The sequence below is a fragment of the Homo sapiens genome, chromosome 3 (genome assembly GCF_000001405.40).
Source record: "Homo sapiens chromosome 3, GRCh38.p14 Primary Assembly".
Lineage (NCBI taxonomy): Eukaryota > Metazoa > Chordata > Mammalia > Primates > Hominidae > Homo > Homo sapiens.
Genome location: NC_000003.12, coordinates 5,932,252 through 5,995,806, shown reverse-complemented (window position 1 = coordinate 5,995,806; position 63,555 = coordinate 5,932,252). Strand labels below are relative to the sequence as shown.

Here is a 63,555-nt window from a genome sequence, read left to right as displayed (position 1 = left end):
GTGTGTGCGCCAGGGTAGGGATGGTGGGACGATTGCAAAAAACATGTAGAGTGAATGCCTACCCCTTGCACCATCAGGCACCAAATGGTTGAAATAAATGTGGTATTTGCAAAGCCCAAAGGTGGACATTTATTTCAATCATTTAGAGTAGGGAGAGGAAGACATTTGTTTCATTTATTTCAACTCAGTGAAGAAAGAGGTGGGCGTTTTTTCCAAGTAGGGTGAGGTGGACATTTATTTCAGCCCTTTGAAGTACTTTGTAGGGAGGACTACAGTTACCTGGCCCAAATGGTGCTCTAGTATTTTGTTGTCTCAGGAATGAGGAAGCATAGCCTGTAGGTAGTAAAATGAGTTTATCCATTTAAAAGATATTTATCAGCTGCTTACTATATCTGCCTGAGGAAAAAACTATGCATACCTTCACTTTGCTCCCTCATTCCTTCCTCACTAGATGGTAAAGAACGACCCAGACTACAGAATCAACATGTACAAGAGACTCGTGAAAATGGAGAGGAACTTCTGTACCTCAGTCTATAGAAGAGTTGAATTCGATAAGATACAGTTTATTTTACACTGGCCTGGATTTTCTAATCCTAAAAGTCAGCCTATTTGTAAACATCCAAAAGTGTCTAGAGGAGCTATGTCATCTCTCCAAGATGTGGTGATACCAAATGACACACACCAGAAGGCACTTAAAAACGTAGAGAAAAATTAAGGGGCTACCTGTTTGCATTCTACTGAGCCCAGCCTACACTTACACTGGTTATAAGTTTGCAATTATAATATAAATGGAGATGAGTGTTCAGAGGAAAATAGGTGTGATCCTAAGAAGCAATAACACAGTTACTTGAGTTGGACTGCGGCTAAGAGAAGGCTTCATTGAAAGAGTGACTCCAGACCTGAGATGTAAAGAATGAATGGAATTTGCTAATGCAAGGGGCAGAATGGGGAGCTGGATAAGAGAGAATGGCCATGCAATGGCATCTGCAAGTGCAAAGGACTAGTAAGAAGTGGGAGCTTGGAAGAGGTAAGGAACTGGAGCTAGTGGTACCAGACATGAGAAGGTAAGGGCAGGACTTGAGGCTAGGGAGTAGGCAGAGGCCACTGCCTACCTGTCACTTTAAACCTTGAATAAGAATATCAGTGCCTTGAGAGAGTACACATTTGGATGTTCATTCCCTTCAAGGGTTAGTGGGATAGAAAAAGTTGGAAAAAATGCTATTTATTTAATACATCTTTCCAAATACATATTCTCCTTCCTTGGAGGCTTTATGCTAACTCTATGTGTTTCTCTTAACTCACTTCATTTACTTGAATCTGTCTGGTGCTATAGTTTTTGGTATTCTTCTCTAATCCTCTTCATTAGATTGTAAGCTCCTACCCTAGCACTCTTATAATAAATATTTGCTGAGCTCAAAGAAAAGGCATTACAAATGCAGTTGATCTGTGGCTTAGTAGATCACCAGGTCCATTGGGCCCTGGTGTCATTTCAAATTGTTCTTAAAATGTGTGAAATATATTTTTGGTCTTTGGGGTTTTTTGCTTCTTCATATATCAGTAATTTTTCATAGATCCTGTTATTATCTTTGTGCGATTGTTTCTGTATTTTATGACATCTTTTCAAATGTTCACTATCCCAGACTTTATATTCATTTATTTATTTATTCATTTATTCGTATTCATGAATGCATTCATATATGCCACACTTGGTACTAGAAAGTATTTAAGGCACCATTGTGGGAATAAATTGAAAGTTCTTTCATCAGCATGGGCATGTTACTCAGACTTTCTAGATCTCAATTTCCTGATAGTGGCAATAATAGTACTTCTCCATCAGTTCTTGTGAAAGTTCCATGAGATCAATGACACGATAGCTGTAATATAGAAGCCCTGGCCCAATGTCAGCAATGGTTATTATTTCTGTAAATCTTATAATGATAATGAATATATTAGTCAGGGCTCTTCAGAGAAATAGTGTGTGTATGTATACATATATATATATATCTACAGATAGATATAGTTCGATATATTTTACAAAGAGGATAAGAGGATGAGAAGAGGATACAAAGTATATCTATATATATATTTTTATATATATGTATGTGTGTATACATATATATATGTATATTTTGTATCTTCTTCTCAAAAGATGGTTAGAGCATTTTTGGTTGTATGTAGGATAGTTGAATCTTGCTGGGTGGAATTATAATTTTGTTATTGTCTCTATTATTTTTGGAGACTATATATGCTTTAAGGAGATACGTATGGGTGCCAAGTTGTCAAGAGGTAGACTTGCGATGGTTAATTTTATGTGTCAATTTGACTGTACCACAGTGTCCAGATAGTTGGTTAAATGTTATTCGGGATGATTCTGTGAGGGTGTTTTTGGATGAGATTTGCATTTAAACTGGTGGACCTGGAGTAAAGCAGATTGCCCTCCATAATGTGTGTGGGCCTCATCTAGTCAATTGAAGGAGAAAATAGAACAAAAAACTGATTCTCTCCCTAGAGGAAGGAATTCTCCAACAGATGGCCTCTGGAATTGAATCTGCAACATTGGATCTTCCCTGGGTCTCCAGCCTACTGACCCATCCTACAGATTTTGGACTTGCCAGTCTCCGTAACTTTATGAACCAATTCCTTAAAATTTCTTAAATCTCTTTCTTTACATGTATGTATGTGTGTGTGTGTATGTATATATAGATATATATACACACACCCGTCCACAAACATATATAATGTATACACACACATATACATATATATACACACACATATATATTCCACTTATATCAATTATATAAGTGGAAAAGACATCCCTGTGCCGCCGCCACCACCATTACCACCATCATCTTTATCATCATTGTCCCCATGATCTTATGCTTTGCTGATCAATAGGTCTTAGGTCCAAAGGAATGCTTCTACGTATACACACACACACACACACACACACACACACACATATATACATAAATCATTTAAATAATTATGGAATACAGAATACCTTAAGTGTCACACTCATTACTATTGATGGATTAACTATTTCATTACTGAAAGTATTTTACATATGTAGAAAGGACATCAATTATATACATACGTGTGTGTGTGTGTGTTTGTGTGTGTGTGTGTGTGTGTACAGAGAAGCATTCCTTTGGACCTAAGACCTCTTGGTCAGCAAAGCATAAGGTCATGAGGACAATGATGATAAAGATGATGGTGGTAATGGTGGTGGTGGTGGCATAGGGATGTCTTTTCCACTTATATAATTCATATCCTTTCTATGTATGTAAATTATGTTCAGTGATGAAATAGTTAATCCATCAATAGTGATGACTGTGACACTTAAGGTATTCGGAATCCCATAATTTTTTAAACAATTTAAAATCACCAGTAAGAATAAGTGCTACCATTCAATGAATGTCTACTAAATGTATCATTTTGGTCAGTGCTTTATATATATATTTAATCTGTTTCATAATCAACCTTGCAAAGTAGGTGTTATTAGCCCCATTTTACAGTAGAGAAAAGTAATGGTCAGATAGCAACATGCCAAAGGTATACCGCATGTAAATGGCAGAGCCAGGACTGGAAACTATGTCGGACTCCATTATAAAAAACTAGAATGATGTATTTGTGTGATTCCTTTAAACCACTTCAGAAAACACTCTCTAGGTCAAATTCTGAGTGATGTGCTTCTCTTCCTGTGCCACTGTACAACTTATTCTAGCATATTTCATAGTATGTTAATATCTTCCGTTTACTCATTTATTTTTCCAAAATTCTGATTCCTCCTTAAAGACAAGGAGAATGGAATTTGTGTATATATTCTCTTCTTTTCAGCACCCACACATTGAATACACAAGTGAGTGAGTGATGGAGAAAAAACAGGTAAGGTCCACGTACCCATTCATACATATAGTCAAATACTACCTGGAAATAGAAATCTAGTCATTCAGTTCTAATAGCTTAGAAATTTTTACAAAAATGGTATGATTAGAAGGCAGGTAGATATATTCCTGGACTATAGGAAAATGGGATCTAGTTCTAGATCTTATTCAGAAATATTTGTGATTTAGATGAATTTTTTAGCAACTCCGTTTTTGTTGTTTTTTATTTATTTATTTATTTACTTTAAGTTCTGGGATAGATGTGCAGAATGTGCAGGTTTGTTACATAGGTATACATGTGCCATGGTGGTTTGCTGCACCCATCAACCCATCATCTAGTTTTTAAGCCCCACATGCATTAGGTGTTTATCCTAATGCTCTCCCTCCCCTTGTCCCCCATCCCCCAACGGGCCCTGGTGTGTGATGTTTCCCTCCCTGTGTCCATGTGTTTTCATTGTTCAACTTTTACATGTGACTGAGAACATGCAGTGTGTGGTTTTCTGTTCCTGTGTTAGTTATCTGAGAATGATGGCTTCTAGCTTCATCCATGTCCCTACAAAGGACATGAACTCATTCTTTTTTATGGCTGCATAGAATTCCATGGTGTATATGTGCCACATTTTCTTTATCCAGTCTATCATTGATGGGCATTTGGGTTGGTTCCAAGTCTTTGCTATTGTAAATAGTGCTGCAATAAACATTCGTAAAAAAGATCCCATATAGCTAAGACAACCCTAAGCAAAAAGAAAAAAGCTGGAAGCATCATGCTACCTGACTTCAAACTATACTACAAGGTGACTGTTTTTTTTAACCTCTAAACTAAACTCATAGGACTAGCTTACCTCAAAAACCCCTCCTCGTTTTAACATTTTATGGCAGCAATTTAAAGCAGTTCTGCTCTGCTCCCTCTGCGTGCAGAACACTATACCTCCCAGCCTACCTTGCAGTTAGGCAGGAGACATGTGACTAGTTTTAATAAGCCATGGTGAACTGTACAAAGTGATCTTTCTGAGATCAAGGCATGTGAGTGTATATGATTGTATGTGTGTATATAAACCCGCCTATTCTCTCTGCCTCTGCCATAGCAATCAGGAAGCAGTTTGCTTAGATGGAAAACTTCTATGTAAGATAGAAGTGGACTCCCTGTGCTACTGCTTGAAAGGGTGCTGCCCTGGGAAATGTTTCCATTAGGGGGAAAAATCAGATTAGGACGCGCCCGCCAATGCACAATAACCTCATTAAGTTGAAAAGCATGGTGGATGAAAAAGCAAAAAAAAATAAAGATTTTTCAAAATCTGAGAACAAACACTCTCTGTGGTCACTGGTACATGGAATTCACTGGAATAGATGTATGAAAATCCTGCCAAGACTTTGGAGATCATTTTGTTGCCAAAGAAACCTGAACCTGGAGAAAAACAGAATAAAAATCCATGAGTTCATATGAGACCTAAAATGGTTCTTGAACCAACCACAATTCCCATGGGATGGAAAAACTATGTAGTTACCAATGAGGTCTATAACCCAATATCTACTTTGAATAGGGCCAAGAAGTAGAATGAGAATAAAGTGCCTCCAAGGGTGTGAGCTAGGACCACGGAGAATAATGCCTACCTTGAAAGCCAGGAGGGGAAGATGGAGGCACAACATGGAAGCACATGGAGACCTCTTAGAAGACAGGAGACCTGCAGTAACTGGTCCCAAAGTCAATGTTGTGTGAGCCAGGAATGTGCCCTTATGTGTTCAGCCACTGAGTTTTGGGGGTTGATGTGTTACCCCACCATAGGCTAGTTTAATTTGAATACTATGCATATATCTTCCATTTATATAGAAACGTAAGTTATTTCTTACAACTATTCAGTTGCTCTCTGATTTTGTGCAACCTGAAATTTGACAGCTTGTTCTCATAGACCTGAAGACTCCAAGATAAAAGATAAAGGAAGAGTTGCTTAGTAACATAAAGCAAACTAAGGTGCTGGTCCTCTCCAAAAGCTAGGTCTAATAAAACTTTCCAAAGCATTCAGTGTTGGAAATACGTGGCTATGTTTCAGGTTCATTTAAAAACAATTGTAGGGAAACCTAAGTGAACTGTACATAATAATCTTTCTGAGATCACAGCTTGCGAGTATGAGTGTGTGTGTGTGTACGTGTGTGTGTTTGTGAGTGTGTCCCAGGGACTACTATAAGAAGTCAATTTACAATCCAGTAAGTTACTTTAATAAGCTGAGTCTTGCTACTATAAGTATTACATGAAGATATTACGAGACCAATGTGAGAACAACACTTGAGCTATTGAAATGCAGCTTGCCTTTCTGTGAGCAGCCAGGTTTGTCACTTAGCAGTGATTGAAACCTTAGGTGTTGCAGTGCTACCAGTGGCCATGCCCTGAAGGTGTCAAACTGAGAGCCTACTAGAGGCCAAGTCCACCAACATGCAAGGGGCTCCTGAGTCTATTTTAGAAATCTCTTTCTGATCTCACTAACAGAAAGCGCCAATACACTCAATTTCCAAAAAGTAAGACTCATCTCTCATTTATCACAGGGATCAAATGCATTGGCTTTTGTTCATTGTAATTAGTGACTTTCCTTGTTTGTCTTTTCTTGCAGATGCCCCCTGAGAGGTCTGGGATATTCACCCATGGTCAATCAATGCTTATGAGGCACAGCAAGAATCAGTGTGGCAGATATTAAAGACTCAGGTAAGTGAGTGGGTCAGATCAGATCCATATACTGTATTTCAATTATCCTCCTTCATGCTGGGTGTTTCAAGTGCAGGAAACTTGGAAGGCCATTCTTTTCAGGCTACCACGCATGTTTCAATGATAATGGCATGCAACAAAGAGTCTGCTTAGAATACCCACTTTTGAGACAGCAGACACAGAAGCAGCAGCATCATAGCTACCATCTAGTGAGCGCTTACACCTTGTCAGATATTGCTCTTCTAAAAGCATACAATTTATATTTATTAACTATCATTATAATATATATTATTAGCTATATTATATATTAACTATCATATAATTTACTTCCTCCTTATAAATGACAAATAAACCAGCATCAAAATAGCCAAGATGTCAGGCCTTTCTCCTGACAGGTATTAAAAAGCTTACACCTGGAACTGCCACAACCAGCAGTATAAAAACAGACCATTGAACCCCAAGGAACTCCAGAAAAATTTTGCTTTATCTAGCCAGAATACTCTCTGCACAAGATTCCAGTGGTTTTAACCAGAATTGAGGACCTCTACCCTTGCACCCTGGATGTGAATAGCATTTCTTAAAACTGACTATCATATAGGAGGCACTGAAGGGCTTCAGTAGCTTGAGACTGAAGTAATTCAACTCATGGTTAGATACCATCCTTTCAGAGTTGGAAATCTGCGTTAAAAAGAAGCTTACAAACATGCATTTTCAAAATAACTTATTCAAAGAAGCCCTAAAGAACTTAAACAATAAGTAAAGTATATCTGATACTTCAAAACAATCTTTCCCATTTAAATCAATCTGAGTCTTAAACACAGGGTGAGTATCCATTATCTGAAATGCCTGGGACCATTAGTGTTCCAGATTTCACATCTTTTTGGATTTTGGAATATTTGCATATATACAATGAGATATCTTGAGGGTAGGATCCAAATCTAAATGTGAAATTCAGTTATGTTTCATATACACTTCATGCACATAGACTGATGATAATTTTATATAATGTTTTAAATAATTTTGTGCATGTAAAGAAAGTTAGGACAGTGTTTTGACCATAGCCCATCATATGAGGTCAGATGTGAAATTTTACACTTGCGGCATTGTGTTTTGAACTTTGGAGCATTTCAGATTTTAGATTTTCAGGTTAGGGATGCTCAACCTGTACTATAATAATTCCAGACTGGCTACATTCCACCTTGCCTTTGTAAATCATATCTTTGTAAATAACAACACCTAAGTTTATCTTAACATAGACACACCAGCTGTCTTCTGTTGGGATTCTGAAAGGACAACAAATATCTATGAACAATAATCCAGACTTTTATACTGTACTATGAGGACAGAGTGGTGACAGTGGGAAAAAGGGGTTGTCAATGGGACTTCACTGATCTTCAGTGATAGTATCAGGGACTAGTCTGTGGAAATAAAGAATCTATTTGCCAAGTAATTAAAACCACTGTGATTCTTACCAGAAAATTCTCCCAAATAACATGGTAAGAAATTAAAATATAAGAATATTCTTTATAATATTGCCAGGAATATAAAACAATTTGTTGTGTTCTCTTTTCCCAATTCCCCACTGGTAATTTACCCAAACTAACTCCTAAACAGTGCAGCAGTAATCCCAGAGATGTACTTTTAGATAGCCAATATATTAAACATTGATTATTTGGAGATTTTATCTAAAACTCGCTTAATCACAGCTTGTCATACTATCTTTATTGATTTGTTACTGGTCATTGTTCATTAAGATGCCAGAGAGCAAAGAATTCATTTTTAGTGCTCTCTTCCAGATACCAGATGTTTATCTCCTAACAGTATAATTCAAGGTCAAGGGTGTTTATTGTGTTTAGACAGAAAAGCAATCAAAGTAGTTTGGGATTTAAAACACACAGAGAGAGGGAAGTTTGCAGTTTCTGCTTACTCTAAGGATTGCTGCTTTGATCACAATATGCAATCTGAAGAGTCTCTGAATATTTGCTGAGGCTTCAAGGTTTAGAGTGGGAGGTGGTTTTTTTTCTTTTTATATTTCACTAGTTGCAGAAAGAGTGATAGTAATTATTGCCTTTTATTCCCAAGCAATTTTGCTTTCTGAGTGACTGCATTTTAAATTCTGTGATCTATCTCCAAGGTAATCTTAAAGTCAACAGACTGCTTAATTTGCCACTTTCTGGGGTAGGTGAATCAGCTTAGTAATGTCAATAGCCACGTTCTCATCCAATCTTAAGTTCCCTAGAAATAAGACATAAAATATTTCTGTATATGTTTGATCCCTATGAAACCTGGTAGACTTTTAGGTATATCAACTCAAAAAGGTGATGAAATAGATGCTAATATTCTTTTAAGGAGACTATACTATAAATTTTTCAGAGCAAAAATAATTAAAATTATATTTCTTGCTGTGTGCAAATACCAAACGCTCCATAGAAATTGATGAGAAAAAGAGAAGGAAAGGTTACAAGTAGACAATATTCAGAAAAGATAAGGCATAAAGTCAATACATACATTAAGTGCTCAAGCTCACTAATAGTGAAATAAGCATATTAAATGAAAAATGAGAGATTTCTCTTGCACATCAAAATGACAAAATGTATATAAAAAATTATCCAGTGCTGAAGAGGATATGGGAAAACAAGTACTTTTGTGCATAGTTGGTGCAAAATAAATATTGTCACTCTTTTGAAATGTAGTAATGTCTATGGAAATAGAAAAAACAAAATGCTATTTTTGATATTTTTGATCAAGTATGTTTACTTTTGGTAGCCTCTATAAAATGAAAATAAATATGCAAGAATATGTATTACTTTATTGAAATAGAAAACAATGAGAATTAATAGGTCTGAAATAAATGTATTATAACGTCAGCTACAATGTAAAGAATGACTTAGTTCCATTCATATCTACCAACCTGGAGAAAGGGTAGTGAAGTATTTACATGTGAAAAAATGTTGCAAATAAATGTATATAGCATCATTAGATTTTTTATAAAAACCAAAAACCCTATATGGATGGTAGCCAGCCTCCAAGATGGCCCCCAGTGGCCCCTGACTCTTGATACTCATACCCTTGTATAATGCATGGTATTAGAGTTGGTCTCGGGACCAAGACCACACAGCAGAAGTGATGGCATGTGACTGCAGTTTATGCCTGGCTCTTTTTACTGAACTGGCTTTTCTGGGGGAAACCAGGCGTCATGTTGTGAGGCCTCTCAAGCAGCTGTGTGGAGAGTTTTACGTGGAAAGGAACTGAGGCCTCCCACTGAGAACCAGCCCAGTGAGAAGCTAATGCCTCAGCCAACAGTGACATAAGAAGCAGATTCTCTTGCTCTAGTTAAACCCTGCAGCCCCAGTCAACATTTTAATGGCAACCACATGAGAGACTGAGCCTGAACAACCCAGCCAAGCTGCTCCTGGATTCCTGTCCTTCTAAAACTGCGGTATAATAAATATTTATTGTTTTTGTGAAGGCTAAGCCCCTGAGAAATTTGCTACACCGCAATCGTTAACTAATACAATATGGAAAACATTGTGAAAGGGAACATCATGGTATTAAATTGTTTACCTCAGTGAGTTAGAGGTGGAAAGGTTTTGAAATGTTTTAATTTCCATTTCATATTTTGTGTGCTACTATCACCATGCAGAAGTAGTTACATACTCCAGACAGCATTCTGGTGGCCTATCATTTAACCAACAAATACTACAAATATTGACTGAGTAAACCCCAAATCTCACTCTGAGTCAGGTGCTGTTAGGTGAGGAGGTTTAAAAGTAAGTAACATACTATGTTCTCAAGAAGACACATTTTGATACAGGCAGTAAAAACTGATACTTATCCTCTCTCATCTTAAAGCATAATAAATGTTATAATAAAAGCATGCATAAAATGCCATTGGAGAATGAAGGGAAAGAGGATAGTTCTGTGCGCAGAAGATTGCTGAAGACTTTACAGAGAAACTCACCTCTGAGGTACACTAAGACATCCAGTAGAGTCTTCCAGGAAGGGAAAATGGAGGAAAGGAGAAACCAATATTGGAAAATACTGGATGTTTGTGATTTATCTAAGTTCTGCTATTCTTTCGGCACAGATTTCTTCTGCTCACACCTTCACCATCAGAGAGAATAAAAATTAAGAACCTATATTACAAAGCATATGACAGGTTATTCTTATTTATTTATATATTGGTGTGCTATGAGTGTTAACATTAAAGAAGAAAACCTGCTGTTATTCAGCTTTAAAATGCATTTAAGTGGAATCTGATCATCTAGAACAGAATGGGAGGACATGGAGCTTCACTCAGGGGTCAGCCCTTTTACAGTGATGGCCAATGTCCAAACAGTCAGCAGAAGTGTACACTGATCTTCTCACCTAGGTACTCCAGGGCCTGTGCTATGGTCTGAATGTGCCACCTCCAAAATTCAGATGTTGATAATATGATAGTCATAAGAGATGTGGCCTTTAAAAGGTGATTAGGCCCTGATAGCTCCTCCCTCATGAATGGGTTTAAGGTGCTCTCATTAAAGGGCTTGACAGACAAAGTTTACTTCTTTTCACCCTTTCACCTTCTGCCATGTGATGATACAGAGTTCCTTACCTCCAAAGTATGCAGCATTCAAGGCACTTTTTACCAGCAGTAGTTGGACACTCACCACAAGGTGAACCTGTCAATGCCTTGATCTTGGACTTCCCAGCCTCCAGAACTGTGAGAAATAAATTTCTACTGTTTATAAAGTACCCAGTCTGTAGTATTCTGTTACAGCAGAATAAAATGCACTAATGTGGCCTGAAACTAAGGGACTTATGGGGTAATTCAATGGTACTTGCAAAGCTGAATGGTTTGGTTGAACCTTTTGTTTTTCACAGGTCTTCTTGGTTTTCAAAGACATCGGTGCTCATAAAGCATCCTTAAAGTTGTAAATGGTAATTACAGATGGGGCTTCTTTTCTAAGCTTACAGATGTGTGGAGATAACATTCAGCTCAGATATTTAGAAAACAGGATTTTGCATATAATATAGGACAAAATGACTTAAATAAATGAAAAACTGCCGTTCCCCTCCCCATCCCCAAATATCACTCTGAGATAATTAAGACCTTAGGAATACATCTCTATAAATTTTAATTGTATGGCATCCAATTTTTGCACTTATTGGAAATGAGAGTTGTGTCTATTTTATCAGCCTTATGCCATTTGGATAGGAATAATGAACTGGCAATATAATAGGAAAATTGACATCCCTTCTCTCAATGCAATTGTTACTGTTACATTTCTTAAATTCTAGTCACTTGAGAACAAGTCAGCGCTGCAGGGAGCAGCTGATTTTATGGACCAGTCATTTGCATAGTTGATTCCAAAGAAAGAGAATTGTAGAATGTTTGAATCAGAAGAAGGTTATATAAATAAGACTCTATAGATTGCAAATGGCAGAAAATCTCACTAGTTCTATCTCAGTCAAACAGAGAATGTATTGATTTTGTCATGGGAAGTCTAGAAAGCTGAATTACTGCAAGGAAGCTTTCAGTCATGCCTGGTAGGTCCTTTCTGTCTGATGTCTGGTCCCCCAATGAGTCGGGTTGACTCCGTTCTCAAAGACACTTGCAAAAATGATAGCACCCAGATAGCTGCAGAAGTTTCAGCTATGTATTCACTGAGGTTCAAATCCATCAGCACAGAGGTCCTGCCTCTCTTTTCCCTAGCATCTCCTGTATAAGACGATGTCATTGGCTCTGACTGGATTCTTACATCCAATATAACACTTAATCATGTGGCCCAGGAAACAGACTTCAGGTGCAAGCCATTTCTGGAGCCAAGGTTGAGGTTATTACCATAAGCCCTATTAGGACAGCGAATTCCAAACCCATAACTGAGTCTTATGAAAACAGCACTGCCTGTAATGTTGATGAAAAATATCAAAAGCATTATGAGGCCTTGAAGACTGCATTAACAGTTTGATTTCCAAACCTTGTCTGAGAGACTGCCAAATTGCTTATTTTCTCCATTTCTCTCTAACATTTTGTCACCTCACAGGCTTTCCAGAATTCCAAGAAGGAAAATAGAGCATATAAAGTCTGAGACACTCTGCTCAAATATTGAACATCAACATCAGCAGAGTACTTGCAACTCTGCATACTACTCTCTCCTTACAACCATCTAGACAGTCCAGGAGAGTGGGTAACAGACTACGGCCTGTGGGCCAAAGTAAGTCCTGTGTATTAAGAAGGGTTTTCATATTTTTAAGTGGTTAAAAAATAATTAAAGGATTTTTTACTGTGTCTCATGACACAGGAACATTATATGAAATTCAAATGTCAGTGTCCATAAATAAAATTTTTATTAGAACACAGCTACACTGATTTATTTTGGTATGGTTTGGCTCTGTGTCCCCACCCGAATCTCTACATAATTCCTACATGTTATGGGAGGGACCTGGTGGGAGATGATTGAATCATAGGGGCAGGTCTTCCCATGCTGTTCTTCTGATAGTGAATGTGTCTTATGAGATCTGATGGTTTTAAAAACAGGAGTTTCCCTGCACAAGCTCTATTCTCTTGTCTGTGGCCATGTGAGACATGCCTTTCACCTTCTGCTATGATTGTGAGGCCTCCCCACCCACACAGAACTGTGAACCCCAATAGACTTCTTTCTTTTGTAAATTGCCCAGTCTCAGGTATGTCTTTATCAGCAACCTGAAAATGAACTAATACAGTAAATTGGCACCAGTAGAGTGGGGCATTAATGAAAAGATACCTGAAAATGTGGAAGTGATTTTGGAACTAGGTAACAGGCTTGGAGGGCTCAGAAGAAGACAGGAATATGTGGGAAAGTTTGGAACTCCCTAGAGACTTGTTGAGTGGCTTTGACCAAAATACTGATAATAATATAGACAATGAAATCCAGGCTGAGGTGGTCTCAGATGGAGATGAGGAACTTGTTGGGAACTAGAGCAAAGATGACTCTTGTTATGTTTTAGCAAAGAGACTGGTGGCATTTTGCCCCTGACCGAGATCTGTGGAAATGTGAACTTGAGAGAGATGATTTAGGGTATCTGGGGGAAAAAAATGTCAAAGCATTCAAGAGGTGACTTGGGTGCTGTTAAAGGCATTCAGTTTTAAAAGAGAAACAGAGCATAAAAGTATAGAAAGTTTGCCACCTGAAAATGTGATAGAAAATTCAAACCAGCTGCAGAAATTTGCAGAAGTAATGAGGAGCTGAATGTTAATCCCCAAGACAATGGAGAAAATGTCTCCAGCGCATGTCAGAGGTCTTCACAACAGCCCCTCCCATCACAGGCACAGAAGCACAGGAAGAAAAAATGGTTCTGTGGGCTGGCTCAGAGTCCCCCTGCTGTGTGAAGTCTAGGGACTTGGTGTCCTGCTTACCAGCTGCTCCAGCCACGACTAAAAGGGGCCAAGGTACAGCTCAGGATGTGGCTTCAGAGGGTGCAAGCCCCAAGCCTTGGCGGCTTCCACATGGTGTTGAGCCTGCGTGTGCACAGAAGTAAAGGACTGAGGTTTGGGAACATATGCCTAGTTTTCAGAGGATGTATGGAAATGCCTGGATGTCCAGCAGAGGTTTGCTGTAGGGGTGGGGCTCTCACAGAGAACTCCTGCTAAGGCAGTGTGGAAGGGAAATGTGGGGTCAGAGCCCCGACACAGAATCCCTACTGGTGCACCGCCTAGTGGAACTGTGAGAAGAGGGTCAACGTCTTCCTGATCCCAGAATGGTAGATCCACCTACAGCTTGCACTGTGTGCCTGGAAAGGCCACAGACACTCAACACCAGCCTGTGAAAGCAGCCAGGAGGGGGGATATACCCTGCAAAACCACAGGGGCAGAGCTGCCCAAGTCCATGAGAACCCACCTCTTGCATCAGCATGACCTGGATGTGAGACATGGAGTCAAAGAAGATCATTTTGGGGCTTTAAGATTTGACTGCCTAGCTAGATTTTGGACTTGCATGGAGCCTTTAGAAACTTTGTTTTGGCCAATTTCTCCCATTTGGAATAGCTGTATTTACCAATGCCTGTACCCCATCGTATCTAGAAAGTAACTAACATGCTTTTGATTTTACAGGCTCATAGGCAGAAGGAACTTGCCCTGTTTCAGATGAGGCTTTGGACTGTGGACTTTTGAGTTAATGACGAAATGAATTAAGACTTTGGGGGACTGTTGACAAGGCATGATTGGTTTTTGAACATGAAGATATGAGATTTGAGAGGGACCAGGGCCAGAATGATATGGTTTGGCTCTGTGTCCCCACCCAAATCTCATCTTGTATCTCCCATAATTCCCATGCGTTGTGGGAGGGACCTGGTGGGAGATGATTGAATCATGGAGTGGATCTTTCCTGTGCTGTTCGGATAATGAATGGGTTTCATGAGGTCTGACGGTTTTAAATATGGGAGTTTCCCTGAACAAGCTCTATTCTCTTGACTGTGGTCTTGTGAGATGTGCCTTTTACCTTCCACCATGATTGTGAGGCCTCCCCAGCTACATAGAACTGTGATTCCAATAAAGCTCTTTGTTTTGTAAATTGCCCAGTCCTCGGGTATGTATTTATCAGCAGCATGTAAATGGGCTAGTACACATTTACATACTGCTATGTTTGTTTTTGTGCTGCAGTGGCAGAGTTGAGTACTCATAGGAGAGACCATGTGCCCAGCAAAGCTGAAAATATTTACCAGCAAAGCTGAAAATATTTACTATCTGGCCTTTTACAGAAAAGGTCTGCCAGCCCATGGTCTATTGCAGTTGTTCTCACATATTGGTCACAGCAGTCCCCAGGGGTGCTGATTCCTGGGCCTTCTCCACAGAGAGTTTGCTTCCAATTCAATACAACTGGGTTGGAACCCAGGAATCTGCATTCTAAATCCCCATGGATGATTCCATGTACATCTTCTGAAGCCAAGATTTCAGGAAAACCATGGCTTCCTCATAAAATACTCTAAGGAGAAGTATCTTACTATCATTTAGATTTTTCTTCAACACAGCATTTGTGTTAGAAGTCAACTTAAGGGCACTGACAATTATGAAGAAAGAAATAAAAGGCAAAGATTGTTTTTGTTTTAATAATACCATCCCCTCAAGGGGACTAGAAAACTACTGGCTTCTTTCCTGCTTCATTCAGAGAAGTTTCTAATGATGAGACCCAGACTGGCTGTGGTTTTCTAAATCAATCTTTTATGCTCCTTAAGAGCCAGAGGTTAAATAGAGACAAGAGATAACATATCGACCATGGACTACAGATAGTGGAGCTGAAGTAAAGCAAGTCAGTCATGAGAAAGCATAAGGGACCCCTGAGCTCAGCTTGCTTAGAAAATATGTCTAATCGGAGACCAGCAAGTCAACAGCCACCTGGAATAGGAATTGACTCAGTAGGATTTTAAAAATAGGTATCAATGGTGAGGAGAAGACTAGAGTCTGGAAAAGAAGAGCTCAAAAAATGCACCTTAGAAATAGACATTCCAGGCAGGAACACATCGTCTGTTCACAGGCAATAGTTAAGCTTCACCCGGAATTTTATTCACACATCCTCTCTTTCAACAAATACCTTGGCACTATGGGCCAGTACCTGAGCTACAGAATGACCAGTGAATAAGACAGACATGGTCTCTAGTGCTTAGATCATCCAGCTGCAAAGACAAACATTAACTGAGATACACTACACACACACATACACACACATATATATAAAATATTTCAGCAGCTCTCAAAGTGTGGTCCCTAGACCAGCTGCACATTACCTAAGAACTTGTTAGAGATGCAAATTCTCAGGTGCCACTCTAGATCAAGAATCAGCACTCAGAAACTCTTAGGGTGGGGCCCAGTCATTTGTTTTAATGAGCCCAGTAGGTGATTCTGACGCATGGGTCAGTGTTTTGGACCTCAGTTGCCTCATTTGGAAAATGGGGTTAATAATACTTTACTTACCTACAGATACAGCCTAGATTATATTGGGCATGAAATACTTGGTAGCAGCCCCAAGATGCTTCTTAACCAAGGCTGCATGGAGCATGGCTAATGGTGTCATACACAACTTTCCAAAGCCTCATAGAAGGAGAGATTATTTTCAATTCTCCTTGATCCTAAGAGCGTCTCCCTACCTCGGAGACTTCAAAACAGCATCCCATCGATGCAACACATAGAGATCACAGTCACGGAGCAGGACAACTCTGATCTATGCAGAGTAAAAACAGGAAGATGCCAAGCTGCTGCTTTACAATACCAGTCACCTGCTAAAAATACATTCAGAATCTTCTAGAACCATTCAGGAGCCCCTGAAGCCCAAAGCACACATCTCAGGGCATGTCGTATGAGAAAACAGTGATGCCATACTTCTGAGTTTTACTCCCTCACCATACAAGTTAATGGGAAGGTACTGAAGGCTAGACAGAACGCTTTACCTGGCAAACATCGTATTGTATTCTCCATAGGTGTTGTATACAAGTTGGTAGACTATGCTAAGTATGATTTTCCTCCCAAATTGACTCATTCTTATAAAATCCTTTGATTATGCGTGCAAAGACTGTAGGAGACACTGTTTATTCACCTCTCACATCCCCCAACCCACCTCTGAAGTCCCCTATTTGCACTGAGAGTCCCCCTGCCCCACCTCCTCAATAAGTGTCAGCCTTTCTCTGATTCTCTGTCTGGGAGTTTTCTGAGAGCTTTTGCAGCTCCTGGGCAGGACAGTTGGGCAGTACCTGGAATTTAACACCCCAGGAAGAACCCTCAGTTCTTGAGAAACAGGTATGGGTGAATACCCAGCCCAGCTTCCCCATCCCTCCATGTGGCTATTCCAAAGCACATTTTATAGGGAATCTCAGAGACGCCTGGTTGGATTGAGTCCTGGTTGTCCACAGCACTAACCAGTCATTGGCTTTTTTCCTTTTTCTTCATCTTGGAATCACTTCTCAGGTTAAGTACCTTCTTGGAATCACTTCCCAGGTTAAGTACCCACACCCAAGTCCCTGTCTCTGCGTGAGCTTTCAGAAGAATACAAGTTTACACAGATAGAACGCAGTGGAGCTGTGTTCTAAGCCCGGGCAATTCAACCCCACTGCCTATGGTTTTTCCACTGTGCGTACTTCCTCAGAACAGCAACTTGCTGAATCTGCAGAAGCAGTAATCCTTGTCCTACATAATCCAGGAGCTGAGAAGTTTGTCTTCAGTAATCTAGTCTTAAAAACTTTGTAAACTAGATCAGAACTCATTGAATCAAAGAATCAGAATTCATCAGAATACAATGAGTGCTTCATCACTAAAAGAGAAATCATATTTTTTTTTAAATTTATAAAACTACTGAGATGCTTCAAACATAAGAATGCCTCTATGTCATCAAACCAGCCCACCAACAAGAGCACTCTTTTGATGCATGTCTCTCAGGAGACCAGCAAGCATTGCGAATGCATTCCAGTTGTTCAGAGATACCCAGTGTAACAAAGGAACATTCAATATTTCCACTCACTGAAACATTGCTGATTTTATTATGCATTTCTGCATTTCAAAGATAGCCATTTAAAAAGCCAACTGGAATTACATACATTTTTAAGGAGCGGCACTTCAGCTCATCTAAATACTTTTTATTGTATAAACCTATAAAGTAAATAGCAGATTTCAGTAAGCCGAATAATCCCAGAGGAAAGTGGCAGGAAGAAATAATGCTCTCAGCCATTCTCAGAGACAAGTAGTAGGGGATTAAAACGCCTTCTGAGATCCCTTCTGTCTCGATGATCCTATGATAAAAAGAGTTGGCGGGAGGGGGAAAAAGCCTCCATACCCTTCCATTAGCTCTTCTTTTCTTCAGAAATCTTTCATTCTGAGACAACGAATGTCATCGGACTACAATACGAATTATTTGGCTTAAAGTTGGAAATGGTGCACAGAAAAATGGGGAATGCAGATTCGCTCCTTTGAATATTTACTAATTACCATCTACATCATCACTGTTGAAATAGTTTAGCATTTAATTTTACTCCACCACATTATTTTTCTACATTAAATTCAATCTTACTTGGAGAGTTCTCTAACCAGGGTGATAAGAAACCAATTTGACTCATGTTGTAAGGTATCAGTTTTAGGTGATCTTTTTAGGTTGTATAAGCTTCCAGGGACACTATGTGGTGTTTGGAAAATAGGTGGAGAGCCTGTTCAATCATGGTCAATATCACTATGCAAATTGTTCAGTACAGAGCACTGCAGACAGACTAGTCCTTTATGCTTACTATTGCTCCCAGGGCCATTTCAATAAAGTTATCAAAGCCACACCTCTCACACTTTAGGCCCCCAGGCTCCCCAGGCCTGTGCAGCTCCTCTGAAGTAGCACTGTGGGAATGGGCACTGGTGCTCACCACTCCTAGACATAAGAAGCATTTTCGGCCGGGCGTGGTGGCTCACGCCTGTAATCCCAGCACTTCGGGAGGCAGAGGCGGGCAGATCACGAGGTCAGGAGATCGAGACCATCCTGGCTAACATGGTGAAACCCCGTCTCTACTAAAAATACAAGAAATTAGCCGGGCGTGGTGGCAGGTGTCTGTAGTCCCACCTACTCAGGAGGCTGAGGCAGGAGAATGGCATGAACCCGGGAGGCGGAGCTTGCAGTGAGCAGAGATTGTGCCACTGCACTCCAGCCTGGGTGACAGACCGAGACTCCGTAGATCAAAAAAAAAGAAGAAGCATTTTCCCACTGTGATGGTTAGTAGGTTAGTACTGTCAACTTGATTGGATTGAAGGATACAAAGTATTGATCCTGGGTGTATCTGTGAGGGTGTTGCCAAAAGGGATTAACATTTGAGTCAGTGGGCTGGGGAAGGCAGACCCACCCTTAATCTGGTGGGCACAATCTAATCAGCTGCCAACGAATAGAAAGCAGGCAGGAAAATGTGAAAAGGTGAGACTGGCCTAGCCTTCCAGCCTACATCTTTTTCCCCCGCTGGATGCTTCCTGCCCTCGAACATCGAACTCCAAGTTCTTCAGTTTTGGGACTTGGACTGGCTCTCCTTGCTCCTCAGCTTGCAGACAGCCTGTTGTGGGACCTTGTGATGATGTAAGTTAATACTTAATAAACTCCCCTTTATATATGTATATATATAGCCAATGCTAGCTCCCTTTTCTGGGGATAGGACTGAGTAGGTGAGAGAAGAAGTACAAAATCTTATTTCCTTCAACTCACTGCGTTCCACCTGCAATATCTAATAATAGTGAAGAATAATGCCTCATTTATTAATCATTAACGATGTGCTAGGATTTTGTAGATATTACCTCATTTAATGTATTAATTACTGCCAAAATAATATTATCCATGCCATTTTGCAGATTACAAACTAAAACGGAGAGAAACTGAAGGCATGTTCAATGTTGTATTGCTAGGAAGATCCTATGCTGGGATTTGATCACAAACTGCCCGATCATGGGTATTTTATTCTTACTGAGTTAGACAAACAAGGGCTAATAAAATTTTCTAAAAGGTATTAAGTACTGAGCACTTACTATGCCCAGATATTCTTCTAGACCCTGAAGATAAAATAGAATACAACTCTGCCATCTTTGTACAGTACCCAAGACAACACTTGAGGGATTTTTGAGAATTAAAATTGGAAGATTCTAATCAAAGAGCTGCAGAGTGCATCCCACATAAAGTCTCCTGTCAGGTATGGAGGATAGAAAAACACCAAAGGCAATGGGGAAATAAAAACTGGGAGAGTTCATTAAGATTCTATACCTAGAAACAGATGTATTAGAACCGAGAGGCAAAGATTTGACTCACAAACACAGCTATTCAGTTATTACCTTATATTTGGATTTTTTCTCTGGACATTAACAATGTAAAATACACAGTGTCTCTTCTCTTCTCAGCCTAAAACCCCACAACATCTTTTTCTGGTATTTAAAATTAAATGCAAATTCCTTGCTATACTAGTCTATTCTCGTGTTGCTATGTAGAAGGTAATTTATAAAGAAAAGAAGTTTAGTTGGCTGAGAGTTCCACAGGCTGTACAGGCATGGCATCAGAGTCTGTTTGGCTTCTGGGGAGGCATCAGGGGACTTTTAATCATGCTAGACTGTGAAGGGATAGAAGGCACATTATATGGTGAAAGCAGAAGGAAGAGGTTGGGGGAGGGAGTGTCACACTTTACCACAACCAGATCTTGCAAAGAACTCACTACCATGAGGACAGCACCAAAGTATGAGGGATCCACCCCCATGGTTCAGTCACCTCCTACCAGTCCCCACCTTCAACACGGGGGATTATAATTCACCACCAGTTTTGGCAGGGACACAAATCCAAACCCTATCACTTACCATGTCCTACCAGACACTCTATGAGTTAGTCTCTGCCTACCTCTTTCACATCAAGCATTATTTCCAACACTCAACCTCAATGCAGCTGCGTGTCTACACTGTTCCTGAAACATAGAAACTCATTTCCTCCTTAGGGCCTGGGTGTTTTCTATTTCCTCCATCCAGAATTTCATATCCTTTTTCTGCTCTTGGCCACCTCCTTCTCATCAGTTATATCTTAGCTCAAGTGTTAGAGAAATCTCTGTTACCCAGTCTATGATAATATCTCTCTACCTTCTCATGCATTCACTTGAAGAAGGTTGAACACTATATTCAAGCACTGTTCTAGGCCCCGGGGATAAAACAGGGAACACACGTGGTCAAATATTTGCCCTCATAACACTTATTTTCCAGCGAGAGTGTTGGACAATAGGCATGGAGGAGAGCCGTCGAGGAGTGATACTTTCATGGCTTTCTCCCCCCGGCTGTACGTCTGTACGGAAGGTCCCAGCTCCTGCTGGATAGTTCTCGCTACACAGCCATGTCCCAAATTCCCATCACCTTTTTTCCCCTTGATCCCCTCCCATTAACGCCAGGGTACTACTCTGTTTTCTCTATAACCTGCCTATGTAACCATAAAACCAGCTCAACCTGGTTCAACTTAGTGTGATAAAAGTTGTGAGTTGTTTTTCAGTTGACACGGACCCTAGGTTGCAAGTTACACAACTGAGCATGAACCAAGTGTGCAACCACATGGAACCTAAGTGCTCAGACCAAGGAACGGGGACCAAATTAAGAGGACACCACATGGCATAATCCATGATCCAATTAGATTGAGCCCTGGTGTCACCCCATGGGAAGATTCCAATCAGATTATACCTTGTTACCCTCTGCCTGTAAAACCAGCCCCAGACCTCAGACTGGAAAGACAGATTAGGGTGTTTGACTGTCTCCTTGCCAGTCAATTCACAATAAAGCTTTTCTTTTCTCAAAAGCTACTACCATGATATTGGCCGCTATGCGCATTGGGCAGCAAGACCACTGATGGCTTGGTAACAACTACACTTTTACAGTCACTTTATTCAAATCCTCAAATTACCCAATATATGAGTGTCAGTCCACTTTGTGTTATGAAAGGCCTCATAACAAGATGGTAATTAATCAGAAACCTGCAGGAAGTGAGGGAGAAAGCCAGAGAGGTCTCTGAAGAATAACTGAGGAAAACATTCTAGGAAAGAGGAATGGCAAATGCAAAGAGCTTCTATTAGTTTTGTAGTTCTGCATAACAAATTACTCCAAACATAGCGGCTTAAAACAACACACATGTAGCATTTCATGGTTCCTTACAGATTAGAAGTCTAGGCACAGTGCCACGGGGTTCCCTGCCCAGGGTCTCACATGGCTGAAATCAAGGTGTTGGCTGGGCTGCTACATCATCTCGGGCTCAGGATCGTCTTCCAATCCCACTCAGGTTGATGACAGAATTCAGTTCCTTGTGGTGATCAGAGCCATTTCCTTGATGGCTGTCAGTCGGGGGCTGCTCTCACCTACTAACAGTCACTTGCGTTCACTGCCATGCGGCCCCCTTTATCTTTAAGCTAGCAACAGAGAAATCCTTAAACATCAAATCCCCTTGTGCTTTGAGTCTGACTTTCTCTGCTCCTGACCACTAAACCCAGATTTAAAGTCTCATGCAATCAGGTAAGTTCCCTTCTCTCCTCTCCCCCAGGATAATCTCCCTGTTTTAAAAGTTAACAAATTTGAGACTTTAGTTACACACAAAAAATCCCTTCACAGCTGTATCTAAATTCATGTTCGATTAAATAGCTGACAGTTGGTGTGTGTACATCAGGGGCCAGGAACCTTGGGGGACAATTTTGGAATTCTGCCCACCACAGAGCCTAAGGCAGGAGCATGGCTGCTGTGCTTAAATAATTACAAGGATGCCAGAATTTTAGAGCAGCGTGGGCTATGACAGGTCGCAGAGGTGGAGGGATGGCAGCCAGTGAAGGGCCTTGAAGACATTGCTGGGACTTTGGCGTTTACTCTGAGATCAGAAGGCATTGGACTGAGTAGCATGATCTGATTCAGTGTTAGAAGTATTACTGTGGTTGCACGAAAATAGATCATAGGGAAGATGAGGATTGAAGCCAAGAAAACAGTTAGGAGGCTGCTGTGTCAACACTGGAGAAAGAGGATGCTGACTTAGACCAGGATGTTTATGATCACAGTTTAGAATGAGTCAGGTTCTGAATATATTTTGAAGGCAGGGCTAACAGGTTTTGCTAATAGATGGAATATGGGATTTGAGAGAAGGGAATCAAGGTTTTTCCTTTGTCGCACTATCACTCTCCTTAAATATTCAATTAATGTATTTCTCACTCTCTTAAAATACTTTATGTGCTTATTTAATTATTGTCTCTTGGCTCCTACTACAAAGTAAGCACCATTAAGTCAAAAACACTGTTTTGTCTACTCCTGCATCTACAGTCTGCTGCAGACTGTGGATGCATCAAAAGAAATATGACATTCAAAAGAAATATGTTAGATACATGAGTGAATGAATGCATGAATAAATGAAGCGACTTCTGCACTTCAGGCATTCATGTTCTTTTCACTAGTTATTTCAATATAGCAGTAATGGAAGGCAGACATCTCATTTAAGGACAGAAGGCAGTCTGTACACCCCAGGGGATCAGATCCAAACCTAACAAAGTATTTTGTTCCAGTGTATTGGTGTCATCTGAGAAGAATAACTGATTTTGTAAAATGTTTACTTGACATGTATTTTAGATTTGAAAAAAAATGGATCATAGGCGCTTCACATCCCATTTTTCTTCTTCCTTTTTTTTTTTTTTTTTTTTTTTTTACCACTGGGGGTTTCAGGAAAGAGGCTCAAGTTTTGTTTTGTTTTGTTTTGTTTTCTATTTTCTTTTTTATCTTTGTGCTTTTTATTTCCAACAGTCACAGTTTTCAGCTTTCAATTTTGTAGGCTTTCTGCAAGAGAGTTCTATTGCGCTCACTAAACATAATACAGTGCTAGGTTTCAAGATAATATTCACTTGGTTCAGTTCTTGGGCAATATAACCTTCATAGATGGCAGAATTTTATGAAAACCTAGCCCTAGTGCATTGAGAAAAGCATGGAGGTTGGAAAGGATGATGAGTTCAAAGAGGCTATAGACTCACTAAGGCAGTAGAGGAAAGAAAGCCTGATAAATTGTAGGGCTACTAGGCAGTATATGAAATCCAGCCTAAGCCGGGCGCGGTGGCTCATGCCTGTAATTCCAGCATTTTGGGAGGCTGAGGCGGGCGGATCACCTGAAGTCGGGAGTTCGAGACCAGCCTGACCAATATGGCGAAACCCCGTCTCTACTAAAAATACAAAAATTAGCCTTGCGTAGTGGCCGGCACCTGTAGTCCCAGCTACACGGGAGGCTGAGGCAGGAGAATTGCTTGAACCTGGGAGGCGGAGGTTGCAGTGAGCCGAGATCGCGCCACTGCACTCCAGCCTGGGAGACGGAGTGAGACTCCGTCTCAAAAAAAAAAAAAAAAAAAAAAAAAAAGAAATCCAGCCTAATAAAGCCTTTTAATTAGCAACACATGTGACTCATTAAAATTATGACATGTTTACTGTAAGGCTATTTGCAGTAAATATATAAAATGGATTATGGATAATGAAAAGAAAATGTGTACAATGTTTTTTGCTCATTTTCATTAAAATGTTAGTGTGATTTGTTCTGATGAAAAAATAGACACTGATCCAGAGGACAAAAGATTTACAGTCAGTCCAGAAGTGAAATAATACTAAAGTGAGTGAACATAGACTACCTGTCATTTGTGGAAGTAATCATTTGCTCAGCTTTCTGAGTGTCTAGTGATAAAGCAATTTCTCAGCTTCTTAAAATCCAGATGAATATAATGTTGACTTTTATACACAAACAGGTTAGAACATTTTATGTGCTTAGTTGCTAACCCATTTTCCGGCTTAACTGACCAAAGAGAATGTTTAAGTGATGCTGTCTTTAAAGCTGCATCAGTTCTATCCAAGGGTGCTAAAAGCTTTAGGTGCTTGGGTAGCAACAGATTAATAAGTCTCCTACCTGCACACAAGGAGACCTTGCCGCAGGCAGTGTCCTGCTCTTTGGCTCTGCAGGCCAGGAGCCTTCTATTATCTCTCTATGCATGTAGAGCTTGTATTCTCCTCTGGTTTGTCTTATTTTCTTAAGCCTTTGATATTAGAACATTAAGCTATGATTGTCGATTGTCCAGAGGTAGAGAAGAGATAAGGGGGTGAGGAGCGGGGGGAGTGGGGGAGAAGGGAAGAAGGAAAGAAAGAAGGAAGGAAGACATCTCGTGCCTGCCCTAAGTAATAACCAGGCTGAAGGTTGTAAGAATTTCAGAATACTCCCCTCCGTTTTGGATCAAGTTAGTTCATAGCCAACTAAAAAATTAAATCTCAAGGATGCATTTTGTGGAGGAATCTCGAATAATCGTTTTGTCTTTGGTTGTCAGGAGAAAGCAGAACAGGTGTATTCTTACGGATGTAACCCCCAAAGCCAACTTAAGAATAGTCAGGAAATGTGTCATCTGCAGACCTGCAGAGTTGTCAATCCCTTTCTAGAAAGCACCTGCAAGTATCTCACTGTGTAGTTCTTTGTACATTGCAAAGGTCACACAGTGAGAACTCACTGTGTTAAAAACAGACTCTTTTTAAGACACACAAAGATATATAGACATCCTGCCTGTGTGTTCTTTAAACACTCAGTGTGAATAAACCCTCGTAAGACTTGACTGGTGGGGAAGCCTCTACAATTGCCCTTGATGCCTGGAACAAACAGGGAATTACTACCTTACTCCTCCCTTATCCTTAGAAACCATTCATTTCCAAGCCCGGCCCACTTTATCTCCCAAGTGCATGTTTTCTCTTCTTCGTCACCAATGCCACTACCTTAGGTTAGTCCAAAGTTCTCAACGTCTGCCAGATGATACTCCTAAAACTTAGGTATATTTTTTCTAAATATATAAATATTTGCAATGTGTTTGGTTTCTTAGGTTCCACATTCTCCTGGTTTCTTTTCCCCAGTGAGTCTATCTAGATATCCAACATCGCCCCTAAAACTTAGTTTTCTTTCTCATTCTGCACCAGGCCTTTTTCTCTGACCTTATATATTTACTACTCTCAGGGCTTCTATTATCATCTTCTACATGTTGATAGTTCCTAGATATTTAGCTTTAGTCCATTTTTTTCTTGCTGAGTTCCAGATATATATATATTGAACTTCCAACTTGTCTCTATTGACTATAACTTGACATTTCTACTGGGATATCTTACAGAAAACTCAGATTCAGTATAACCCAAACTGTACCCATTATCTTATTTCCAGATCCAATCTCCTTCCTTCCTTCCTTTATTTATTTATTTATTTATTTTTTGAGATGGAGTCTCACTCTGTCACCAGGCTGGAGTGCAGTGGTGTGATCTCAGCTCACTGCAACCTCCAACTCCCCAGTTCAAGCAATTCTCCTGCCTCGGCCTCCCAAGTAGCTGGGATTACAGGTACTCACCACCACATCCAGCTAATTTTTGTATTTTTAGTAGAGATGGGGTTTCACCATGTTGGCCAGGACGGTCTCGATCTCCTGACCTTGTGATCTGCCCGCTTTGGCCTCCCAAAGTACTGGGATTATAGGCGTGAGCCACTGCACCTGGTCCCAATCTCCTTCCTAAGGAAGGGTTCGCCTTCAGTGGCATGACAACCTTCCCTGTTGCCTAGTCTAGAAACCCGGAATTTATTCTGACTCTTCATGTTTCCATCCTTGACATCTAACCCATCAAATAAAAATGCCCTACATATTATAACTCCAGATTTTAAACATGTACACTTTTATTCATCACTGTCACCATCCTCATACTAACCATCATGACCTTTGTCCAAGATTGTCTCTACAGCCATCTCACAGGGCTCCTGATTCTAAGCCTGCTCCATGAAGATTTATTCATCATCTTGCAGTCGTAAGAGTCTACATAGAATTATCTCATTATTCCCAGGGTGCTTCATCTTTTCAATGGTTTCCCTTTACCTTTGAGACGGCCCACTTTTCCAGGCTTATTTCTCGCCATCATCTCCATCCAGGCATCATCCTTCCCTTACTGAACTTCTTTTGGTTTTTCAAATGCACATACCATTCTCTTCCTCGCCTCTAGATCTTCACACCTGCTTCCCTTCTTAACTTGTACTCTCTTCCTAAATCTGCCTTCACCTGGCTCACTCCAATTTGTCCACAGGTTTCAGCTAATACTTCACTTCCTTTAGGACAAGCTTGTCCAACCCATGGCCTGCAGGCCACATGTGGCCCAGGACAGTTTTAAAGCAGCCCAACAAAAATTCATAAACTTTCTTAGAACATTATGAGATTTTTTTGCAATTTTTTTTTTTTTTAGCTCATCAACTATCATTAGTGTTAGTGTATTTTATGTGTGGCCCAAGACAATTCTTCTTCTTTCAGTGTGGCCCAGGGAAGCCAAAGGATTGACACCGTTTCTTAGAAGATCTTCTCTAAACTCTTTATTGGATTTTGTATTTGGTTTTCTATCCTAATCCCTTATCTATAAGACAAAGGCTGTATCTACCTTTCTTATTGCTGTGAACTCCGGAGTCTGTCATAATCCTGGAAATACAGTAGGAGCTTGATAAATGTTTGTTGAATTAATTAATCAATTAATTTATATGTTTGCTTTTCTATCTCTCGCATGAGACTCTGATATTTGTAAGGGCAAGTCTTCTAACTCCTAACTTTGGATCGCCAGTACCCTGTACCTAATGGACACTTGACACATATGGGTTAAGTGTACTAATTCATGGATGGATGGATAAATGGATGATCCTTACAGAAAATGCTATTTTGAGAAAATGTTACAAACAGTCTTTTGGAGATTTCACAGTAATGCACATAGACATTTACTGAAGTTTAAAAAGGGTCAGAGGAAGACAGGATAGCCATGAACTCTATCAAGAAATAAGCAGAGGAGAAAATATGCATATTTTCACCAACTAAATAACATATTTATGATGCTTTAAGATATGATAAAATGTATCTATTGTGAAATACATCTTGGGGATGATTCTTTAACTCTTTCAGGCCACTTTGGTCCTATGCCAAGTTGTCCTACACACACCTAGGAGAAAGTGGGACTTTGGTGAAGCAGTTTATTTCCTGTATTTCTAGCAAAAAAAGTGTTCAGCTTGGCAGATGAGGAAGGAAGGAGGAAGTAGTGAAGGAAATAGAGAGGGAAGGAAGGAGGGAATGAGGGAGGGAAGGAAGGAAGGAGGGAAGGAAGGGAGGAAGGGAGGGAAGAAGGAAGGAAGGGGGAGGGAGGAAGGAAGGAAGGAAGGAAGGAAAGAAAGAAGGGAAGGAAGGAAGGAATGAAAAAAAGGAGGGAAGGAGGGATCAAGGGAGGAAGGAAAATTTATCCTTAATAGGGGAGTTTAATATTTTCCCCAGAATATCAGTTCTAATTCATGATATTAACATCTTTTCGTTGGTTTTAAAAATCAGCTAAACCTGGTCCAATTATTTACTGTCCCAGACTTTTTGTCCAAGCTTATTCACCAAATGATGTCTGGGCTCTAATGGCAAGTGTCCCAAGAAGAAGTTCAGGAGAAAGCTGTATTACCCTTTATGTCCTAGTGTCAAACATCATACCTAGTGTCAAAAAAGCTACTTCTGCTTCACCTATTCATTGAGACATTGACAAAAGCCCATCTAGTTTCAAGAGAAAAGGATAGAGATTTCATGTCTTGATCGAGAAGTGCCAAAGTTTAGTTTTAAGAGAGGGCGATAGAGACTTCATGTCTTGATGGGGAAGTGCCAACACTTAGGAAAAAGGTGGATAATATTCCTCTGGCCATTTTTGGAAGATACAACAAACCATTATATTATTTTGATCACTGTAAATGTATAATAATACTTTTAAACAAGGATTCAAATGAATGATGCCAATATCTGACTCCGTTGACTATATGTGAAATGGTCAAGCTTTCATAGTGGCCCCAGGGCTGATGGTTTGGATCCTCTGAGAAAGTAGGTCATAGCTACCTGATTTATTTAGATTTTCCCAAACCAAATAGGAAATATCTATATTTCATTGCAGACAGTTCACTTCTAATCAGATATAACTTATGTACTAGAAACCTGGAACCATTTTGTAAGCAAAATCATTGGAATAAAACTGGCTAGTAAAGCTGGCTTATAACTGATCTTTCATGGTTAGAATTTGGAACAAGGGCACCTAGTAGGGATCTCCACAGTGCTAAAACAATCCACTGTGGATTCGGGAACATTAAGAATTGAGGGAAGATTTACTTTTGTTTTTACTCCTGCCTCCCCTGTTAATAGAATGACATACACTACACTGCCTGCTTTTCTCCTGCCATCTTCTCTTACGTAGAATTGATAAGCAGAGAACACAGGGTGAGAATGAACCTCCTCCTTGCCCCACAAAGGAAAGAAAGCACAGGCAGCTGCCAGAAAAGAGTAATAAAGCCTATCATTAGGTCTGCCATGATGTAGCTTGGCAGATGACCTCCTCAGAAGACAGACACATGAAACTGAAGCACGGAGACTCAGAAACTGCAGGGAGAAAAGAGACAGACATAGGAGACACAATGCTGAATGTGATAAGGAAAGAGGGATTGCATCGTCCTTGCCACAATCTTGATTATTTTATTGGTTCAAGATAGATAGTAAAAAGCTGAGATAGGTTTGAAAAAAAGTTATGTTTATCCCTAACCCTCTGGAAAAAAAATGTGTCATCTAACTGAAAGCTGTAACCTTTCTATTAGAGGAAGGTCAGTGTTATCAGAAGGGTAGACTGAAAAAAGTTCCTTTGTGAGTTAAATCTAGTTCAAGCGTATTTACAACTTTGCACAATTCATACTTTATCCATATTTCTTTACCACAAACTTGTCCAACCTGCAGCCCAAGGGCTACATGCAGCCCAGTGTGGCTTTGAAGGCAGCCCAACACAAATTCATTAACTTTCTTAAAATATTACAAAAAATTTTTTTAGCTCATCAGCTATCGTTAGTGTTAGTGTATTTTATGTGTGGCCCAAGACAATTCTTCTTCTTCCAATGTGGCCCAGGGAAGCCGAAAGTTTAGATACCCCTGCTTTACCACATAGCCTGTCCTGCAGAACATCAATTTCCTTCATTTTCTGTATCCCAAGGAAAATTGGAAAAGGCCATCTAGGTGACGATGTGGGGACCTCCAACCTTGTAATATTCTCCATAGAAGCTGTGAGGTGTCGAGGAGAGAAAACTAGTGGGAATATTACAGTTCTAATTTGGATACTGGTTCCTGCTCCCTCTCAACTTCTCCTTGGCCATATGTAGACTCCAGGGCTTCTTCTGAATACATCCGGCTGTCCTTCTTGAAAGAAATGAGTCCTCTGTGCTCATTAGGAACCCACTTCTCATTCCACTCTCTTCCCACGTGGTTTGGGTGGGGGCAAGATCGCCGATGGATGTGTAAATCAGTAATTAGTTGTAGGTTCAGTATTTAACCCAAGTACTTCAAATCAAAGCTAGTAATTTTACTTTCTAGAGTAAATGTTTAATTTGATGCTGTGAAGATGTAAACCTGGAGCTGCCAGAGAACTAACAAAAACAGATGAGAGAGAGAGAAAGAGGCCGAATTCTGATGACACCATTTGAGCCTTTGAATCCAACTAGATTGAAATCTGCTCCTTAATTATGCATTCTCATCGATTCCCCTTTTACTGATGAATTGTTTTATCCTATTATTTGTTATTTGCAAAGCAAATTACAGCCATGCCTACTTTGATGGGATCAGATTTGTTGGCTTCTGTGCACAACTCCAGCTCTAACATGCTGTTCATGATCCTACTATAAGTACATCGGATCTGATCCCAATTCTACAGTTGAAAGTATGATGATAGCAGCAACAGGGTTAGTTCTTTTCTACACTCAACTCAGGTCTCAGCTTTGTCAACTGGACAATTCAAAGTTGGGAACAAGCTTTATTCCTAACTGCTTTTCAATCTTAGGCAATAGTGGGGGTAACAGTGACCACAGGAAAAACAAAAAAAAACTGATGCCAAAAGATGATGGAGACAACTTTTCTAATTGTTTATTGACTATCGTAGCTAACTTTGGAAATCAGATGCCATATTGAGAAAAGTATAGAGTTTAAAATTCTGTTCTAATCCTGATTGCAGATTCCCAAGCTATGTGAGCTAGGTCAAGTTACTTAACATAAGTTTCATTAATATAAGGGTAAAAACAGTATTATAAATTATTAATTGCTAAACATTAATGGTAGTATTACTACTAATACTAGTAATATCCAGTTCATTCTGACCGTCTCCCTTTTTGTCGTCATTTCTCAGGTGTAGAGAATGCTTTATATTTTTATCAGTCTTGGGAGGAAAATGTTGTCAGTAGAGTGAAAGCCAACACTAAATTCATGACGAAAAACACCTATATTTCTAGCTATTTGTTCTAGTATAAGTAAAGTTTTATTCCTCTCTCTATTACCTATCACTATCTTCAGAATACTGTAATACTTTAAACCTTAATTAAATTATTTTTATGGAATTTTGCAATGTTCCTGAGAATCAAATGTATCTACAAGGTCACATAACCTTGGAGGCGGACACTTTTAAAAAATTTAAGTAGAATCATGCATCTGGGCTGCACAATGGCTGTGGTACCATTTGCTGAGGAAACAATAAATTAAAAGATTATTATATGACATCATAAAATCCAGAAAAAGAACAAGACTTTTATCAGAATAGCTTAGAGACAGCATGACTCCATATCTGCTAAATTCATGTCCAAAGAGCAAATCATATTCTGTTTATGCAATTGCTAGCTAATGAGAGGACCAGATAGGATTTATTTTTTGTAACACTCTGTCTTTTTATATTTACTTGATTGGAGAGTAATTTTAAAAGAGCCAAAGATAATTAATTGCTCTGAGTGGGTGCACTGTATATGATTGAAGCAAGGAAAAAATAACTGTAGGCAGCCAGGATCTGAAGGAGAAGGAATAAGTATTTGTATTAGTCCCCTCAGTGACTTTGGGAGTGTGCATGGTAACCTCTGCTGGTGCACTGTGGACGTGGTGTAAATCATAAGCAACATGAGTTACTTTACTCTCCAGATCTGAGACACAACTGCCTGTGCTGATGTTGTCACCAAATAACACTCTCAAAACCTCACACTTACCAATGAGAAGCCAACCCAGTGACCAATATCCTTTTGATGATAGTTTTCTTTTTACTTTTTTACTATAAGTAAGTTCAATCATTCAAGAAAGTAGTTTTTAAATAAATGATGAAATTGTATTTAAAGGTCATGGGTCTGTATTCATCTGATAGTGTCAACTCTATCAACAAATCATACCTGCAGCTGCTTAGGTCTGTAGATGGTGCAAAGCTAATTCTTGGACGAAGACTTCTGATTTATCACTCTTCCTCTAAATCTCCTGTAGGGAGGGATAGAGATTAGGAACGATAATCAAAAAGTGAGTCTTTTCTCATCCCTTTCTGTAACTCCACATATCTAATTTATCCAACAAATCCTCCAAAAAAACATCTCACACCCTTCTATTACCCTGAACTTCAATATTAATTCACGAGTGCCTGGCTCTGTCCTTTCTCGGTGACTCCACTCTTGCCAAATTTCATTTTTACACATTTTGTTTAAAATCTGAACTCCTTTCTATGACCTCTAAGGCGCTTATGTGGTCTGGATCTTGCTTCCCTTCTTTCCTCATCCTATCCTTAATTTCTAACTAGCTTATACCCTTCCTCTTGTCTCTTCACATGACTGATTACCTTCTCCACCTTCAGGACTTCCAAAATGCTTTCTTTTCAGGGGCGCTTTCCCTGATCTTGTCTCCACAGCAAGCCAATGTGCTCTGTCAGTCTTCCTCACTCGGGTGGTGGCAGAGGGACGGGGTCAGGATCTTTTTTTTCTCAAAAAATTCTCTCACATGTGAGAGGCAAATCTTCTCACACGGATTTGGCAAATTCCTTGGACTCTATAACATGCTACCACGCTCCATTCAGAAAATCAAGACAACTTGCTGGTGGCTGATTGTATCTCAGTCTCCTTGCTCTCTCTCTCCCCATGTGTACACCTATTTGAGAGAGTCTCTTCCTGCTGTGAGACATCAAGACAGCCACTGGGTCCTATAAGAGAGAAAGATTAGAAATTACGAAAGAGTGATGTGTAAGAATAATAGTAAGTAATTAACAAATAGTAACATGTCAAGAAGAAATATGGTCTGTGCATAGTGAAGTCAGGAAATGCGATATATATATCAGGTTTTCCTGTGAATAGACTCTCTAGAATGTATTGATTGGAAATAGACAATAAGCTAAAATGAAATTCAGAGTCCAGATACTTATTTCATGAAGAAAAATACTGTTTCCTGGATGTTTGGGATATTTACATGCAAAATGTAAAAACAGTAAAAAAAATTGACTACAAATTTCCAATATATGTATCTAGAAAAAAAAACAAAAGAAAAATCTAAGTTCAATTCCAATCCAAACAATGATAAGCCATCCAGTATTGGTTAAAAGGTATTAGTGAACATTTGCTTAATACATTTGCCAAAACTTAAAGAGTAATAAACTCCAACTACAATATATTATGCAATTTGTCCCTTCCTGAAGAGAATTATATGAACAAATGGGGAGGGTACTTGCTATAAGCAGATTTTCAGAATGGATCTTGAAGTTTCTTGGCAATGCAATCATTTATATTTATGAAATTCTAACTTCTATATATGAGATTTTCTTTAAAGGAACACAATACCACTAAGAAAATTCCATTTTTGTTTCTTAGGCAAGTATTCAAATGAGGGGAGTGAGTAAAAGAGATTTTCTAAAGGCTTTGAAATACTGGGACTTCTATTTTATTATAGGGTGTTACTCTTCAAGAAAAAAGTGACCATGTGACACATTTTCTTCATTTAAAATGAGCTCATCACCGAACATAATTATTTAGTGAAGACTATTAGAACCTGCCATCTGATATCCAGGGTGAGATACTGCCCTGATTCACAAAGGTTTATCCATACTGAAATGTTGACTGTGTGGAAGATGTCAGTGCATCAAATGCCACACTCCTTTTTCAGTCTTATCTAGGCATACCCTAGATTCAGCTCTAGGAAGCAAATAATAAGGGAACAAGCGATGACTTAGGGAGTGAAGATACTAGCTTGTTCTTACAAAGTTAAGTTCAGGCTTTCTTCTACCTGGGCACACTGAGTTTAGAAAGAACAGAAAAATTAAATAGCATAACAGCACTGGTGAAAATGCCACTTAGGTTTGCCGCCCAAATATGTAAATAACCTTTAGGAATTCACTAGATAAATAATTCTATTAAATGAAGGATCAGTAGTGCCTAGAACACACCAGGTATTTAATATTTTTTTCTTATTTGCTTGATCATATTTCCACAGCATGTGCTATATCCTGCTCCATTTTACCCGTATACACAAAGAATGACCGGCTCCATGTAATTGTTTTTAATATCAAATGACTTAACAAAGTGAAAGAGGAATAAAATGAGTGCTTTGCTTCATTTCATTAATTCTCAGAGGGTGCTATTTATATCCCCAGTGATACACACTGTTTTTATGTAGAATATTGGGATTTTTAATTTTAATAATAGATTAGAAAAATATATAACAGCAATCTATACATATTACTGCAGCTTAATTTTAAAATAAATCCAGATAAACCCCCAAAATGAGTCAGTTTAAAGAATAATATTACCTTTAGTAGAGATAGTATGCAGAACCAGTAATAACTGTGGTGGTGGTATGTAAATGACTGAAGTTGGAAACAATGGTTTAGTGGAAGCAAGTAAGGAAAGATCAGGACCTAGACAATAACCACAGTTTTAGATGGCATTCAGCCAAAAAGTTCCAGCTTGTGACAAGTAGAAGCAAGTTTGGGTAGAAACTTAATAAACTGCTGAAATCTTTGAATGAAATCTTGCCTAGCAACCTGCAGAGAATTTCTTTCCATGAGGATGATTTCACCATGACATTTTCATCACGCGCACAAAAAATAATGGCAAGGCTGGGCGTGGTGGCTCATACCTATAATCCCAGCACTTTGGGAGGCCGAGGCAGGCGGATCACTAGGTCAGGAGATCCAGACCATCCTGGCTAACATGGTGAAACCCCGTCTCTACTAAAAATACAAAAAATTAGCTGGGAGTGGTGGCAGGCGCCTGTAGTCCCAGCTACTCGGGAGGCTGAGGGAGGAGAATGGCGTGATCCCGGGAGGCGGAGCTTGCAGTGAGCCGAGATCAAGCCGCTGCACCCCAGCCTGGGCGACAGATTGAGACCCTGTCTCAAAAAAAAAAAAAAAAAAAAAATAATAATAATAATAATAATAATGTCAAGTACTTTTTTTCTATGTCAAATCACCCCCACTCTTTCTTTCTTCTTCCTTCTTCCTCTTTTTTTTTTTTTTTTTTTTGACAGAGTCTCACTCTGTCACCCAGGCTGAAGGATAGGGGCGTGATCATGGCTCACTGTAAACTAAACCTCCTGGTTCAAGCAGTGACCTCACCCTTCCACGTGCCTCAGGCTACAGGCAAGCACCATTATGCCTGGGTAGTTTTTTTTTTTTTTTTTTGAGACACAGGGTCTTGCTATGTTGCCCAGGCTGGTCTCAAACTCCTGGCCTCAAGAGAAAGAATGCAAATAAAGTTATACATGAGAGAGGAGAAATTATACCTGGTACTAAAGAAATGTACTGGCTTATAAGAGATTATTATGAAAAATTATACAACAGCCAACTGGATAACCTAGAAGAAATGGATGAAGTCCTTGATACATACAACCTACAAAGACTGAGTCATGAAGAAAGAGAAAATTTGAGCAGACCAATAAGAAATAAAGAAGTCTGAATCAGTAATCAAAACACTCCCAACAAAGAAGATTCCAGGACCAGATGGTTTCATGGGTAAATTCTATCAAACATTTACAGAATTAATGGTAAGCCTCAAAATTGTCAAAAAAAATGAGACGGAGGCAACGATTTCAAACTATAGGCTAGCATTACTCTCACACAGCCATAAGCACACTACAATAAAATAAAATTTCGGGTTTACATCACAGATGAATATCGATGCAAAGATCTTCAACAAAATACTAACAAATCCAATCCAAGAGCAAATTAAAAGAATGCTACAACACGATCAAGCGATATTTATCCCTGAGATGCAAGGATGGTTTAATGTATGCAAATTAATAAACATAATACACTACATTAATAGAATGAAGAATAAAATCATGATTATCTCAATAGGGACAGAAAAAGCATTTGAAAAAAATCAACATTCTTTCATGATAAAAACACCCAGTAAACTAGGAATACAAGGAAATTACCTTAGCATAATAAAAGCTATATATGACATGCTATTGCTAACAGTGAAAAGCTGAACACTTTTTCCCTATATCAGGAACATGTTACTAGAAGCGCTCACCACCACAATTAGGCAAAACAATGATGTAAAAAGCATTTAAATCAGAAAAGAAGATGTTAATGTCTCTGCTGGTGACATGATCTTACATGAAGAAAACCCTAAAGGCTCCAGTAAAAAGCTATTAGAATTAATCAACAAATTCAATAAAGTTGCAGGTTACAAAATCATCTTATAAAGACCAATTGTATTTCTACACACTAACAACAAACTACTCCAAAAATAAAATCAAGAAAACAATTCCACTTCTAATAGCTACACACACACACACACACACAAATGGCACTTTGTAATAAATTATCCAAGCAGGTAAAATTCCTGTACACTGAAAACTATAAAACATTGATTTAAAAAATTACAGATGACACAAATACATGGAAAGATAGCCCTTGTTTATGAATTGGAATTATTAGCCAGGTGTGGTTGCACATGCCTGTAATCCCAGGTACTTGGGAGGCTGAGGCAGGAGAATCGCTTGAACTAGGGAGGCAGAGGTTTCAGTGAGCCAACATGGTGCCACTGCACTCCAGCCTGGGCAACAATAGCAAAACTCTGTCTCATAAAAAAAAAAAAAAGAATTGGAATTAATACTGTTTAATAGAGTTAATAATGTTAAAATGTCCATAGTACACAAAGCAATCTAGAAATTTAATACAATTCCTATCAAAATCCCAATGGCATTTTTACAGAAATATTATAAATAATCCTAAAATTGACAAGAAATCTCAAAAGATCCTGAATAGCCAAAGTAGTCTTGAGAAAGAAAAGTAAAGCTGGATGCATCACCTACCTGAATTGAAACTGTATTACAGAGATATAGCAATCAAAACAGCATGGTGTTATCATAAACACAGACACATAGACCAATGGAACAGATTAGAGAGCCCAGAAGTAAACCTACACATATATGGTCAACAAATTATTGACAAGGGCACTAAGAACACACAATGGCAAAAAACAAAGTGTCTTCAATAAAAGATGTTGGGAAAACTGGATAGCTATCTGCATGCAAAAGATCGAATTGAACCCTTATCTCACACCATGTACAAAACTTAACTCCAAATGGATTAAAGTCTTACAGGGAAGACCTAAAACTGTAAACCTCCTAGAAGACAACAAAGGGGAAAAACTCCCTGACATTGGTCTTGGCGATAATTTTTTGCGTATGGCACCAAAAACACAGGAAACAAAAGCAAAATCAAACAAGTAAGACTACAAGAAATGAAAAAGCTTCTGCACAACAGAGGAAAAAACCAAGAAAATAAAAAAGATAACCCATAGAATGGAAGAAAATATTTGCAAACCATATATTCAATAAAGGATTAATACTCAAAATATATTTTTTAAAATTCATATAACTCAATAGTAAAAAAACCAAATAACTTAACTAAAAATAGGCAAATAAGCTGAATAAATATTTTTCCAAAGAAGACATAAGAATTGATATGTAGAGAAGTGTTCAATTGTGAATGATATTTTGTTCCTGATTTGGCTGTCAGCTTCGATGTTGTTGGTGTATAGGAATGCTACTTATTTTTGTACATTGATTTTGTATCTTGAAACATTGCTGAAGTTGTTTATCAGATCAAAGAGCTTTTGGGCAGAGACTGTGGGCTTTTCCAGATATAGAATTATCTGTACACTGGGATAGTTTGACTTCCTCTTTTTCTATTTGGATGTTGTATTAGTCAGGGTTCTCTACAGGGACAGAACTAATAGATGCTTATATAAAGGGGAGTTTATTAAGGAGCATTGACTCACACGATCACAGGGTGAGGCCTCACAATAGGCCCTCTGCTAGCTGAGGAGCAAGGAAGCCAGTGCGAGTCCCAAAACCTCAAAAGTAGGGAAGCCTACAGTGCAGCCTTCAGTCAGTGGTTGAAGGTCCACGAGTCCAAAAGCTGAAGAACTTGGAGCTCGATGTTTCAAGGCAGGAAGTATTCAGCATGGCAGAAAGATGTAGGCCAGAAGACTAAGCCAATCTAGTCTTTTTACCTTCTTCTGCCTGCTTTTATTCTGGCAGTGCTGGCAGCTGATTAGATAGTGCCCACTCAGATTGAGGGTGGGTCTGCCTTTCCCAGTCCACTGACTCAAATGTTAATCTCCTTTGGCAACACCCTCAAAGACACACCCAGGAACAATACTTTACATCCTTCCACCCAATCAAGATGACACTCAATATTAACCATCACAGATGCCTTTTGTTTATTTCTCTTGCCTGATTGCTCTGGCTGGGACTTGCAGTACTATGTTGAATAGGAGTGGTCATAGGGGGCATCCTTGTTTTGTGCTGGTTTTCAAGGGAAATGCTTCTAGCTTTTGCCAGTTCACTGTGATGCTGGCTGTGGTCTTGTCATAGATGGCCCTTAATATTTTGAAGTGTGTTCCTTTGATGCCTAGTTTATTGTCATAAAGACATGTTGAATTTTATAAAAAGCTTTTTCTGTATCTATAGAGATAATCATGTGGTTTTTGTTTTTAATTCTGTTTATGTCATGAATCACATTTATTGATTTGCATATGTTGAACCAACCTTGCAGCCAAGGGATATAGCCTACTTGATTGTGGTGGATTAGCTTCTTGATGTGCCACTGGAATTTTTTTGCTAATATTTTGTTAAGAATTTTTTTGTATCAATATTCATCAAGGATGGCCTGAAGTTCTCTTTTTCGGTCGTGTCTCTGCTAGATTTTGGTATCAAAATGGTGCTGGCCTCATAGAATGCATTGGGGAGGAGTACCTCCTCCTCAATTTTTTGTAATAGTTTCAGTAGGAATGGTATCAGCTCTTCTTTATACATCTGGTAGAATTCAACTGTGAATTCGCCTGGTCCAGGGCTCTTTTTTGGTTTGTAGACTTTTTATTACTGATTCCATTTTGGAACTCATTGTTGGTCTATTCAGGGATTCTATTCTGATTCAGTCTTGGGAGGTTGTATATTTCCAGAAATTTATCCATTTATTCTGGATTTTCTAGTTTGTGGGCATAGAGGTGTTCATGGTAGTTTCTGAGGATGTTTTCTATTTCTGTGGGTCAGTGGTAATGTCCTTTTTGTCATTTCTAATTGTGTTTATCCAGATGTTCTCTCTTTTTGTCTTTGTTAGTCTAGCCACTCGACCCTCAATCTTATTAATTTTTTTCACAAAGAAAAACTCCTGGCTTCATCGATCTTTTGTATGTTTTTGTGTCTCAATTTCCTTCCATTCAGCTCTGATTTTTGTTATTTCTTATCCTCTGCTAGCTCTGCGGTTGGTTTATTCTTGCTTCTCTAATTCCTCTAGTTGTAATATTAAAATTGTTAATTTGAGATCTTTCTAACTTTTTGATGTGAGTGTTTAGTGCCATAAACTTCCCTCTTAACAACAGCATACCTATGAATACAGCTAACCAGATAGGTAAAAGATCTCTACAATGATAATTACAAAACACTGCTCAAAGAAATCAGACATGATACAAAAACACGGAAAAACATTCCATGCTCATTTATAGGAAGAGTCAATATCATTAAAATAGTCATACTTCCCAAAGCAATTTACAGATTCAATGCTATTTCTACCACCAATGATATTATTCACAGAATTAGAAAAAAAATCTATCTTAAAATTCATGTGGAACTGAAAAATAGCCTGAATAGCCAAGGCAATTCTAATCAAAAAGAACAGAGCCGGAGGCATCACATTACTTGACTTCAAACTATATCAAAGGCTACAGTAATCAAAACATCATGGTACTGATACAAAGACTTCAAACTATATTAAAGGCTATAGTCATCAAAACAGCATGGTACTGATACAAAAACAGACGCATAGACCCATCGAACAGAATAGGAAGCCCAGAAGTAATGCCACACACCTACAATCATCTGATGTTTCACAAAACCTACAAAAACAAGCAACGGAGAAAGGACTCCCTTTTCAATAAATGATGCTGGGATAACTGGCTAGCCATATGCATAAGATTGAAACTTAACCCCTTCCTTACACTGTATATAAAAATCAACTCAAAATGAATTAAAGACTTAAACGTAAAACCTAAAACTATAAAAATAATGGAAGATAACCTAGGAAATACCATTCTGGACATAGGATCTGGTAAAATTTCAAGATGCAGATGCCAAAAGTAATTGCAACAACAACAAAACATTGACAAATTGGACCTACTTAAACTAAAGAGTTTCTTCACACACACACACACACAAACACACACACCACAAATCAACAGAGTAAACACACATCCTACAAAACAGGAGAAAATATTTGCATACTATGCATCTGACAAAAGTCTAATATCCAGAATCTATAAAGAAGTTAAACAAATTTACAAGGAGAAAACCAACCCCATTAAAAAGTAGGCAAGTGTCATGAACAGATATTTCTCAAAAGAAGACATACATGTGGCCAAGAAGCATATGAAAAAATGTTCAACATCATTAATCATTAGAGAAATGCAAATCAAAATGACAATGGAATACCATTTCACATCAATCAGAATGGCTATTATGAAAAAGTCAAAAAATAACATGCTGGTGAGGTTGTGGAGAAAGGAATGCTTATACACGGCTGGTGGGACTGTAAATTAGTTCAGCCAGTGTGGAAAGCAGTGTGGCAATTCCTCAAAGAACCTGAAACAGAATTACCATTCAACCCAGCAATCTCATTATTGGGTATATACCCAAAGGAATGTAAATGCTTCTAGGATAAAGACACATGCATGCGTATGTTCATTGCACCACTATTTACAACAGCAAAGACATGGAATCAACCTAAATGCCCATCAGTGGTAGGCTAGATAAAGAAAAAGTGGCACATATGAACCATGGAATACTACGCAGCTGTAAAAAAGAACAAGATCATGTTCTTTACAGTAACATGGATGAAGCTGGAGGTCATTATCCTAAACTGACAGTGGAACAGAAAAGCAAAAACCAAAAGCCAAACACTTAAGATAGCTTTTTTTCTAATTCTGTGAATAATATCATTGGTAGTTTGGTAGGAATAGCATTGAATCTGTAAATTGCTTTGGGAACTATGACTATTTCAATTATATTGATTCCTCCTATCTCACTTTTAATTGGAGCTAAATGAGAACACACGGACACAGAGAGAAACAACAGACACTGGAGCCTATTTGAGGGTGGAGGATGGGAGGAGGAAGAGGATCAGACAAAATTCCTGTTGGATGACAAAATAATCTGTACACCAAAATCCTGTGACAAAGTGTTTTACCTATATAACAAACCTGCACATGTACCCCTGAACCTAAAATAAAAATTATAATAAACAGAAAGGGGTTCAACATCACTAATCTTTAAAGAAATTATTAGCAAATCAAAACCACATGACATATCATCTCACACCTGTTAGGACAGTTACTATAAAATAGAGAAGAGATAGCAAGAGTTGTCATGAGTGTGGAGAAAAGGGCACTCTGACACTGTTAGTGGGAATGTAATTTGGCATATCAATTATGGAAAACAGTATGGAGGGTCCTAAAAACTAGGACTAAAACTACCATATAATCCAGCAATCCTGCTACTGGTTATATATCCAAAGGAAACGAAGTCAGTATTTTGAAGAGATAGCTGCAGTCCCATGTTTATTGCAACAGCATTCACCATAGCCAAGATATGGAAACAACTTAAGTTTCTATTGACAAGTTAATAAACAAAGAAAATGAAGAATTAAAAAAGAAGGAAATCCTGCCATTTGTGACAACAGGAATGAAGCTGGAGGACATTATACTCAGTGAAAAAAGCCAATTACAGAAGAACAAATACTGTGTCATCTCATTTATGATGAGATGATATTTTGAAATTTTAAAAAGTCAAACTCATAAAAGCAAAAAATAAAATGGAAGTTGCCAGGGACTGGGGGTTAGGGGAAGTGGGAGATGTTGGTCACAGGGTACAGAGTTTCAGTTAAAAGATGAATAACTTATGGGAATCTAAGTATACCTAATCTAATGGTGACTACAGTTAAAAATACCGATTGTGTACTTGAAATTTGATGATAGTAAATCTTAAGTGTTTTCACCACACACAGGCACACAAATGACAACTATGTGAGGTGACAGAGATGTTAATTATTTTCATTGTGGTAATCATTACACCATGTATAAATATATCAAATCACTACATTGTATGCCTTATATATAGACAATTTATGTTTATCAATTATACCTTAACAAAGCTAGAAAGGTTAAATAAATAACCATTTGAAAAATCCCTTAATTACAGCTTCTTATAATTCCAAAATAGGAGTGACACAATAAATTCGAAGTTTGCTTCAACATCTACTAACTTAATAGACCATTTAAGTATGTGATACATTTGCTTCCTTTATATTTGTCATTTTGAAATGAATTATGCTAAGTTTAATAGATTTGTGCGTCTCAAAGAAGCAGGTGGCTCCAGAGTTTGGATTTCTGATGAAGAGTATCTCAAGAATGTCACTGGGCATATAAAGCAGATTAAACACCTTGTTACGGCTAAATTCCTCTTCTGTGCCAAAGTCCCGTGGGCCTCCCCAAAGCCTTGCTGCACAGAAAAGGAAAAGTAGGAGAGTCTGGACGACATCGTCTGATAAAGGCTGCCAGTCAAGGGGACAATGGTGGACTCTTTCTTCCAAGCATTAACGAGAATGTTTTCAAACTTCCTCTGTACTTGTAGACAATTAAGGAAACTCACAGAATAACTGAGATAGAAAGTATTTAAAAAGCATGGAGTGTGATAGCATAGGAGAGGTAATTAGGAATTATATGTGTTATTTTGCAAATGAGAAAGTATAACTTTCTAAATGTCAAGGATAAAGATTTTTAAACAAAAGAAGGAGCAAGTGTATATAGACTGCTCTTCAGAGGATGAAGGCTGGAAGGCACTGCTTCTTTACTTTTTGTGCTTTTGAAGTCCTATATTCATTCACTGGCAGAAGATACAGGGCCCTGGATGTTCACTGGCATGTGCTTTTGGTGAATTTCATAGTCCTTAAGGGTGAATTAGGTGGTAGAGATGCCTCTGTTTAACTCAAAGTCTCTTTGTTTCTGTGAACTACACCTTGTAACACATTAACATTAAATATTATAATGGTTGCCTATTTGATTAAAATGCAGATTTCAGTTATGTTACAGATTTTTAATGATATCAAATAAAATCATAGAACAGGATTTCAGTTTGGGTCAGAGATTATTTTAAAATAAACTTCACAGTCACGAATTGCTCCATGAATATTTGAAGCAAGAAAGAAATGCCTTATTCTTCTTCTGCTCACAAACACTGGGCCAAGCTAAGTATAGAACAAATCAAGTATCTAGTAATCTGCTGGTGGGTTATTGGGGACAGTCTGATCAATCCATAAATACTTATTGAACATCTGTGAACTCCGAAAATTACCACAAATTCCTCAGAGAATTTTCTGAGACTGGGCATGGTTCCAGTAGGAAAACACATTTAGATATCAACAGTATCTTTTGTGCAGGGACAGTGGAAATTGTAGTTTCATTGTCATGAACTTGCTGTTCTTGTTCTAGCTATGTCAGTGATTTTCAACAATGGCTACACATTAACCTGGGAAGCTTCTACCACACTGATGCTCAGTCCCTACAAACTCTCCACTCACCAAAGACTATGATTTGATTGTTCCAGATACACCCAAGTATCAATATTTTTGTAAAGCCCCCCAGTATAACTCTAATATACAATAAGAATGATGAACCACTGTTAAAGATCATACAGAGTTCAGAAAATCTCCAGTCTTCTGGGAACAATTTAGGTCTTTTATAAGGTGTTTCCAGGAAGCTTCCCATATTATTTTAAACTCCTAGGAGACCACTGAAAAATAACCAACCATTTCAATGAACTTGGTAAATGTTACCTAGTTTCTGTCACTATATTTGTCATTTTAAAATCCTTATGAAAATAGAAACTAGTTAGCAGACACTGCATTTCCACATGTCCTCCCCACACTTTAAATGAAGAAAAGTCTCATTAGTGGTTCAAATTTTGTGCATTTATTAACCCGGCTTGCAAAACAAGTGAGTTATAATTCTAAGTGATGATTATTTCAAAATAGTAGTGATGCCTAAGAGCCTTTAAGGCAGCCTATTTTTTAATACACTCATTTAGCATTTACTCAATCTACTTTATTCTTCTGGGAATGCCACATCTCCAAAATAGCTTCCAGATTGTCTTAGGAAATTTGGAAATGATTTTAAAACAGACTTTCTTATGTGAAAATTACGTATTAAAATAGAAAAGGGAAAAGTCAATTCCAATAAAAGATGTTTTAATAAGTTAGTGAAAGTGTAAAACAGTTTCCAAATCTCTTATTTAGTGAAGCGATAACATTTACTATGATATAAACTCTCTCCCCTTTCCTGATCCCTCAACCCTGTCGGAATGCCTTGCAGAAAGCAATATGGAGGCCAGGCGTGGTGGCTCACCCCTGTAATCCCAGCACTTTGGGAGACCAAGGCGGGCAGATCACCTGAGGCCAAGAGATCGAGATCAGCCTGGTCAACATGGGGAAACCCCATCTATATTAAAAATACAAAAAAAAAAAAAAATAGGTGGTTGTGGTAGCAGGTGCCTGTAGTCCCAGCTACTTGGGAGGCTGAGGCAGGAGAATCGCTTGAACCCTGGAGGCAGAGGTTTCAATAAGCAGAGAGAACACCACTACACTCCAGCCTGTGCAACAGAGCGAGACTCCATCTCAAAAAGAAAAAAAAAAAGTAATATGGAGAGTGAGAAGCATAATTTTTGTCCTCAAAGACACCTACAGTTAGTATTGATTTTATACAAACTCCTCAGGGCTGTTTTCTGTCTTTGGAGTTGCTCACGGTTCCTACTTTACGTCAAACATCCTAACCACCTTGCATGCGATCACCCCTGTGCTTGGTGCTCAGTATTGAGAGATAAATAAGACATACCTGCTACCATTAGGTAGTTTATAATCTAACCCTTAAACTAGCTCTAGCAAATGTCCATTAAATATGCACACACACACACACACGCACACACACACACACACCTGACTCACCTTTCAGCATTAATGTGTGATCTATGTATGTTTAAAGATATTTGGATTTGTGTGTAAAGATATAATTAGATCATTTGCATTTTTCAAGTTAAGAATTTATATCAAAGATTTGAGTTGGAAATTAATTGAACAAAGAGGAAAGCACTTGAAAAACAGTGGTAGGGCTCCTCCAAATATAACTGTCTATCACAAAAAATATGTGCACTCATTGCCTCTTGATCCATAAGATGTATCCACAAGGGGAGAAACCACAGGGCTGGGCCTGTCATTTGGATGATTCATTGCATCATAGCAAATATTTTTTTACAGGTAATTTTTCTTTATTTTATAGGCAAGGAAGCTAAACCTCAGAGAAGTTGGGTGATTTATTAAGATCACACAGTTAAGAAGCCTAAACTATAAGCTAGGTCATTTCTGCAGATGTTGTGTGGGTGGTACCTCCACGGAGACTCACATAAAGGATGTGGCACCTGCCATGAGCCTTATAGCAAGTGCAGCAATCATATGCTCCTTTACTCCATGCCCCAATTAAAGTTTACATAAATAAAAAGCAATATTTATATTAATGATACATTAGCAGGAAAATAAGTATTCATCTCTAAATCTCCATAGGTTGTGTGTTTTATCTAAACTATTAATTTTGCTTAGGGACTATTACATGTGCTAATAAGGGGAGGCAGTTATTACCAAAGTTGATTGACTGTTAACGGAGGAGCTAATAAACTTTTCTTCATGCTGAGTTACTCATACTAAGTGGCCATTTATTCTAACTCTCTGAATACCTACGATGTCAGAATATAGTAGTACGATGAATCTTTTATTAGTAATTTTTTTTCTTCTTACATCAACATTTCTGATATTTTTGGATACAAATAAGAAATGGGCTCTGGCCTTATAATTTCCTTGGAGTCTTTAATATAACAGTAGCATAGGCCACATTTGAGTCGATACATAAATTTGGGTTTCATTTGTAGGGCTGTGTTTAACAGAACAAGACTGGCAGCTTGTTCCAGAATTTGCCAATCACATAAGTAGAAAAAGGGATCACTGTTACATAAACAAAATCACTGGTCATATATGGAGTAGATAACATCATATATGGGCCAGATAACATCACAAAAGTATTCAGCTTTCCAACGCCATCATTCAGTGTAGATCTTCAAAATCTGCAAACATGTTACTTCATCAGTCAACACCAGACTGAGTGAAAAGCTGCTGTCTCCTCCCTCCTAGTCCCCACTGAACAAAGAAGTTCTGGTAGGAACACTCAAAAACAGAGAGAATAATGCTGATATTTATAACTACCAATATTCTAACACTCTGACATGACTTAGCAGGCCTTACAGAGCCCCACCTTCTCTCCAGGGCTTCATCTTATAGAGCCTGGCCTAGGTGCATCAGCTCCCCAGGACTTTCTGTTCCTCAAGCCGGTTAGGGCCATGGGAATGACTCTTCTCTAACATTTTAACTTCTAAAGTTTACCTAAAGATTTAGAACACCCTTAATAAGGTCCCTGCCCACTCTTTCCCATCATGCTAACAGGGCTGGTTTCATTTCTGCTGTTGCCATGCCAAGATTCTTATTTTTTTATAGAAGAGCCCCACAGTTTCATTTTTCCCTGGGCTCACCAAACTTGGTAACTGCTAGTCTTACCCAATCTATGTCATCATCTTTTTGTCTTTAGATCATTTACAATTATAAAAGTGTTATTGTTCATTTATTTTTTGTCCCATTCCACTAAAATGTATACTCCATAAGAGCAGAAATGAGAAAAGTATTTGTCAAATGGAATTTTAAAAATTAGTTAAAATAAGTTTGCTTTAGTTTGAATGTAATGTCCCTATGCCCACCACCTAAGGCCTAGACACAAAGACAAAGACTGTGCAAAGTACTTGCTACTGCTAAGCATTGAAGGATTCTCAGTGGCTTGCCTTAAATTAAGTGTTAGTGACAACAGATTTCATATTGCAGCCAACAAATTTAATGTGTGATGAAAATGCAGTTCAAAATCTCCTAAGCTCTCTCAAGATCAAAGCGAGCAATGCATATGATCAGCATTCCCAGGATATATGTGTCACTGAAAATACAGATAATGAATTATTCAAGAAAAATTAGCCTGAGGCTTTTTACAGTCTTACAAATGCAGAGATATTATAGTGTGCAGGTGGGCTGAGACTGGACCAGTAAGTAAGAATCATCAAAAGTAAGTTGTTCCAGTTCCAAATACTAAAAGAGGAGAAAAAAATGGTTCAATCAGTAAAGAACTAATTACTTGATTTATCAGCATGGGAGGAATGCTAATTCTGAAAGTGAAAATGGAACTCTATTCCATACTGTAAAGCATAATAGCAATGTATAATGTGGTTATTAAATATTCTTAGGCTACATAATAATTATGTAATCTTATAACATGCTTATTAAATACACTTATTAGGGTTCAAATTAATGTCTACATACCTTACTCCTAAATTATGAAGTTGAAGTAACATTACACTTATTTTTCAAAGGACTACTATTTTTCCCTTTTATTTTGAGCTTATGAATCTGTCTTCAATTTCAGAGCAGAAAAAGTGCCCGTGGCTAAATTATATCCTGACAAATTTAACTACGGCTGTTCTATGCATATATGTATACAAGTACTACATTAACATTAGAGGTCTTTTATTTTCTGCTCAGTTGATTGGCATAACCTGTAAGAAATAAAATGAAAGAGTAATAACACCTGGATACTTGGGCTTACTTGTCTTTCTGCTCACAGCAACCAGCATGAGGCACCCAATCCAGAAAGGAAAGAATTCACAGAAAAGGTGGGAAGCAGGTGGCACACTAAGCTCGCCCAAGTGGCTGAGATTGGATAAAGCCTAGGATGTTGGAGTCTATGTTATGTGTCAGCGGATTTTTGTGTGATGTCAAATGCTGGGAAACACTCTACTGACAGGGAGTTTCCATTAGTATTGATATGTTTCAAAATTACAGCTGAGCACCTGCTATATTATAGGCCCTTAATAAATATTTACATAGATGGATAAAGGCATGGAAAGGACCTCAAGCCAACAAAATATCAGAAACTTGGTACTCAACAGACAAAATTTGGATATTTTCAATGATTCCTCTTTTTCTAGCCATCTAGCCTACTGGTTCTGTTTCTCTGGTGGAACAATAATGTACACACACCGTTGAAAAGTGAGCAGATGGGAAAGACACACCAAGCAAACACTAATAAGCAATCCAGCATAGAGCTATGTCAATTTGAGACAAAGTAAACGTTGAGACAAGAAGTATCATCAGAAATAAAGAGTAAGTTTTTTAATGATAAAAGGATAAATTCATCAGGAAGATACAACAATTCTAAACATGTATGCTTTTAAAAGCATATATTCAAATATAAAGAACAAAAATTGATAGAAGCGACAGAAGAAAAAGACATAACACGGCATTTTTTTTCTTTTTTTGACAGAGTCTTGCTCTGTTACACAGACTGCAATGCAGTGGCTGCAGTGGCATGATTTCGGCTCACTGCAACCTCTGGCTCCTTGTTTCAAGAGATTCTCTTGCCTCAGCCTCCTGAGTAGCTGGGATTACAGGCATGCACCACCATGCCTGGCTAATTTTTGTATTTTTAGTAGAGACAGAGGTTTTACCATGTTGGTCAGGCTGGTCTTGAACTCCTGACCTCAAGCAATCCACCCACCTCGGCCTCCCAAAGTGCTGGGATTACAGGCGTGGGTCACCTTGCCTGGCCCACAGCATTTAAATATTAATAAACACATAGAAGATGTGTACAAACCTACTACCCAAATTACTTTAGTTGATATTTTAGGACACTATGGCCAACTACTTCAGAATACAAATTTTAATCATGTGCAAATGAAATTTTCACCAATATAGACAGGTGATGCTCCACTTATTGAATGACACCTCAATAAACATACAGAGCATGATCTCCAACACAACAGAATTCAACTAAAATCAATGACAAAATAATATGAAATTATCAGATGATAAATTGAGTGACAGACTTTCAAAAATCTCATTAAATCAACAAAAATCATAATAAAAATAATGTCTTTTGATCTGAAAATAATGAAAATATAGCATATCAAAACTTACAAACAGTTCTGTTTGGATGCAGAAACAACAGAGAAAGCTGTTCCAGTCTAACAATTAGAAAAAGTTAAATAATTTTAAAAAAATCATAACCTTTTAATAATCCATCAAAAAACTAAGGTCTGCCAGGCATGGTGGCTCATGCCTGTAATCCCAGCACTTTGGGAGGCCAAAGCAGATGGATCACCTGAGGTCAGGAGTTCAGGACCAGCCTGGTCAACATGGTGAAATGCCATATCCACTAAAAATACAAAAAATTAGCCAGGTATAGTGGTGGGCACCTGTAATCCCAGCTACTTGGGAGGCTCAGGCAGGAGAATTGCTTGAACCCAGAAGGAAGAGGACACAGTGAGCCGAGATTGTGCCATTGCACTCTAGCCAGGGTGACAAGAGCGAGATTCCATTTCAAACACACACACACACACACACACACACACACACACACAAAAAAAAAAAAAAAAAAACGAAGGTCACAAGTCAAACAGGTGAATCAAATTCCGAATAGTAACAAGTCTGTCTGAAGAAACAGGACAGACAAATTGTGGCAGAACACAGGAGAAGGAGGCAGTCCCCGTGAAAGTAGGTAGCAAGAAAACAGAGAAAGTTTTAACAACAGCAGAAGATATTCCCTATTTCTAGATGATGTAATTACCACAAATTACTTAGGAATAAACCTAACAAAAGACATCTAAAAATGCTTTACTGAAAACCACAAAACATCGCTGAGAGAAATTTTAAAATATCTACACCAGGTTAATGGACAAGAAGACAGTATTTCTAAGATAGACATTCTCCTATAGTTATTCCATGGATTCAATGCAATCCTAATCAAAATTGTAGCAGGCTTTATTTTTAAAGAAATTGATAAGATGATATTAAAATACTTACAGGACCCAATATAAGCAATGTTATTTAAAAAATATAGAGAGGAACAAAATAGAGAATTTTATATGACTTCAGATTTATTCTAAAGCTATAGTAATCAACACAATTTAGTTATAGTGACAATACAGATTAATGGAAAATAATAGAGAGGCCAGAAACGGACCTATGTTTACGTATTGATTGATTTTTGGCAAAAGTGCCAAAGCAACTCAACAGAGAAAGAAAAATTTTCTGACAAACTGTGCTGGATTATGTGAATATAAATATAGAAAATAATGAAAATAGATCTTCATCTCTCACCATGTAAGAGTTAACTCAAAACGGATGAGACCTACCTAAATGTAAAATCTAAAACTATAAAACCTCTGTACTAAAACACAGAAGAAAGTCTTTTAACCTTAAAGTTTGCAAAGTTTTTGAATAAAACCTAAAAGAAAAAAAATTGAGAAACTGAATTCCATCAAAATTTTAAATTTTTTCCTTCTAAAGACAGCACTTAGGAAACAAAATGACTAGCCACAAATTGAGACAAAATATTTGCAATACATCTCTCAGATAAATAATTAAATCTAGAATATATAAAACACTCTTACAACTAAAAAGTAAGACAAATAACCAAAAAAAGTGGGGGGCGGGCAAAACCTGTGAAAATGCACTTTACCAGAGATCTTCATCCACGATGGCCAAATAGGAAGAGCTCTGGTCTGCAGCTCCCAGTGTGTTTGACACAGAAGATGGGTGATTTCTGCATTTCCAACTGAGGTATCTGGTTCATCTCATTGAGACTGGTTGGACAGTGTGGGTACAGCCCACGGAGGGTGAGCAGAAGCAGGGTGGGGTGTCACCTCACCAGGGAAGCCCAAGGGGTGGCGGGATTTCCCTTTCCTAGCCAAGGGAAGCCATGACAGATTGTACCTGGAAAAACAGGGCACTCCTGCCCAAATACCGTGCTTTTCCCACAGTCTTAGCAACTGGCAGACCAGGAGATCCTCTCCTATGCCTGGCTCAGTGGGTCCCACACCCACAGAGCCTTGCTCACTGCTAGTGCAGCAGTCTGAGATTGACCAGGGAGGCTGCAGCCAGGTGGGGGAGGGGCATATGTCATTGTTGAGGCTTGAGTAGGTAAACAAAGCAGCCAAGAAGCTCGAAGCGGGTGGAGCCCACCACAGCTCAGCAACGCCTACTGCCTGTACAGACTCCACTTCTGTGGGCAGGGCATAGCTAAACAAAAGGCAGCAGAAACTTCTGCAGACTAAAACATCCCTGTCTGACAGCTCTGAAGAGAGCAGTGGTTCTCCAAGCACAGGGTTTGACCTCTGAGAACAGACAGACTGCCTCCTCAAGTGGGTCCCTGAACCTGTGTAGCCTAACTGGGAGACAGTTCCTAGTAGGGCCTGCCAGATACCTCATACAGTTGGGTGCCCCTCTGGGACAAAGCTTACAGAGGAAGGATCAGGCAGCAATATTTGCTGTTCTGCAATATTTGCTGTTCTGCAGTCTCTGCTGGTGATACCCAGGCAAACAGGGTCTGGAGGGGACCTCCAGCAAACTCCAACAGACCTGCAGCTGCGGGACCTGACTGTCAGAAGGAAAACTAACAAACAGAAAAGAATAGCATCAACATCAACAAAAAGGACATCCATGCCAAACCCACATCTGTAGGTCACCATCATCAAAGACCAAAGGTAGATAAAACCACAAAGATGGGGAGAAACCAGAGCAGAAAACCTGGCAATTCCAAAAACCAGAGCACCTCTTCTCCTCCAAAAGATTGCAGCTCCTCGCCAGCAACAGAACAAAGCTGGATGGAGAATGACTTTGACAAGCTGACAGAAGTAGGCTTCAGAAGGTTGGTAATAACAAACATCTCCGAACTAAAGGAGCATGTTCTAACCCATTGCAGGGAGGGTAAAAACCTTGAAAGAAGGTGAGATGAATGGCTAACTAGAATAAACAGCGTAGAGAAGACCTTAAATGACCTGATGGAGCTGAAAACCATGGCACAAGAACTTCGTGACACATGCACAAGCTTCAGTAGCCAATTTGATAAAGTTGAACAAAGGATATCAGTGATTGAAAATCAAATTAATGAAATAAAGCTAGAAGACAAGTTTAGACAAAAAAGAGTAAAAAGAAACAAACAAAGCCTCCAAGAAATATTGGACTATGTGAAAAGACCAATTCTACATTTGACTGGTGTACCTGAAAGTGATGGGGAGAATGGAACCAAGTTGGAAAACACTCTTCAGGATATTATCCAGGAGAACAACCCCAACCTAGCAAGGCAGGCCAACATTCAAATTCAGGAAATTCAGAGAATGCAACAAAGGTACTCCTCGAGAAGAGCAACCCCAAGACACATAATTGTCAGATTCACCAAGGTTGAAATGAAGGAAAAAGTGTTAAAGGCAGCCAGAGAGGAAGGGCGGGTTACCCTCAAATGGAAGCCCATCAGACTAACAGCAGATCATTCAGCAGAAACCCTACAAGCCAGAAGAGAGTGGGGGCCAAGATTCAACATTCTTAAAGGAAAGAATTTTCAACCCAGAATTTCATATCCACCAAACTAAGCTTCACAAGTGAAGCAGAAACAAAATCCTTTACAGACAAGCAAATGCTGAGAGATTTTGCCACCACCAGGCCTGCCCTAAAAGAGCTCCTGAAGGAAGCCCTAAACATGGAAAGAAACAGCTGGTACCAGCCACTGCAAAAACATGCCAAATGGTAAAGACTTTCAAGGCTAGGAAGAAACTGCATCAACTAACAAGCAAAATATCCAGCTAACATCATAATGACAGGATCAAATTCACACATAACAATACTAACCTTAAATGTAAATGGGCTGAATCCCCCAATTAAAAGACACAGACTGGCAAAGTGGATAAAGAGTCAAGACCCATCAGGGTGCTGTATTCAGGAGACCCATCTCACAGGCAGAGACACATATAGGCTCAAAATAAAGGGATGGAGGAAGATCTACCAAGAAAACGGAAAGCAAAAACAAGCAGGGGTTGCAATCCTAGTCTCTGATAAAACAGAGTTTAAACCAACAAAGATCAAAAGAGATGAAGAAGGCCATCACATAATGGTAAAGGGATCAATACAGTAAGAAGAGATAACTATCCTAAATATATATGCACCCAATACAGGAGCACCCAGATTCATAAAGCAAGTCCTTAGAGACCTACAGACTTTGACTCCTACAGAATAATAATGGGAGACTTTAACACCACACTTTCAATATTAGACAGATCAATGACACAGAAGTTTAACAAGGATATCCAGGACTTGAACTCAGCTCTGCACCAAGTGGACCTAATAGACATCTACAGAACTTTCCACCCCAAATCAACAGAATATACATTCTTTACAGCACCACATAAAATTTATTCTAAAATTGACCACACACTTGGAAGTGAAGCATTCCTCAGCAAATGTAAATGAACAGAAATCACAACAAACTGTCTCTCAGACCACAGTGCAATCAAATTACCACTCAGGATTAAGAAACTCACTCAAAATTCCACAACTACATAGAAACTGAACAATCTGCTCCTGAATGACTACTGGGTAAATAACGAAATGTAGACAGAAATAAAGATGTTCTTTGAAACCAACGAGAGCAAAGACACAACATACCAGAATCTCTGGGATATATTTAAAGCACTGTGTAAAAGGGAATTTACAGCACTAAATGCCCACAACAGAAAGGAGGAAAGATCTAAAATTGACACCCTAACATCACAATTAAAAGAACTAGAGAAGCAAGAGCAAACACATTTAAAAGATAGCAGAAGGCAAGAAATAACTAAGATCAGAGCAGAACTGAAGGAAATAGAGACACAAAAAACCCTTCAAAAATTAATAAATTCAGGAGCCGTTTTTTTGAAAAGATCAACAAAATTGATAGACTGCTAGCAAGACTAATAAAGAAGAAAAGAGAGAAGAATCAAACAGACACAATAAAAAATGATAAAGGGGATATCACCACTGATCCCACAGAAAAACAACTACCATCAGAGAATACTATAAAAAGCTCTATGCAAATAAACTAGAAAATCTAGAAGAAATGGATACATTCCTGGACACATACACCCTCCCAAGACTAAACCAGGAAGAAGTTGAATCTCTGAATAGACCAATAACAGGCTCTGAAATTGAGGCAATAATTAATACCTTACCAACCAAAAAAACTCCAGGACCAGATGGATTCACAGCTGAATTCTACCAGAGATACAAAGAGGAAATGGCACCATTCCTTCTGAAACTATTCCAATCAATAGAAAATGAGGGAATCCTCCCTAACTCATTTTATGAGGCCAGCATCATCCTGATACCAAAGCCTGGCAGAGACACAACAAAAAAAGAGAATTATAGACCAATATCCCTAACGAACATTGATGCGAAAATCCTCAATAAAATACGGCAAACTGAATCCAGCAGCACATCAAAAAGCTTATCCACCACAATCAAGATGGCTTCATCCCTGGGATGCAAGGCTGGTTCAACATATGCAAATCAATGAACGTAACCCATCACATAAACAGATCCAATGACAAAAAACACATGATTATCTCACTTGATGCAGAAAAGGCCTTTGACAAAATTCAACAGCCCTTCATGCTAAAAACTCTCAACAAACTAGGTATTGATTGAATATATCTCAAAATAATAACAGCTATTTATGACAAACCCACAGCCAATATCATGCTGAATGGACAAAAACTGGAAGCATTCCCTTTGAAAACTGGCACAAGACAGGGATGCCCTCTCTCACCACTCCTATTCAACATAGTGTTGGAAGTTCTGGCCAGGGCAATCAGGCAGGAGAAAGAAATAAAGGGTATTCAATTAGGAAAAGGGGAAGTCAAATTGTCCCTCTTTGCAGATGACATAACTGTATATTTAGAAAATCCCACCGTCTCAGCCCAAAACCTCCTTAAGCTGATAAGCAACTTTAGCAAAGTCTCAGGATACAAAATCAGTGTGCAAAAATCACAAGCATTCCTATACACCAATAACAGACAAACAAAGAACCAAATCATGAGTAAACTCCCATTCACAATTGCTACAAAGAGAATAAAATACCTAGGAATCCAACTTACAAGGGATGCGAAGGACCTCTTCAAGAAGAACGACAAATTACTGCTCAATGAAATAAAAGAGGACACAAACAAATGGAAGAACATTCCACGCTCATGGATACGAAGAATCACTATCATAAAAATGGCCATACTGCCCAAAGTAATTTGTAGATTCAATGCCATCCCCATCAAGCTGCCAAGGACTTTCTTCACAGAACTGGAAAAAGCTACTTTAAAGTTCATATGGAACCAAAAAAGAGCCCACATTGCCAAGACGGTCCTAAGCAAAAAAGAACAAAGCTTGAGGCATCATGTTACCTGACTTCAAACTATACTACAAGGCTACAGTAATCAAAACAGCATGGTACTGGTACCAAAACAGATATATAGACCAGTGGAACAGAACAGAGGCCTCAGAAATAACACCACACATCTACAGCCATCTGATCTATTTTCTTTTTTTTTTTATTATCATTATACTTTAAGTTTTAGGGTACATGTGCACAACGTGCAGGTTTGTTACATATGTACACATGTGCCATGTTGGTGTGCTGCACCCATTAACTCGTCATTCAGCATTAGGTATATCTCCTAATGCTATACCTCCCCCCTCCCCCCACCCCACAATGGGCCCCGGTGTGTGATGTTCCCCATCCTGTGTCCATGTGTTCTCATTGTTCAATTCTCACCTATGAGTGAGAACATGTGGTGTTTGGGTTTTTGTCCTTGCGATAGTTTGCTGAGAATGATGGTTTCCAGCTTCATCCATGTCCCTACAAAGGACATGAACTCATCCTTTTTTATGGCTGCATAGTATTCCATGGTGTATATGTGTCACATTTTCTTAATCCAGTCTAGCATTGTTGGACATTTGGGTTGGTTCCAAGCCTTCGCTATTGTGAATAGTGCTGCATTAAACATATGTGTGCATGTGTCTTTATAGCAGCATGATTTATAATCCTTTGGGTATATACCCAGTAATGGGATGGCTGGGTCAAATGGTATTTCTAGTTCTAGATCCCTGAGGAATTGCCACACTGACTTCCACAATGGTTGAACTAGTTTACAGTCCCACCAACAGTGTAAAAGTGTTCCTATTTCTCCACATCCTCTCCAGCACCTGTTGTTTCCCGACTTTTTAATGATCACCATTCTAACTGGTGTGAGATGGTATCTCATTGTGGTTTTGATTTGCATTCCTCTGATGGCAAGTGATGATGAGCATTTTTTCATGTGTTTTCTGGCTGCACAAATGTCTTCTTTTGAGAAGTGTCTGTTCATGTCCTTTGCCCACTTTTTGATGGGGTTGTTTTTTTCTTGTAAATTTGTTTGAGTTCATTGTAGATTCTGGATATTAGCCCTTTCTCAGATGAGTACGTTGAGAAAATTTTCTCCCATTCTGTAGGTTGCCTGTTCACTCTGATGGTACTTTCTTTTGCTGTGCAGAAGCACTTTAGTTTAATTAGATTCCATTTGTCAATTTTGGCTTTTGTTGCCATTGCTTTTGGTGTTTTAGACATGAAGTCCTTGCCCATGCCTATGTCCTGAATGGTATTGCCTAGGTTTTCTTCCAGGGTTTTCATGGTTTTAGGTCTAACATTTAAGTCTTTAATCCATCTTGAATTAATTTTTGTATAAGGTGTAAGGAAGGGATCCAGTTTCAGCTTTCTACATATGTCTAGCCAGTTTTCCCAGCACCATTTATTAAATAGGGAATCCTTTCCCCATTGCTTGTTTTTGTCAGTTTTGTCAAAGATCAGATGGTTGTAGATACGTGGCATCATTTCTGAGGGCTCTGTTCTGTTCCATTGGTCTATATCTCTGTTTTGGTACCAGTACCATGCTGTTTTGGTTACTGTAGCCTTGTAGTATAGTTTGAAGTCAGGTAGCATGATGCCTCCAGCTTTGTTCTTTTGGCTTAGGATTGACTTGGCGATGCGGGCTCTTTTTTGATTCCATATGAACTTTAAAGTAGTTGTTTCCAATTCTGTGAGGAAAGCCATTGGTAGCTTGATGGGGATGGCATTGAATCTATAAATTACCTTGGGCAGTATGGCCATTTTCACCATATTGATTCTTCCTACTCATGAGCATAGAATGTTCTTCCATTTGTTTGTGTCCTCTTTTATTTCATTGAGCAGTGGTTTGTAGTTCTCCTTGAAGAGGTCCTTCACAACCCTTGTAAGTTGGATTCCTAGGTATTTTATTCTCTTTGAAGCAATTGTGAATGGGAGTTCACTCATGATTTGACTCTCTGTTTGTCTGTTATTGGTGTATAAGAATGCTTGTGATTTTTGTACATTGATTTTGTATCCTGAGACTTTGCTGAAGTTGCTTATCAGCTTAAGGAGATTTGGGGCTGAGATGTGGAGTTTTCTAGATATAAAATCATGTCATCTGCAAACAGGGATAATTTGACTTCCTCTTTTCCTAATTGGATACCCTTTATTTCCTTCTCCTGCCTGATTGCCCTGGCCAGAACTTCCAACACTAATGTTGAATAGGAGTGGTGAGAGAGGGCATCCCTGTCTTGTGCCAGTTTTCAAAGGGAATGCTTCCAGTTTTTGTCCATTCAGTACGATATTGGCTGTGGGTTTGTCATAAATAGCTCTTATTATTTCGAGGTACGTCCCATCAGTACCTAATTTATTGAGAATTTTCAGCATGAAGGGCTGTTGAATTTTCTCAAAGGCCTTTTCTGCATCTATTGAGATAATCATGTGGTTTTTGTCTTTGGTTCTGTTTATATGCTGGATTATGTTTATTGATTTTCATATGTTGAACCAGCCTTGCATCCCAGGAATGAAGCCCACTTGATCATGGTGGATAAGGTTTTTGATGTGTTGCTGGATTCAGTTTGCCAGTATTTTATTGAGGATTTTTGCATCAATGTTCATCAAGGATATTGGTCTAAAATTCTCTTATTTTGTTGTGTCTCTGCCAGGCTTTGGTATCAGGATGATTCTGGCCTCATAAAGTGAGTTAGGGAGGATTCCCTCTTTTTCTATTGATTGGAATAGTTTCAGAAGGAATGGTACCTGCTCCTCCTTGTACCTCTGGTAGAATTCAGCTGTGAATCCATCTGGTCCTGGAGTTTTTTGGTTGGTAAGGTATTAATTATTGCCTCAATTTCAGAGCCTGTTATTGGTCTATTCAGAGATTCAACTTCTTCCTGGTTTAGTCTTGGGAGGGTGTATGTGTCCAGGAATTTATCCAGTTATTCTAGATTTTCTAGTTTATTCATGTAGAGGTGTTCATAGTATTCTCTGATGGTAGTTTGTATTTCTGTGGGATTGGTGGTGATATCCCTTTTCTCATTTTTTATTGCATCTATTTGATTCTTATCTCTTTTCTTCTTTATTAATCTTGTTAGTGGTCGATCAATTTTGTTGATCTTTTCAAAAAACCAGTTCCTGGATTCATTGATTTTTTGAAGGGTTTTTTGTGTCTCTATTTCCTTCAGTACTGCTCTGATCTTAGTTATTTCTTGCTTTCTGCTAGCTTTTGAATGTGTTTGCTCTTGCTTCTCTAGTTCTTTTAATTGTGATGTTAGGGTGTCAATTTTAGATCTTTCCTGCTTTCTCTTGTGGGCATTTAGTGCTATAAATTTCCCTCTACACACTGCTTTGAATGTGTTCCAGAGATTCTGGTATGTTGTGTCTTTGTTCTCGTTGGTTTCAAAGAACATCTTTATTTCTGCCTTCATTTCATTATTTACCCAGTAGTCATTCAGGAGCAGGTTGTTCAGTTGCCATGTAGTTGTGGAATTTTGAGTGAGTTTCTTAATCCTGAGTTCTAGTTTGATTGCACTGTGGTCTGAGAGACAGTTTGTTATAATTTCTGTTCTTTTACATTTGCTGAGAAGTGCTTTATTCCAACTATGTGGTCAATTATGGAATAGGTGTGGTGTGGTGCTGTAAAGAACGTATATTCTGTTTATTTGGGGTGGAGAGTTCTGTAGATATCTATTAGGTCCACTTGGTGCAGAGCTGAGTTCAATTCCTGGATATCCTTGCTAACTTTCTGTCTCGCTGATCTGTCTAATGTTGACAGTGGGGTGTTAAAGTCTCCCATTATTATTGTGTGGGAGTTTAAGTCTCTTTGTAGGTCACTAAGGACTTGCTTTATGAATCTGGGTGCTCCTGTATTGGGTGCCTATATATTTAGGATAGTTAGTTCTTCTTGTTGAATTGATCCCTTTACCATTATGTAATGACCTTCTTCATCTCTTTTGATCTTTGTTGGTTTAAACTCCGTTTTATCTGAGACTAGGATTGCAACCCCTGCCTTTTTTTGTTTTCTATTTGCTTGGTAGATCTTCCTCCATCTCTTTATTTTGAGCCTATGTGTGTCTCTGCACGTGAGATGCGTTTCCTGAATACAGCACACTGATGGGTCTTGACTCTTTATCCAATTTGCCAGTCTGTGCCTTTTAATTGGAGCATTTAGCCCATTTGCATTTAAGGTTGATATTGTTATGTGTGAATTTGATCCTGTCATTATGATGTTAGCTGGTTATTTTGCTCATTAGTTGATGCAGTTTCTTCCTAGCCTTGATGGTCTTTACCATTTGGCATGTTTTTGCAGTGGCTGGTACCATACAACCATCTGATCTTTGACAAACCTGATGACAGAAACAAGAAACGGGGAAAGGATTCCCTATTTAATAAATGGTGCTGGGAAAACTGGCTAGACACATGTAGAAAGCTGAAACTGGATCCCTTCCTTACACCTTATACAAAAATTGACTCCAGATGGATTAAAGACTTAATGTTAGACCTAAAACCATAAAAACCCTAGAAGAAAACCTAGGCAACACCATTCAGGACATAGGCATGTGCAACGACTTCATGACTAAAACACCAAAAGCAATGGCAACAACAGCCAAAATAGACAAATGGGATCTAATTAAACTAAAGAGCTTCTGCACAGCAAAAGAAACTACCATCAGAGTGAACAGGCAACCTACAGAATGGGAGAAAATTTTTGCAATCTGCCCATCTGACAAAGGGCTAATATCCGGAATCTACAAAGAACTTAAACAAATTTACAAGAAAAAAACTAACAAACCCATCAAAAACCAGGCAAAGAATATGAACAGACACTTCTCACAAGAAGACAATTATGAAGCCAACAGACACATGAAAACATGCTCATCATCTCTGGTCATCAGAGAAATGCAAATCAAACCACAATGAGAAACCATCTCACGCCAGTTAGAATGGTGATCATTAAAAAGTCAGGAAACAACAGATGCTGGAGGTGATGTGGAGAAATAGAAATGCTTTTACACTGTTGGTGGGAGTGTAAATTAGTTCAACCATTGTGGAAGACTGTGTGGCAATTCCTCAAGATCTAGAACTAGAAATACCATCTGACCCAGCGATATCACTACTGGGTATGTACCAAAGGGTTATAAATCATGCTACTATAAAGACACATGCACACATATGTTTATTATGGCACTATTCACAATAGCAAAGACTTGGAACCAACTCAACTGTCCATCAATGATAGACTGCATTAAGAAAATACGGCACAAATACACCATGAAATACCATGCAGCCTTAAAGAAGGATGAGTTTATGTCTTTTGCAGGGACGTGGATGAAGCTGGAAACCATCATTCTCAGCAAACTATCACAAGGACAGAAAACCAAACACTGCATGTTCTCACTCATAGGTGGGAATTGAACAGTGAGAATCCTTGGACACAGGGTGGGTAACATCACACACCGTGGCCTGTCGGGGGGTGGGAGACTGGGGGAGGGATGGCATTAGGAGAAAAACCTAATGTAAATGAGAAGTTGATGGGTGCAGCAAACCAACATGGCACATGTATACCTATTTAACAAACCTGCACGTTGTGCACATGTACCCTAAAAGTTAAAGTATAATTATAATAAAAAAAGAAAATGCACTTTACCAAAATGAGACTGAGACACAAACACAGAGAGATAGGAAGAGAAAGGAAGAGATATTAATAGTCAATAAGTACTTGAAAAGATTCAACATTGTCAGTCATCAGGAAATCATTAATTAAACCTAAGATGAGATACTAATACACATCCATTAGGCAATCTAAAATGAAAACGGTTAATCATACAAAGTGTTGGTGAGGTTATGGCACAATTGGAACTCTCATGCATTTCTGGTGGGAATATGAAATGGCCTAACCACTTTGGAAAAGAGATTAGCATTTTCTTGTCTTAGAAAAAATATATACATACATTTATTATAGAGAGCAGCCATTCTACCACTAAGTACTTACTCAAGAGTAATAACATTTATTACCCAAACAAATCCTTCTAAACAAATATTCATACTGCTTTATTCATAACTAAAAATTGGAAAATAATACAAATTCCCATCAACAGATGAATATATAATCAAATTGTGATAAACGCATATGAAAGACATGTAGCAATAATAATCCATGATTATGCAGTTAACAATGTGGGGCCCGGCGCAGTGGCTTATGCTTGTCATCCCAGCACTTTAGGAGGCCAAGGTGGGCATATCTCTTGACCCAGGAGTTCGAGACCAGCCTGAACAATATGGTGAAACTCCATCTCTGCTAAAAAATACCAAAACGTTAGCCCAGTGTGGTGGTGTGCAACTGTAATCACAGCTACTTTGGAGGCTGAGGGGTGGGAATCACTTGAACCCAGGAGGTGGAGGTTGCAATGAGCAGAGATCATGCCTCTGCACTCCAGCCTGGGCGACAGAGCCAAAGTCCGTCTCAAAACAACAACAATGAAAACAATTTGGATGAATTTCAATATTATGCAGAATGAGAGAAGCCTGACTGAAAACAAATAAAAAGGCAATTACATACTCTATGACTCCAGTTATACAAAATTCTAGAAATCTAAACTAACCTATAGTCACAGAAAGCATATCAGTGTTTCTAGGGATGGGTGGAGGGAAGGATGGATTACAAAGGAGAAAAAGAAAACTTTTGAGAGTGATATAAATGTCTGTTCGCTTGTGATTATGATTTCATGAATGTATATATTTGTCACAATTAATCAAATGGTACGTTCTAAATACCTGCAGTTAATGTTACGTCATGTTTTTCCAATGGTGTATTTTTAAAATAAATGAATAATTCCACACACTTTCCTTAAAAAAATAAAATCAGCAAATGAGGTATAGAAGGAAACTTTTTAAATCTGAAAATAGATATCTATGAAAACCTACAGCTAATTTCCAATTTAATAGTATATACTGATGGTTTGCCCCAAGTGTCAGTAATAAGACTAATATATTTATTCAAACAACTTCTATCAATACTAGACTGAAGCCCTTAGCTAGTGCAATAAGATAAGGAAAAGAAAAACTATAAAGATAGAAAGGAAGAATTAAAACCCTCTTTATTTGTAGAGGATGGGATTCTGTACATAGAAAGACTGAAATACAAATTACTAGGATTAATAAATGAATATAGCAAAGTCACTGGATAAAAAGTCACAATGCAATACTCAGTCTTTCTATAAATTAGAACATTTAGAAAAAGGTATTTAAAATAACAATAAATAACAATACCATTTACAATAGCACTAAACATGATCAAATTCTCAGGAATAAATTTAACATACAGTCTGATTCCATTTATATGATGTTCAAGAATAGGTAAAACTAGGCTATGGAGTTAAATAGAATCGTGGTGACCTCTGGAGTGACTGGGGGGATTACTAATTTGAAAGTGGCATGAGGAAATTACCAATCAGATCAAGGAAAAAAAAAATTACATTACCTCAGAAAGAAATTACATTACCTCCAATTTTTAGTGACAAATATAGGCAAAAACTCCTCAAGTCATGTGCTCAAGTGTTATACATTTTACTGTATGTCAATTATGCTTCAGTTTAAGAAAAAAGGGTTGTGTGAAAGAAATTAAATATTTTCTGGTGTTTCTTACCCTTCTGACAATATATAAGCAGAACCAAGAAATTTATGGTTCAGTTGTCACTCAGTTGCTCATTTGTTCATTAATCCTACAAATGTTTGTATTTCCATTTTTCCTACATATGAAAATCAAGTG

At 38.6% G+C, this 63,555-nt stretch overlaps 1 long non-coding RNA gene across 2 annotated transcripts; it reads right to left on the bottom strand.

Annotated features, from left to right (window-relative positions):
- Nucleotides 1-7,339: 7,339 nt before the first annotated feature.
- On the bottom strand, nucleotides 7,340-33,275 carry LOC102723596 (uncharacterized). 2 transcript variants are annotated; one of them, XR_001740591.3, is made up of 3 exons: nucleotides 32,726-33,275; nucleotides 32,292-32,373; nucleotides 7,340-11,282 (listed from the first exon to the last, which is right to left on the bottom strand). It is a non-coding gene; the product is annotated as an uncharacterized LOC102723596 (long non-coding RNA). The 2 variants fall into 2 exon arrangements; XR_002959612.1 differs by lacking the exon at nucleotides 7,340-11,282 and having other exon boundaries at nucleotides 32,206-32,373.
- Nucleotides 33,276-63,555: the final 30,280 nt, after the last annotated feature.